The 67,498-nt window shown below is 37.2% G+C and overlaps 3 protein-coding genes across 3 annotated transcripts; 1 reads left to right on the top strand and 2 right to left on the bottom strand.

Moving 5' to 3' along the window:
• Positions 1 to 12,377: 12,377 nt before the first annotated feature.
• Positions 12,378 to 12,911, bottom strand: LOC146148621 (uncharacterized). The gene has a single exon (XM_083388078.1). The coding sequence runs from the start codon at positions 12,909 to 12,911 to the stop codon at positions 12,378 to 12,380; it is 534 nt and encodes a 177-aa protein (XP_083244204.1).
• Positions 12,912 to 23,144: 10,233 nt separating this feature from the next.
• On the top strand, positions 23,145 to 25,887 carry LOC146148620 (uncharacterized). Its single transcript, XM_083388077.1, has 2 exons — positions 23,145 to 24,951; positions 25,037 to 25,887. The coding sequence occupies exons 1-2, from the start codon at positions 23,145 to 23,147 to the stop codon at positions 25,885 to 25,887; spliced, it is 2,658 nt and encodes an 885-aa protein (XP_083244203.1).
• A 9,099-nt stretch (positions 25,888 to 34,986) lies between these two features.
• On the bottom strand, positions 34,987 to 62,850 carry LOC146148619 (uncharacterized). Its single transcript, XM_083388426.1, has 15 exons — positions 59,858 to 62,850; positions 59,643 to 59,801; positions 52,396 to 52,629; positions 51,984 to 52,141; positions 51,587 to 51,776; positions 46,962 to 47,058; positions 46,734 to 46,872; positions 45,516 to 45,587; positions 44,766 to 44,962; positions 42,215 to 42,675; positions 41,700 to 41,834; positions 38,815 to 38,906; positions 37,283 to 37,397; positions 37,045 to 37,197; positions 34,987 to 36,786 (listed from the first exon to the last, which is right to left on the bottom strand). The coding sequence occupies exons 1-15, from the start codon at positions 59,987 to 59,989 to the stop codon at positions 36,511 to 36,513; spliced, it is 2,610 nt and encodes an 869-aa protein (XP_083244552.1). The 5' UTR covers positions 59,990 to 62,850; the 3' UTR covers positions 34,987 to 36,510.
• Positions 62,851 to 67,498: the final 4,648 nt, after the last annotated feature.

The following is a 67,498-nucleotide window of genomic DNA, read 5'->3' as shown; positions in this document are numbered from 1 at the left end:
AGGGGAAACCAAATGATACAGAAGTGGTATGGGATAAAGTCAGTTGCAACAGACTTTGTTGACAAAAAGCATGCTGGCAAGGTAAACCCACAATATATAAACTTCAGCTTGGTGTAGGAGAAATAAAACGTTGCCCTCAGACCTCAGTTGAGAAAATGTTTCCTAGTGATAGGGTCTATTTGTTCCATTACTTGATGCTTGCTTTGGCCACAACCTTGGTCAGGATTGTTGTGCTGTGAAGTTCCACTCTTTCTTCAAAAGGGCAAACTTATGTCAGTAACTATAAAAGTCTTGTTAGACAGAAAATTATGCTGCAAAGGTTGGCTAGGAACAGAAGACACTGTGTGACTAACCTTCAGACCTATGTCGTCCATAAATTCAGTTTTCAAACTTGTTTGATTTTTAGACAAATTTCATATAACAAATATTTTTTCTATCACCCTATTATCAAGTTGTAATCCCGCTGTAAATAGATGGGAAATAAAAGTTTGCTTATAACACACGCAACGCTCTTATCCATTACCAAACCAATAATTAAGAGTCTATTCCAATGGACAACAGTGATTTTTCAACGCAATTAGCTCTCCTTAATGCAGACTATAAACTGGAACAGTTACTTTAAAATTCAAATGGTTGTTCAACCTATAGTAACAATCAAACATTTTCTTTATTTTCATTACACTTTACATTAGTTACTGATAATTTTGTTTGCATAGTTAACTAAAGTATTGAGGACGACAAATTATGATCCTGACACGACATGCTAATATTGAGTATATTTCGGCCATTTTTAAGCAAATTTTTTTTATTCTGATCTAAAATGTTTAGTTTGACTAGTATTAATTATTGTCACTGATCCAAATGTTTTTAATCGGGCAAAATCGTTAATAAATTGCGATTTTTTGGTTTTCTGCCATAAGCGTCTATTGTAATTTGGGAAACAAGATGGCGTCCATGTCGCTATAATGAAGGGCGAGTTAGCTGCGCAACTTGTGATTTCTACAGGGACTTTGAACGGAACTGTTATTGTATCCGAACCGAAAATTTATAAACCGGTTATGAAAATAAATATAGTCGAACAGGAGCTGAACCGGGACTTTTTAATTGCTCCGAACCGAAACCGGAACTTAACCGGATTCCGACAAAATCTTTGAACCCGAACCGAAACTAAACCGGAAAAGTCAACCGGTTCGACTCTCTGTAATATATACGTTGCAATAGCAATAATTACGTCAAAATGTAGCCTACTACGCGTCTACGAAAACGGTTTTCTTTTGTGTTATGTCACAATGAGAGCTTTCCTACAACTCTCATTTAAGCTAAGTTGCCTTTTCCACAGTTTATCTTGTGTTTATTAGAACAAAGACAATGGTAAATTACATCAATGTGCTTTTGAACCAGTCACATTGGTAACAATAAAAATAATGTTGGCAAAGCTAAACAATAGGCCCAAACCAATCGAAATTGGTTTTCAAAGTGATGATTGAAACTCTTTATCTTCCTGATTTAAATAAACCCTTAGTTTTTTCAGCATTCAAGGAACTTGACATAAGTTTCTCAGCATGTAACCAACTCTGCTGCAACTTGCACAGGCGAGATGTTAAGTTCCGCATTTGGATCTGACGTAGATGCTGCGGGGCTTTCCATCATCAACGGTATCCAAATCGCAGTCTTCTAAGTTTCCAACGGTTTGAAATAGTGTTAAGGCGCCGATGTCGTAATACGTAGTAGTTGTTTTACTGTCTAACTAGTAAAACTAGGTTACAGAAAGGAAGCCAAACACCGCTGTACTACCTGTTTAACACCTGAAGGTGCTAAATAATGGCCCAACTTTCGAATTTTAGACTGATAACAATTGCGTCCCATCTCTTATAAGTGATGTTTAATGTGCTTCTCAGTAACATCAACTGAAGATGATACAAGCTCGTATCGAAACGTCTTAATCATGATGCTGTCGATCTACTCCACCTATTTGGCTTTGCAATTTATTATCAAGCTACATTACAGATCCGTGCATAGTGTACCCGAGTTACTTATAATTAGTAAATCAGCCAGCAACACAAATAGTTAGCAATAATAAGACCAACTGTAGCATTAGCAGCAGTAAACAACAACCGGGTGACAAAGGCGTAATTGTGGTAAGATAATTAGCAAATTTTAAACAAAACTTGGCGGGTGACGTAACAGTGGGTGTTTGAGTGCGAATCACTATGGAAGAATATTTATTGTAAACGAACAAATTAGAAACGGCACTGGACTCCCACAAGTGAGCAGTAAAGGACTGCTAATTTAATGATTTAAACTGTTTATATAGCCTACATCGACCTGATGTTGCTTATATAGCCTAGGGCAGATATGTGACCAGTGGTTCACTTTTGACGTTTTTGCATCTGCAGGATTTATGTGCCTCATAAAATGGGATTTAGAAGTCTTAACATGAATTTTAATATACGGTATCCTTCAACATAACACAGCATTTAACTTAAAATGTCAGAACAGAAAAGTTGTTTATTTTGCATGAAAAAAATGCTACTCAAGTAAACCATTGGCCCCACCCATTGGCACCATTGGTTCAAGGGTTGGGGACCATTGATTTTAGAACATCTTGTTGAAGAAGAACTCAAACACCGTCTATTATAATTGCAATTTTTATCTACAATATTTTATCTTGTAGTTTAATTCATATTTCAGTATTATGTCCCTTAAGAAGCGATTTTGACGTCATCACTATCGTCCGTGTCAGGTGTACTATTTGCCATCACTCAACTAAAATGCAATGAGAATTTTCCTATTAAACCACAATAATCACTTTGCTTGACTAAGTTGACCCGGTTATAATTCCAAAGTCCAAAACCTTTACTGGTACGAGCCACAATGGAATAATATTTAAAACTTTCAGCTAGCTACTTATACGATACGTACAATAATTTACTTCCGAACGTGCGCGATCCAATGCCATCACTTAAAGAAACGTATCCTAGCTGGCGGTAATTAGGCTAAATTTCGTAACACTGCGCTTAAACCCGACACAAAAATACAGGGGTAGTTGTGTCACTGTTACGTCACGTTCGCAACATGTAATTAACTTGCATGTGGTTGTATCAATCAAATTAATATCTTGCCTGCCCAGCTGCGTAGAAGCTAAATCTGGCAATTCCGTCGGGAATACCAGCCAAGTTACGAGCTGAACGCCAGACGGAAAGGCAGACGCTAACTAAAGGTCTCGAATTCGGTTGCCTAAGCAGCAGCGGCGCTTTGTGTTGAGTTTACTTTGGACATGTTAAGTTTATCGGTTGTAAGTTTTCAATTATATCAATTGTCAGTTAATGTTGGTCATTCGTAATATATTAGAATATTGGGAAATGTAAGACCATGGTGTTTTATGTACATCGATCGATTCGTTTGGCAATAATTATAAATACTAACTTTAATGCATTAAATATATCTTATCAATTGGAATCGAGTGGTGTGTGTTTTGTTACAAGCTTCAAACAAGATTAATCTAGGAAAACAACACGAACTCACGGCGGTCGTTGTCCTCGAATAAATAGGCAGAATTAGCTAGTTAAGCTTTCTATTAGAAATAACTAATATAGGACATAAGGCCGCTACAACACCGTTGCTTAGAATAGGGTTAAGTTCAAAAAGCCATCGCGAACAATCTTTTTTTTTGACGGCACCATTTCGTAGTTGGCAAATCAAGGGCCCAAAACACTTCCCTTGCTCATAGGTTATCGGTGAAACTTCAGCCGCTTGTAATTCGTCAAGCGTTAATCCTCCTCACCGAACATAAGCGGGCGTATCTTGATTTAAGTGCCATATGTTTTGAAGCGAGTTAACCAGGACATTGTTTTCAGTAACCGATATAAGGATGAGAAGTGATCGATCAGTTTGTCAGTAGCAGCTTTCGTTATTGCTGCCGTCTTAAATTAATTTGCTACCGTTTCGTTTAAAGGTTTTAGATTAGTTTGCATCTCAGGACTTTCAACTATTTGTTGGGCCACTTTTCTACAGGCTGACGAAGAAAGGTGGGGTCATTGGTTGGGCCACTGGTCGCTTGTTACCATCTGTGAAGCACTTAAGCCACGAGAGTATTAAACTCTGTCGGGGAATACATCCAGCTCGATGCGTCGCTCAGTCGGTCAATTTCTGCCAGTCGGTTCGAAACAAAAACAGAAAAACATTTCTTTGCATTAAAGATGGTCTGTAGCACTGCCGTCGAGTCGCCCCAGAAGGTGGAGCCGTCAATCGGAATGTTCAATTCTTTTCTCATCAATCGGTCCAGTTTGACAGAGAGTACGGCAGCAGTCAATTCTAGCCCCGGAATAGTTTTTGTGTTTAAAGGTGCCAGTCGAGATTTTCCTATCAAAAAGTGGAAGCTGACGACACCTCGGTTATAGGTGGACACAGCTCCATAAGCATTTTTAGATGCATCAACGAAATGATACAATTCGTATTTTAAAGGTTCACAACAAGAAGTCGGCTTAAAGCAATGGGAAATCTAAACGTGATTCAACAGAGGTAAGCTTGCGAGCCATCAATGTCACTGTTTGGCGTCTTGTTTAGATATGGGTTCGCCCCATCCCAACTGCTGTTTGCACAGGTCTTGTAGCAGCAGCTTGGCTTCTAAAACGACAGGTCAGACAAACCCGACCGGGTCGTAAAGCAAACTGGCAGTCGAAAGAATTCCTCTTCTCGTGATCGGCCTTGTCGGTAAATCTACGTTAATCCCAAATTCGTTGTTCTTAACGTTCCAATGAACTTCCAGAATACGTTGGTGCGTCCCTTCATTCAAAATGATGAGTAGTGGCCGTCTATTGGCTCTTTCACATTAGGGAATCTCTTTCAAAACGCGGTGGGCTATTGGAAAGCCATTTTGTCAAACGGAATCCGCTTCGTTGCAAGAGAGCACGAAGTTACCTTTAAACGGCAACAGCAGTCGCTTCAGACGAAGTTGATACTACGCAATCGTCGACGTAAAATTACGGTTCACAATGTTAGTCACGGTGGGAGAAAAGTCTCTTCCAAATTTTTTGGCGGTTTGTTTCAGGGCAAACGTAGCACAACTCGGCGAAGACGTTGCACCGAACAAATGAGCCCGCATTCGGTGCGGAATAGGCTGTAGGTCCAAGTTACCATTAGGCCACCAAAGAAACCTTAAGGCGTATCACGGTCGCGGGGCTACAGGAAAACTTGACGAAAACTTGACGAAACATTGACTCAATGTCAGCCACTAAAGCAATTTGTTCCGTTCGAAATCGAGTCAACAACCTACTAGGTTGTTTGCAAGATCAGGCCCTTGCATTATAGCGTCATTTAAAGAAATTCCTTTGCTTTTCGAGGCGCAGTCAAAAACCACGCGGAGCTTATCTAGTTTGTGGGTTAAAAACGGGATGTTGTGGTAGATACCACGTAGGATTTTGTTCCTCTTCTGGTATTTGCTCAGCATACCCTTTACTTATGTAATTCACAATAGTTTCAGTGTATTAATGTTCTTTGCTTTATTGGAGGAGAGTCGTTTACTTAGGCTGCACAAGCGCCTTTCAGCCATCACGCGACTATTTGGCAGCTGTGGTACCAGAAAGCGCCACGGTAACGGAATTTGAAAGTGCCCATCAACATGTTGTACAGATGTTTACATAATTTGATGTGCGATCCTATGTTTTCTGGATGTTGACATGTCAAGCACCGAAGTTCCATCACCGAAATCGTTCTTCCACAGACATTCAATTTTTTTTTGAAGCATAACACGTGCGACTCTTGTAGTGGAACTCAATTTACCACAATGCGATTCATTTAGTGAGAACCAAACAGTGTCTATCCGAATGGTGTCTTTACAGCGTCCGGTTCGTTTCCACTTCTGTGTCGAACGTTTTCGAACCGAAATGCTTCCGGGACATCTGCCCCAATCAAAAGCGTCACTGTTCCATGTCCAACTTGTGGAAAGGTCAGATCTAGAAGATGTGGTAGCTTGTTTAAACTTGCTTCATCAGGAACCTTGTTTGGTTGGACCGGAATCTCATCCACGGATAAACAGTGATGCAGCTTTATTTCCTTTTCAGCAGTTAGTGAGGTTATCGATAGGGAAACGGCTGTCGTATCGTATTGCTTGTCACGATCGGTTAAAGTATTTAAGAACATTCCCATTTTTTACCTTGAATTCCAATTGATCAATTAATTTTCTTTCACAAAACGTCGAGGTTGACCCATCATCCAAAAATGCATAGCTACATACCTCCCTTTGGCCGCATCGGACCTTTACTGGTACAACCTTAACGTACACTCCACAAGACGGATTCACTAACATCGTAGTAGATTTTTCGTGTTCTTTTGTTCTCTATTGGGACTGTGATTCTCGGTTCGGTTTTCGGTTCCATGAAGTATCATGCAGAAGTGTGTGGTGGAATTTTCCAAGGCAAACTTCCACTCCACATACGGCTGGGTATGGACAACTGTTACATCTGTGACCGGATGTCAGGCATTTAAAGCATAAATATTTATTGCAGATAAGTTTCGACACTCCCTGACAGACATTTTTTCGCGCTTTGCGTCAACACTTTACTGCCTCCTTAAATGTAATTAACACGTTTTAAGTGCAAAAAATGTCCTAGGCCCTGATTAACAGTTTTTTTAACATTTCAATAACACAATTCTTAGTTAACATTTTGTGCGGCCCGCAGAGACCTTTTTCAGACAACCAGTTTATTCAGCGATCAAAACGAAAAGGGCAAACGAGCGGTGACAGCGCGCATAAAAAACGAGAGAAGAGAAAATAAGAAAAAGGTTCACTTCGTGTACACGTATGTGGGAAATTACAAGGCCGCTACATGACCCCCTCCCAGAAGTGAACCTATCAAAAACGATCAGGGGGGTGAATCACACGACCAGCGCGCGTTTGTACGAATGTTTGCTCCAATTCGTTGGGCAAAGCTGGTGTCGAGATGTTGCGCGACGGAGGTCTTCCTCGGCGGGGTGCTTGAGGTACCTCGATCGGTTGTGTCTCGTCGATGTATGCTGGCTTCAAGCGATCAATGGAAATCGTTTGGTTTCGCCCACCTATATCCACTGTGAACGTCTTATCACTGCGCCGAATTACTCGAAATGGCCCGTTGTACGGCGGCGTAAGGGGCGGGCGATGCTTGTCAACTCGTACGAAAACGTAATTACTCGTGCCAAGTGATCTAGGAACGTCCATCTTTGCTCTACCGTGACGCGACATCGGGGTTGGCGCCAGGTGTCGAAAGGAATCTCGCAAAGCTGGTAAACGCTGCTGTGGGCTGTCAGGCCTGGATGAGAAAAAATCACCTGGAACAGACAAGGTGGAACCATAAACTAGTTCCGCTGAAGATGTTAGTAAATCTTCCTTAGGACTAGTGCGAATTCCTAGCATTACCCACGGTAACTCGTCCATCCAGTTAGGACCTTGTAAACGAGCCATCAGCGACGTTTTGAGATGCCGGTAAAAACGCTCCACGAGGCCATTCGCTTGTGGATGGAAACTTGTTGTCCGATGCACCTTAATGCCCAGTAAATCATTAAACGATGTCCACATGGCTGAGGTGAATTGAGCGCCTCTGTCGGACGAAATATCCTGCGGAACTCCAAAACGCGAAATCCAATTAGAAACAAAAGCGCGCGCACACGTGATTGTCGTTGCTTCAGGCATTGGTATTGCCTCTGGCCAACGTGTAAAACGGTCAACCATTGTAAGAAGATACATATTACCTTGTGAGGGCGGAAGTGGTCCGACGATGTCAATGTTGACGTGGGTGAAACGACCGCTACACGTCGGATAGTTTGACAAGGGTGCGCGAACATGTCTCTGGATCTTCGAACGTTGACAATGAACACATTCTTTGGCCCATGAACCAACTTGCTTTAGAAGCCCGTGCCATACGAACTTCGTAGACATTAGCTTCCTCGTTGTTCGTATGGATGGGTGGGAAAGACCATGTATCATGTCAAACACTTTACGCTGCCACGATTTTGATACTATCGGGCGTGGCGAGCCTTGAGACGTATCGCAGAGAAGTTTTGTACCTGAGCGTCCCACCTCAATGTCTTCAAGCTGAAGGTTGGTTACTGCTGTACGATAAGCTTGAACCTCCGGGTCAAGCTGGGCTTTGGCGAACACGACGTAATCTATGTCGAGCGGAAAATGAACAACGTTAAGCGCTCCACGAGATAAGGTATCAGCCACACAATTTTTCTTACCGGCTACGTGACGTACATCAGTGGTGAATTCCGAAACGGCGCTTAGGTGTCGTTGTTGACGGGCAGACCATGGTGATGAAACTTTAGTAAACGCAAAAGTCAATGGCTTGTGGTCGGTATAAGCAACAAAAGGACGACCTTCAAGAAAATACCTGAAATGCCGCACAGAAAGATACAATGCAAGTAATTCTCGGTCAAATGCGCTATATTTGGTTTCCGGTAGCCGAAACCTTTTACTGAAAAAAGCCAGTGGGCGCCACCCGCCGTCTATAAATTGCTGTAAAACGGCGCCAGCGGCATATTCCGATGCATCCGTGGTGAGGGCAGTCGGGGCCTGAGGTAACGGGTGGTGCAGAAGAGTTGCATTGGCTAGAGCCTGTTTTGCATGTCGAAAAGCTAAATCTAGAGATTTGTTCCAAACAAGGTTTTTAGGTTTTCCCGAAAAAGCGGAATATATCGGGGACATAATTTTGGCAGAGTTGGGAATAAACCGATGATAAAAGTTTATCATACCTGCGAACTGCTGGAGGCCCTTGATGGTCGTTGGTCGTGGAAACTTCTGTACAGCCTCAACTTTGTCGGGATGCGGCCGTGCGCCATCTTTCGTTATTTTGTGCCCCAGAAAATCAATTTCGGAAACGCCGAATTGACATTTGCCCACGTTGATGACCAAACCATGGCTGCATTAGGTGCTTTTCAACCGAGTTGCTGGCCACCAGGATATCGTCCAAGTAGACGAACACGAAATCCAAAGGTTGACAGACAGTGTCCATCAGTCGCTGGAAAGCTTGGGCGGCGTTTTTAAGACCAAAGGGCATCCGGATAAACTCGAACAATCCAAAAGGCGTTACGACGGCCGTCTTTGGAATGTCGACCGGTGCCACAGGTACTTGATGATACCCACGCACAAGGTCGATTTTGGAGAAAACGTTGCTTCCCGCTAAACGAGCAGAAAAGTCCTGGATGAGGGGTATTGCGTATCTGTCGGGCTGTGTCGCAGCGTTCAATCGTCGATAATCCCCACAAGGTCTCCAATCTCCGGACGTTTTTGGGACCATGTGCAATGGAGATGCCCATGGGCTAGATGATCTTCGGATAATACCAAGTTTCAACATTTGGTTGAACTCCTTCTTAGCAATCATCAGTTTCTCAGGGGGCAGTCTCCGAACCTTGGAGTGCACCGGTGGGCCGCTTGTGGGAATGTAATGCTCTACACCGTGTGTAGGAAATGATTCTGAAAAATGGGGAGTGGTAATCCTCGGAAATTTGCCGAGTAGACGCGTATACTTTGACGCACTGCTCGCGAGGGCATTTAACTGTGGTGCTGATTGCCCAATCTTGCCAATAGAATTACTAGAGAACGTATGGGCGTTGATTAGGCGTCGGCGTTTGATGTCAACCAAAAGCGCGTGTGCCCACAGGAAATCAGCGCCCAACAGAGGTTTCGAGACAACGGCAAGAATGAACACCCATTGAAACTTGCCCAAAGGTAAATCCAAGGTAATCTGGCGCGTTCCACATGTACGTATTTCGCTTCCCTTTGCAGCAATCAGGGTTTTGCCAGGAGGGTTCAATCGGCGTTCGCGTCCAGTGGAAGGAAAAACGCTGACCTCGGCGCCAGTATCGACCAGAAAACTGTAACCTGAAGTATGGTCAAACACGTGGAAAAGGCTACCTGTTGTACCGACCGTCGCAGCAGCTAGCGCCGATCGGCTTCCTCGTTTCCCGCTTCCCAATAACAGGGAGGTCGACAACACTTAGCTTTATTTCCAAATCGTTCGTGATAAAAACACAAGCCACTATCACTTGACTTTTTGAACTTGTTTTGCGGCAGCTTTGATTTAATGCTGGCAGAAAAAGCATTCTGGGCATCATGGCGTCCAGCGTGCAATAAAACATCGGCTGTCCGAGCCATAGCACGGTAATCGGTAAAAGTCTGTGCAGCAAGCCCTGTGCGTACATACGTTGGCATGAGTTGTAGAAAAATTTCTTCGAATAAGAAACCTGCTTCTTCCTCGCCCAACAAAATCAGCATTTCATCCATTTGTGCTGATGGCATTTTGTCGCCTAAAGGGGGCATCTGAAGGAGACGCTGCGCTCTCTGCGACTTTGTTTGAGTGAACATTTGGAGTAAACGCTCCTTCAGACTTTGTTGTCGTCCGGCGGATTGTCAAAAATGTCTATTAATCGGCCAGCAGTATCTTGGTCCAAAGCGGAGACCACGTGGTAGTACTTTGTGATGTCCGTTGTAATCTTTCGTAAGGCGAACTGCGCCTCGGTTTGCTGGAACCATACTTTCGGCTGAGCAGTCCAGAATGTCGGCAACTTGAGAGCGACTGCGCGTTGCGACTCTATGCTCATGCTTCCGTTAGCAAACGAACTTGCGGGGTCACCAATAAGGCGACAACCAGTTTATTCAGTGATCAAAACGAAAAGGGCAAACGAGCGGTGACAGCGCGCATAAAAAACGAGAGAAGAGAAAATAAGAAAAAGGTTCACTTCGTGTACACGTATGTGGGAAATTACAGGGCCGCTACAATATATTCACAGATCTCAGAAACACACGATGTAACGAAGCGGTAATTCAAGCCGCTATCAGTAAGACGTATTTAGTAGTAGGCTATGCATTTAGTAGAATCAATTGCGAAACGAGGAAAGCAATTGGCTCGGCGCTTGCGGTCACACGTCAGTAAACAACGGTAACGTATATAGTGACGTCAAATTAGGCAAAAATCGAGAATATTGCATATTAAATACTACGGAATCCTATGGCTTGGGTGCTTTTATAATTTTTGGGGGGAGCGAAATTTGTAAAACATTTTTCTCTACAATTAATGTGTACACAAACGATTTAAAAATACAATACAGGAAGCAATAAATTATCAGTTGTGGAATATTTGACCACAGAAACTCAAATGGACAGCTAATGGCTGTCTGTTTTGTAAATAATGAATTCTTGGTTTATCGAATCCTTTATGACACAAATAAATTTTTGACGTACATTGATGAAATGCGATACATCGAATAATAGATACATAGCGATAAATTTCATGCATAATTTGGTAAGCTTAGCATTTGGCTTTAAAGTTACTAAGCAAACATATAATTTGAGTCTTTGTGTCGCTCTTTGCCCTGTCAGAAACCGACTCTTTAAGCTTTAAGCAGTAACGCTGCGAGTATGAGTATGTTAGTAATGGGGGTCTGGTAGGGGTTGGGGGGTTCGTTAGAGGCAAGAAATGGTGTTTGTGCTTGTGAAGGCATATGAGTGTGTCGTCTAGCAAATATGTGTAGTCGACTTCTTTCTAGAAGAATTTCCATAATTGTTAAGTTTGCGTCCCACTCGCTTTGATGGTTTTTTTTAGAAAATCGACGTGAATTTATAATAGAATTTACTGGATACTGGGGTATATTTAAGTTCGTTGCAGTTTATGTGTGAATAACATTCACACCAGCTTGTGCTTTGAACTTCAGTGGAATGTTTACGAAGTGCATTGTAAGCGGCGTCGTTGGAGTAATCGCGAATTCCAACTGTAATAGATCTTGTGTATATGAATCGCCGTGAAAATAGGTAGACTTAGCTTGGAATTTTCTTCTCGAGGACGTCCACCAGGCCTAACGGTTTCGTCTCGAATATCTTATCGCCAGCGATAAGAAATTTCACTCGATTTGTCATCCAAAGTCTAGAGTTCAGCGAAAATGGTTTCTTCAAAATTAGAAAGAATTTCGCTGCAGGGTCGACGTGTAAAAACGCTTGCCTTGTCACAGTTGCATTTGTGTTAAGTTCGCTCAGCTGTATTGAAGTGAGCTAAATTTGGACTTTGGCCTGTAGGTTATTTAGCGCTTGACCTACAAGGGAAGTCGATGCAGCGTGGGGTGTGAATCTCCAGGGGAGATCGATGTTTTGGTGAAACTGAAGTAAGTCCACCAGATCGCAAAAAATGTCGTTTTTTTCAGACATTGCACGGAACACCGCTTGATCGATCCTGCTTTTTAGTCGCAGGGCTTCGGTGCATGATGATGTTAGTTTGCGAAAAGTATGCCTTGTCACAAAGCTATAGATTTGTTGGCTTTTCAGAAATTGCTTACGGCAAAAATTAAAAACATTTGAAACACAAACGAAAAATAGGTCGGTGAAATCGTAGTCTGATTTCCTGTGACCTTAACTAATCACGATATCTGGCTGGAAGGCGAACGTTACGTCCTCTCGCAGTGGTCTGCTCCATATGAGGTGGGCAGCTGTCTTCATCTTCGGTAATATCTGTTAGAGCGTCGACGTTATTGGACGGCTTTCTTTGAACAGTAAGCATAGCGTAGGCGGTTTTTAAGCGGTAAATGGAAACGTTAACGGGTTTTCCATTTTGTCCAGCTTGAAATACGCTTCTGCCAAGAACTTTATATGGTCCATCATAGAACGGGGTCAGGCTTGGTTTTGAAGCGTCGTTTCTCACGTAGACGTGCGTACAGTTCCACAATGCCTTGCCGACATAGTTGGACCTGTTATTTCGCGGCCGTGTCTGCTTGTATCGCTGTTTGTCCATTAAGGCGCTTATTTTCCCTAGAATACTTCCTGGAGTTGCTTCGCTTTCTGGCGGCGTAGTGGCAAAAACATCATTGGGTAATTCAAGAGTTTGTCCGTTGAGAAGTTCAGCTGACGAGCACTGTAATTCTTCTTTCCAGGTTGATCGCAATTGCAGCATGATGAGTGAAAGATTGTAATACCAGTCCTCTGCTGAAGTCTGTGCTCTTAGACATGATTTTAGCTATCTGTGAAATCTTTCGATTTGGCCATTGCTTTGCGGATAAAACAAGGTGGTTGTGTTATGTTGTATTCCCAAATATTCTATTAGTTCCTTCCACCGGTTCGATGTTAACTGAGATCCACGATCAAAGTGCAGCATACTCCATATTTTGAAATCCAGTAGTGGAGAAAAGCTTCTATCACGGTTTCGGTTGTTATGTCTTTCAGAAGGGCAATTTCCGTCCATCTAGAAAATCGATCTATGATGGTGTAGCAACAGTGGTCATTTAAGATGTTTTATTGAGTATTTAAGACGTTTAATTGAGTTGTGTATTTTGAGCTGTGTATTTATCAAATATTTTATGATTTGTCACTTTTCGAGCCTTTTACCAAACACTCGCTGTCACTCTGAGAACAAAGCATTCGGCTGTTTCACACATGACAAACGTTATATCGTGACACATATTTCCGTTACAGATAAAAGTATTTCACCTGTGTGAACGCGTTATTGTCACAGTTCCCGGCTGCCAAAAAGGCTTCGGATTATAAATCATTTCCGCTTTTTCGTGTCGCCTTTTCTCTTTCATGCAAACTTTCAACTTGTATATGCGAAAGCTTATATCAATATATATTCAGTCTTGTCCAGTTAATAAACAGAATGGCGGCTGCTACAAGGTCGAGTGATTGTTTTCTGAGCTAAGGTTTAGTACGAAGCATATTAGAAGTATAAAGCAGAAGAAGAACAATTCTATTTGAATAAGTATCTACATTGTAGTTGTGAGTTTGGTACATCGAGGCACAAAAGACAATTAAATAAGTACTCATTATCAACCACTTCAAAAAAATGATGCCCTCCGAGTAACGAACGAAGCTCAAGAGAAGTTGTGCCGAAATCCGAACGAACAACCTGTAAACTACTTTCACAAGAAGACGGAGGAACGAAGCTCAAGAAAAGATGTACCTTAATCTGTACGGACCACCTACAAACGACCGCCTAAAAACTGTTATGTTTGAAACCTGCAAGAAGCTAGCTATTGGAAGAATTGATTTCGTCGAAAGATACGTCGAAAGACGCTCCATCTCGTCAGCAAAGCATTTGCTTGGAATACGGAACACAAAATATAAACAACCGTTGCCGATAAAGACATCACCACCGTTTGGAATCATGGATTTCACAATAACTGATTCTGCCTAGTTTATCAGGTGAAAAATCTATTATATTTTTAAAATAAAAATAAAGTTATATATATAATAATAAGTAAAATATCGACTGAAATGTCTGTAAATTATTTTTATGCGACTTTTTCTTAAAGCATTTAAATGTGTCGAATTTTGCAAATCAAGCATTTATCAAAAAGACTTAATTTTGTATAGTGTCCAAATTGTTTTTTTGAACAATTCACGCGTTTGAGTTTCAGTTCAGGAAACTCTAAATTGTATAGGCTACGCTGCACGCGAGTCGGAAGTACTTAAAAGCATAGTAACTCATTCACTCGCAAACTATATGTTTTCAATTCGTGTCTTTAAACGCGACTTTAGGAGTAAACCCTACTCACGAGCAGTAACGCTGCGATTATGAGTTTAAAGCTTAAAGAGTCGGTTTCTGACAGCGCAAAGAGCGACACAAAGACCCGAATTATATGTTTGCTTCGTAACTTTAAAGCCAAATGCTAAGCTTACCAAATTATGCATAAAATTTATCGCCATGTATCTAAAATTCGATGTATCGCATTTCATCAATGTACGTCAGAAATTTATTTGTGTCATAAAGGATTCGAGAAACCAAGAATTCATTATTTACAAAACAGACAGCCATTTGCTGTCCATTTGAGTTTCCGTGGTCAAATATTCCACAACTGATAATTTATTGCTTCCTGTATTGTATTTTTAAATCGTTTGTGTACACATTAATTGTAGAGAAAAATGTTTTACAAATTTCGCTCCCCCCCAAACAATTATAAAAGCACCCAAGCCATATCCTAATATCAATCTTCCAGATCTCCTTTTTGATTAATGCACGCACAACCCTTCCTTCTGACTTGTTCATTGGAAGGGGGATTCCGTAGTATTTAATATGCAATATTCTCGATTTTTGCCTAATTTGATGTCACTATACATGTTACCATTGTTTACTGACGTGTGACCGCAAGCGCCGAGCCAATTGCTTTCCTCGCTTCGCAATTGATTCTACTAAATGCATAGCCTACTACTAAATACGTCTTACTGATAGCGGCTTGAATTACCGCTTCGTTACATCGTGTGTTTCTGAGATCTGTGAATATATATACTCAACGGGCAATATCTACTGAGTGAAGTGACTTTGTCTAGAGCAGGGGTCAGCAACCTTTTTGTAGTCGCGGGCCAAAACCAAACTGAGAAAGGTCTCTGCGGGCCGCACAAAATGGTAACTAAGAATTGTGTTATTGAAATGTTAAAACAACCGTTAATCAGGCGGGCCTAGGACATTTTTTGCACTTAAAAACGTGTTAATTACATTTAAGGAGGCAGTAAAGTGTTGACGCAAAGCGCGAAAAAAATAATTTCTTTAGTGTAAAATTCGAGTCCACACTTCGTCATCCATACCAATAATGAAAAGTGTAATAAAACTACTTTGAGGGAACGTGATAACATTTAAAGTTAATCTAGGTCATTGTTTGTTAACCGTTTTAAGTCAAGGCACCTGTCGAGCGAAGCGAGCGGGAATTATATGGGCCGAAAATTTATTTTCGGGACATATCTTGTTTTTGCCGTTGTTATGTGGCCCGAAAAAAAAAAATTTTTTTGAGAAATTTTTTTTTTTTTTTTTTTTTTTTTTTTAGTTTTTTTTTTTGTCCGAATTATATATATATATTTTTTTTTTTTTTCAGTCAATTTTGTATGGCTCACTTTTGACAAGGAAAAAAACATAGTTGGAACATATTTTCACAACGTTTCTAATATAAAAAAAATTGCCTAGGTTGTAAGGGGTGGTTTTTAGGGGGGCAAAACTGTCATTTTTTGTTAATTTTGGTTTTAGGGACTTTTCAGAGATGAAAAAATGTAAAAAAAATCTGATATATTTATGGATGATGGATACATGACATATACAATGCTAAGTAACAAAATTTTAAACATTAGACCTGAACTGTTTTATCCGGGGGGTCAAAATGCACAAAACTTTAGGAAATTTCAATGATATGTTTACACTAGAAGGAAATGACATAAAAATCTGAAAATTTCACAAATGTTAGAGAACCATTTATAGCTGATGTTAAAATAAACATTTTACCTCTTGAAAATAGGGGAGTATTTTAGGGGGGGCAAAATTAAAATTCGGCCGTTTTTGTGTTTAGAGGTGTCTAAAAAACTAAAGAAAACATTGTTAAATAGTTTTCAATTATAAAGACAAATTATAGGTTGCTTCACAGCAAAATTTTGACCTTCAACTCAAAATAATTAGCCCATGGGGGAAAATAATTAACCAAAAATATAGAAATTAAAGAGATTTTTTGATGGAAAAAAAATTGCAAACAAAGTGGTGTACACTGCCTGGCAGACTTTTCATTTAAACTTGCGGCGGTAAAATATGTTGTTTTGTAAGAGCAATAAGTTAATTTACTAAGAGAAGCCTCTTTCTAAAAGGCAAGTCGCACGCGCTTAGTTTCACTAAGACGAGACACTTTGCACAATGGATGTTGCACGCGCTGGACAAAAAAAGCACAACAGGGAGCCAGCCGCTTCGCGGCCAGAATAAGGCAAGCGATATGAACAAATTCTGTATTGAAGGTTTTCTGCCGCTAGATTAGAGTAGATAGCTGTAAAGAACTAAATCGAATACATCACACTATTGATTTTTGTCCCCAATTAGAGGCGTATAGGGGTGCAAGAAAAAATTGTCAAATATTTTTTAATTATAAAGACAAGTTATAGGTTTGCTTCGCAGCCAAATTTATATTAAGACCACGGGTAATCTATCTTGTAAAAGTGCACCATGTCCAACCTATAACACGCAACTTCGGGCCACATACGCTTTTGCCTGCTAAAGCACCGAAACTGGAAGCACAACATTGGGAGTATATGGACACTGACAAATAAGACCCGTTGAAAGAATATAGAATACCCAAGGTATAACACCCTGGTAAAGTATAGTGGAACTGCGCTATACCCTCCTGGTAAAAAATAGTGGAACTGCGCTATACACCCCCTGGTATAATATAGTAGAACCGCGCTATACCTCCCTAGCAAAATATACAAAAACCGCACACCCTGTCTAGTTTTTTTTTGGTTTCCTATGGTTTGCTATGGTTTGCTATGGCATGTTTCAGACCGATTTTTGTTCAGAGCATTATAGAAAAAGTGGACATCGTAGAACTTTCAAATTTTCAGACATGGCGTAGAGTGGTATGAAGGGGCTATGTAGAGGTTTATGAGGCTGCACCCCTAGGCACCTCCAATTGGGGGACAAAAAACAAAAGCGTTACGTCATCGTTTTAGTTCATAACAGCTATCTACTACTATCTAGCGGCAGAAAAACTTCAATACAGAATGCGTTCATTCACTTGCTTTATTCAGCTCGCGTCGCGACGAGGCGGCTGCTGGCATCCCTGCTGTGCCTCATTGTCCTGCGCGTGCAACGTTTTTGTTCGAAGTGGGGGCATGCGACTTGCCTTTCATAAAGAGGCCTTTCTAAGTAAAAAAACCTATTGCCTTTACAACACAAAATATTTTACCACCGCAAATTTAAATGCGAATCCTTGAGGCAGTGGACACATCTCTGTTAGCAACTGTTGTAATTGTTGCACCATTCAAACATATCAACACCAGGCCTAAACAAATATAATTATACAAGGGCCGCAACAACAAAAAGCTTAAGTTTAACGCATTCTTAACGACGACGTTACAAAGCTACGTCATAACATGGCATCATAAATAAATAAATCTTGCGTTTATTGGATTTAAATTGACAAAACTTTCAATATAAAACGTGGCTTATTAGGCACATAAACGTGTTTGGATATTGCTCAAAACTACAGATTTAAACTCTGTTTCAACAATGATTGCTCAGACCAAGGCATGGTAAAAATGTACCCAGTAAAAGTTGGAAAAAGTATAGCAAACCATAGACGTTAAATCATTTAGAGAGAATGAAAATATTGGCTTTTTAAACATGCTAGCTGACCAAAATGTAATAACATGGCCGTAAGCATTATCTACGTAAATTTTTATTGATCAAATATATGTTTCGATCATTTCCCAAAATCTACGCCATATTTGAACCCCTTTCGCTTCAAAGCCATAAGTTATTATATTATTATACACAACTTATAATTGTGTGTTGATATGTTGGATTGGAGTAACATACAGAACAGGTGCAAATAGCAAATATTCTCCAAATACGATTTTTTCCAATATTCTCCAAATCGTATTTCATCGTATTGTCGCGGTAATACACAAAGAGGTAAGGCCGTGAATAAAGTTTCACCCACCGTACAATTAACGGAGAGAAGCATTGCGAGTAGAGATGTTCAAAGCAGAATATCGGCGACTCATTTATAATGCTTGCTTTCAATGCGGCGTTAGCTTTTTTTCGGGCGACCACTTACTTCACGATAAGCTTCGCCTAATAATTAAGTGTCAATAGGGTGTATTTACCGCCGCAAGTTTAAATGCGAAATCTTGAGGCAGTCTACGCCTCTCTGTTAGCACCTGTCGTGCATCTTGCTCCAACCAGCATACCAACATCAGGCCTAAACATATCTAGCAAAACTTTTTATTTAATAGTTTGCGTATTTAGAACATAATAGTGTTTTTCATATTGTTTGAAACTACAGATTTAAAGCCTGTTTTAACAGTGATTGCTCGGACCAAGCCATGGTAAAAAATTACCGAGTAAAAGTTTGCAAAAGTATAGCAAACCATAGACGTTAAACCATTTTTAGTCTTTAAGAGAATGATAATATTTGATTTTCAAACACGTAAGCTGGTCAAAATGTAATAAAATGGCCATACGCATTATCTACGTAAATTCTATTTATCAAATATATGTTTCGATCATTCCCCAAATTCTACGCCATATTTGAACCCCTTTCGCATCAAAGGCATATTTTAAGTGGGGAAGTTTTCGGCCCATATCTGTTTTTGCTTGAAACAAGTTAAGGAAAATGAAAAAAATATATATAATATAAAGTACACAATACAAAATATTAAAAAAAAAAAAAATAAAAAAATTAAAAAAAAAAAATTAAAAAAAGTAAAAATTAAAAATAAACACTAAGCCCTGAAAATATACCCCCTGACAAAATATACAACAACCGCACCCCCGTCTAGTTTTTTTTGGTTTGCCGGTATTTCTTGCTTAGATACATTGCAAGTTTTTATTTCATTGCCGAATATGAAAAAATAAAAAATGTTGAAAAAAGTCATGTCCAATATTTTTGAATATGTTTTCCGTTTTTCCGTGACGCACTAGGCAGTCTTCCACGCTGCAACGGTAAAATAGCGCTGATCTAGTTAATAAGACAACATCAAAACAGAAACAAACCGGACGTAGAATGATCATTCGCGCGAAGCGCGAAATTCATGGATGGTGGCGTGCGTTTGTTTGAAGACATGCCTATTCCATTATCCAGTAGGGCTTTGATTTCTGGGTCCGATTCTTGGCTTAAATTTCTTCTTTCTTGTCTTGTACCAACTTGACTTTCTTCCTTCATTCGATGAGGATTATGAGTTGGTGTCAATTTCTTTTGAGGAGCTGTTTGTTTAGTCTTCGTCTTTTAACGTCTTCGTTTTTTCCGTCGTCGTTTGCTTCTCTTGATTGACTCCTCCTATGTCAAGATTTGGTTTTGCAATTTTCTGCGAACCAGATATGCTTGGTCGATCTTCGTATTTTTCATCTGGTGTGGAGATTGTTTTGTCGGGAGTTTGTAACTTCTTCTGCAGCAGCAGTAGTTTGTCTATCTTTTGGGATAATGTTTCGGAAACTTTTTCCTTTTGAAGACGTTAATTTTGCAGCTGTTGAATTTTTTGTAGACTGTCGGCTTGCAGCTTTTTTGGGGGGTGGATAGGTCAGAGTTTGCTTTCTGACAGAAAACAGGGCTTATTGTTAGCTACAGTGTTAACTAGGCCGGTCTCAGATATGCGCGAGCTAGACCGTGAGAACCAGATGCTATTTCTGTGTTAGCCAAAAGTCTGCTAAGCTGGCAACAGCAATGTGCTTAACGTTTCGGTGAGATTTGTGCTATTTGTTGTTTTGTGTTGAAATATGTATATATAATTTGCCTATTCGTTGATTTTAGAAAACCGCTCACTCGCCTACATAATTGCTCGTCCTGCCATTTCAAGCCTTTAAAGCGTGTCAATAATAAAGTTTTGGTTAGATGCTTTTGTGGAGTCTTTGGGGGAGAGAACTGTGTAGGAGGGCGCGTTTTTTAATCGTCAAACCTGAAGTACCCGTTTGGGCGTCTGCGTAGGCCTGGACGCAGAAGTAGACGCTACATTCGAAGTTTTCGAAACGTTTTTTGTAAACGTTTTGCACCGAAGATTTTGAAACGTTTTTTGTAAACGTTTTGAACTGAAGAACAGGCCATATTGCCCACAATGCCCGGAAGTGAGAGTGGACATTCCTATAGATCTTTTCCTATGCATAGGAGAACAGTACAGCTAACTAAACATTCTGTACCTTCAATGCAGGAACTTAAGCATGATAAAGATCTGTTAAATGACTGGTACAGAACGTCCGAAAATGCAATGATGTATAAGGATGCATCATTGGTTAAATCAGTAAGTAAACGTATTGAAGAAGTTTCAGTGCGTCTAATGAATAATTATTCAAAGTTATTGGACTGGTTACCACCTGGTGAAAAACATGATGATTTCCAGCAGCAATTAGATGGAGTCATTCATGGCAAGATGGAAATGGAAAATAGAATTACGCAGTTTGAACAAAAGCTGATAGATAACATTGGACATGACCTTACTTCGAGTTCCTTGACATGTCTAACATCTCCTGTTGCTCAACGAACAATTTCAGCTGTGAAGCATTTACCTGTTGCAAGTGAAAGCTCACACTCTTTAAAGTCTACGCGTCGTTCTGGAAGTGTCGCAAAGACTCTGTCAAGTACCTCATCCAGTACAAAGAGACTGGAAGCTAAAGTTAGACTTGAGAAGGCACGCGTAAGATCATCACATGTTGCAAAGGAGCAGAAACTTGAAAACGAAAAGCAGAAACTTGAAAACGAAAAGCTGAAACTTGAAGCTGAAAGTCGGAAACTAGCAGCGCAAAAGGAAGTTGAAGAAGCAGAAGCTGAAGTTAAAGTGTGGGAGACAGCGTCAAGGCTGTCTGTAGAAGATCATGTTGTAACACACGTTAATACTTGTGATCTTCCTGTTTTAGAACCACCTAATAAAATCGTTTCTGAAGAGGAAGTCCGTTCTCCATTTAAACTGGTTCTGCCTCAGTCTACCGTTACACAGGAGCACAAACATGATTATGATCCCCCAGCTAAGGAGGAAGTGACACAAAGGGAAAGTAATGCTGTAGTTCGTGGAATTATGACTGCAGTTGGAGAAGCAATGTACACCCCCAAAACGGATGCTGTAAAGTTTAATGGAGAACCAATGGAATATTGGCCATTCATCAGAAGTTTTGAAACAATGATAGAGAAGAAGGCACCATCTGACCAGGTGAAATTAAATTATCTGTTGGGCCATTGTAAAGGAAAAGCATATTCTCTTATAGAGCATTGTACAGTTTTACCCCCAAGTGATGGATACAATGAGGCTCGATCCATATTATATGATAATTTTGGTAAACCTTATATTGTTTCGAGGGCGTTTGTTCGCCAACTTACCAGCGGACCTAACCTTAAACCTGATGATTCAGATGGCTTGCAGCATTTTGCTACTTCATTGCGAAAATGCCTTTTAATTTTGAAAGGTTTAGGAAATTTCAGTGACCTAAATACTACTGATCGCCTAGTAGAGTTAGTACTCAAACTACCCTACAGTTCACAGAATCTGTGGAAGCGACGTGTGGCTACCATTCTCAGGGAGTCTTTCCAGCAAATTTCCAGCATCTGGTGGAATTTGTTGAAGAAGAATCCGAGGTTGCCAATACTGTTTTTGGAAAGCTGTTGGTTCCTCGCAAAAGAGAAGAAAAGAAGCAGACAGAAAGACAAACGAAAAAGAGCTCTGTTCACACCGTTGTGACAAAGGTGAACAGAGCGCCAACCCAGCCCGTTTTTGTTAGGCCAGTACCAAGATGCTTGTTTTGCAGTCAAGGACATTTATTTGTGAATTGTCCATGTTTAAAGGCAAAGACAGTTGCGGAAAGAGCCGGCTGGCTACGTGAAAAGAATCTGTGCTTTAATTGTTTACAGAGTGGGCACATTGCAAGACTCTGTAGAGAAGCTGTTACATGTACTGTTCAAGGCTGTGGAAGAAGGCATCATGCACTGCTGCATTTGCCTCCGAAAAGCATTCCTGTCTCAAGAAGTCCTGAAGCAAGAGAAAGGCACCCACCTGAAAATGATGTGCCTTCGACATCCAAAGTGAGTTGTAACAGAGTAAAGGACGGACACAGCGCCTATATGAGTGTTGTCCCTGTCAGGTTTCTCGCCAATGGCAAGGAAGTGGAGTCCTATGCTTTCCTTGATATTGGTTCAGATTCAACGTTTTGCCATACCAAACTGATAGAGACGCTTGGCTTATCTGGAAAACAAAAACGAGTACAAATGGATACACTTGGCAGAAGACCAAAGATACTAAAAGGAATTGGAGTTGATTTACAAGTTGTGCCATGGATGGAAAGGAAGTCATTGATATAGAAGACGCAATGTCAGTGGACCATATTCCAGTTTGTCCATACACCTATCCTACTGAAGAGCAATTACAGCATTTACCTCATTTAAAGGGACTGGATATGCCGAGAGTTGATAGCCAGGAAATAATGTTGTTAATTGGCACCGATACGCCATATGCTCACCGAACCTTAGAAATTAGAACTGGAAGAAAGAAGGAGCCATTTGCAGCTCGAACACCTCTAGGTTGGTCTCTGATCGGTCCTTCTCCAGACAAGGGATACATTAAAGCAAACCGAATTCAGACAGTGGAGCTTGTTCACCAAATACAAAGATCGTGGTATCAAGATTTTCAAAAGGAACCTGGAGAACTATAAATCCCAACTTCCAAGGAGGACAGAAAAGTTTTAAAGTTGATGAAGGAAGAAGTCCAGCATGTCAAAGGACACTACTACCTTCCTCTACCATGGAGGCCAGGCATGAAGGAACTAGAGAGCAATTTTATTATGGCAGAAAGAAGACTGCAGTATTTAAAGAAGCGCCTGCAAAGTGACGAAGCGCTTCGCAATAACTATGTGGATAAAATCCAAGAGTACATTGAAAAGGGCTATGCCCGCGAAGTGCCGTCCCACGAGCCTGTCACAGGACAGGAGTGGTATCTTCCTCACCACCCAGTTTACCATCCACAGAAGCCGGGCAAAGTCAGAATTGTATTTGACTGCGCGGCGAAGTACAAGGGCCTGTCTTTAAACGATGCCCTCATGCAAGGCCCTGATCTCGTTAATAGTTTGATCAGTGTTTTGACCCGATTCCGCCAAAATCCGATTGCGATTGTCGGTGATGTGGAAGCGATGTTCCACCAAGTTCGAGTCAAAGAGAGCGATGCCAATTCGCTTAGGTTTTTATGGTGGCCAGAAGGCAACATGGAAAGAAGACCCACTGTTCACCAAATGTTAGTTCATATTTTCGGAGCCACATCGTTTCCATGCTGTGCCACATTTTGCATGAAGCACACAGCCGACATGTTCGGACACGAGTTCGACAAGCATGTGTCTGACATAGTGAAAAACAATTTCTACGTAGATGATTGTTTAGCATCTGCTTCCACAGAAAAGGAAGCCATAAGCACTATATCCCAACTGAGTCAGTTGTTACAAAAAGGTGGGTTCCATCTAACAAAGTGGATTTCAAACAGTCAAGCAGTTTTGGATGCCATACCTGAAACAGAAAGGGCAAAGTCAATGAAGGAAATATTTCCACAGGAGGGAATTCAAGAGCGTGTGCTTGGTGTGTTCTGGGATGTTTTTCGAGACACATTTGGATTTCGTACAAAGGAAACTAAAGAGGAAACTACGCTTACCAGAAGGAAAATGCTATCAGTCATCAATTCGCTGTATGACCCACTTGGTTTTGCAGCACCTGTTATTCTTGTCGCCAAGAAAATGCAAGAGGTCATTCAGATGAAACTAGGCTGGGATGATGCAATCCCAACGCCTCTCTTAGTAAAGTGGAAGGAATGGTGTTGTCAACTTCCAGAGCTAAAACACCTGACATTGCCAAGGTGCTTTACTCCACCCAATTTCGGCAAAGTGATAAACCGTCAAATACATTACTTCTGCGACGCATCTGTTAACGGCTATGGTTTTGTTGCTTATCTTCGTCAAGAAAATGATGCTCATGATGTTTATTGTTCATTTGTGTGTGGAAAAGCCAAGGTCACGCCACCAAAGAGTGAAAGCATTCCAAGGTTGGAACTTGTTGCAGCTGTTCTTGCAATCAAGGCTGACAAGTGGTTAAGAAACAATTTGGATGTCTCTGAGTGTGAATCTGTTTTCTGGACAGACTCAAACGCTGTTTTATTCAGCATTCGCAATGAGCGAAAGCGATTTTCAACTTTTGTGGCAAATCGATTGTCAAAAATTCACCAGCAAACTACTCCACTTCAGTGGAGGCACGTGAGGACTAAGCTAAACCCTGCTGATGAAGCATCACGTGGGGTCACCGTGAAGAGGTTGCTAGGATCCAGTACATGGCTAAAAGGTCCAGCATATTTATGGAAAAGCAAAGAGTTTTGGCCATGCACTTCTAGCTCAGAAGAAAAGATACCGGACGAATTCAAGCCCATAGAAGCAAAAACGTCAATGGCAACCTGCTGCGGTTCTATAACGCCATTGGAAACCTTTGTTCAAAGATATTCATCTCTGAATCGCCTAAAAAGTGCAGGTTTCACAAGGAAGACTTACAGTTCAAGAGATTAATGAAGCAGAGTTGGAAATTGTGAAGTTTGTTCAACGCTCCGCTTTTCCAGCTGCATTCAAGGCACTATCAGAGTCAAATTCAAACGCTGATAGGCAGACTCGTCGTTGTCTTAAGAAGTGCGACCAAACGAAGTGTTTAAATAAACTGAATCACCTACTAATGAATGGTGTCATAAGACTTGGAGGAAGATTGGACAATGCACCTATACCATTTGAGTCCAAGCATCCGATTATTCTGTCCAGCTACCATCACCTTACGAAGCTGATAATAACCTATTATCACAAAGAAGCAGGTCATTCCGGAACTGCGCACACCTGGACGTTAATTCGCCAAAAGTATTGGATTATTAAAGGCGGTGCCGCAGTTCGGAGCACTCTGGCCCATTGCATACTATGTCGCAAGCGCAATGCGCCGCGCGGCCAGCAACTGATGGCAGATCTACCCGTGGCTCGTTTGAAGAACAGCGAACCACCGTTTGCGCACACTGGAATTGATTATTTTGGCCCGTTTATTGTAAAACGTGGACGCAGCGATGTGAAAAGATACGGCTGCATTTTCACTTGTATGACTATGCGCGCAGTGCACATTGAAATCGCTGCGGATTTATCAACTGACGCATTTATTAATGCCTTACGAAGATTCATTGCAAGACGAGGAAAGCCAATTGAGATATACAGCGACAATGGAACCAATTTCGTTGGCGCTGAACGTGTTTTGCGCGAACTACTGGAACGAATAGATGAAAAGGGGCTGGAAACGCACCTTCAGCAACAAGGAATCAAGTGGTCGTTCAATCCGCCTGCAGCCAGCCATATGGGCGGAATATGGGAAAGGATGATCCGTTCAATTAAAAAGATTTTGAGCGGAATGTTGCATAAAGCACCTAGCATCAGCGAGTAAAACTCATAGTTAAAAACATGAGTAAAAACAGGATCAGACGTTTTGTTTAAAGGAAAATATATTTCGCCAAAGTGGCATCATCAGTTCCTGTAAGAGTACAAATAAATAAAATCAGAGCGCAGCCATCAACAAACCAATAAAAGTAAACAATAAAATATTAAAACATTATAATAGACTAAAAACGCAATGAAAAGCACTACAGCCTCGCAGGCAACACGACTGGGATAAATGAGTAGGCGACGCAAATAAGTGGAGGAAGGGGAAAAAAATACATATGAGCAGTGCGAGATGCTAGACGGTAAAATGCGGCTCGAATGGGTAGCGATAAGATAGCGGTTTATCTTATTCGCGGTAGAACCATTTTTTGGATGTTAAGGGTTGCGTTGACTACCTTTAGCCACTTTGCTTCACATATGTCCAACTTATTAAAAGGTGGTTTTTCTAAAAATGTTATGCTGAAACACTCTGCAATGGTAGGCCTCTGCCTCAGCATGGACATGTGTTTGTCAGCGTAGTGGGGCAGAAGTGCTGCTTTGTCGTTATTTTCTTTGTACTTGAAAGTTTTCCATACTGCTCTATGGCCTCTCCACCTTGTTGCAAATGAATTTTTTGTTTGCCCGACGTATCGTTCACCACATTGCCGACAGGACGCCATGTAAATACCGTGGTCGGTGCAGCAAAGTGCTTGTTTCAGTGCTATGTTCCCATTGCGAGTGGGAACTGTGAAAACCTTCGAGACCATGCTCTCTGCCTGTTTATAATGACCGCATAAACAGCAGTGGCCGCACGGGATTGACTTTCCAGTGGAAGGGATGGTACTTGCCGGTTGACTAATTGCGCGGTAGTTGTACCCTTCCAAGTGTCGGAGGTCTTTTGTAGACAAGCATCGCTTGTGGCTGCAGCCTTCTTTCGTCTAAGGTAGTTTTAAGCAGCTTTGGAAAGGCTGTGGGCCAAACTACAAGGTCCTTTCTGTTTTTCTTTGTCTGCCTTTGGCGCACTTTAGCTTCAAACTGTGCTGCAGTTTTTAACGTGACTTTAACCATCCTTGGAGGAAACTGCGACCGCAGACATTTCTTGCCGAGATTTTGAAGGCTCAGTGAGTAGTCTTCCTCCATCTCGTTTAGTCGTCTAAGGCGTGTCGCCTCTCCAGTTATGATTGATTTAAAAACGGAAGGACACTCTTCACACGCTGATGATAGAAGTTGAGAATATCCTCAACTCGCGACCACTGACACCTGTCACGTTTACCCCAAAAGAAGGATGATATGGAAACGAACGCTCTGCTGGTTCACGCTTGCTCAAATACAGGCGTGACTATCGCGATTGCGAATGTACATACAGAGAGGCTTCGGTCTTTCGACCTTACGTTGATTTGCGCCGTTTTTTCGATGTCAATTGAAATGTACTGTCCTGTGTCGTACATTTAGGGGGGAGAATGTTACATCGCAAATCTACATTTTTGTAAACTGTTCCCCTTTCCGTGTAATTTAAATGGTTAAAAACACCGCCTCATGCGGTCACGATGTCGCCTCGTTTTTTGTTGGAAACGTAGCCGTTTTGTTTGCTGAGTTTTTAAGCTGCTAATGTTTTATTGTTAATGCCTTTGCAGAAGTAATTTAAAACCTAAATTTGACCTAACTGTGTGAAGTTACATTTTCTGTGTATTTGAACGCAAGCTGATATTTTGGTAAGTGTTGTGTTGACTGTTGTAAGTGTACATGTAAACATAACTCAGTGTGTAGTAATTGTAAGAATTGTCATTATTGTTCATTGTTACGGCAATTGTTTTCATTGTGCCAACAATAACTAACCTAAATATCATGTAATTATTACAGTTTGGCTTCGTACCGACCACTGATCTCTATAAAACCTGGATAGCGCAACTAGTGGTTGAAAATTGAAGTCAATTAGAACGCTGAAACTCCATCTTGAAAAGGTCCTAAAGTGCGTAAATTTTGCATTACGGCTTATGGAGGAAGGTGCTAGTAACAGCGTTTTCCGACTATTTATTAACATTTGTTACTTAAAATTAATGGTTTCTAAGGCTGCAAGCCATACTCTAATCATTTGGAAGAGAAAAAAACCTAATACTGTATAATTAACGCAAAAATCGGCATTTTTAGAACGACGAAACCTGTGCCTATATATATTCAATATATAGGCACGGCGCTGGTCTAGAATCCTACCACAATTATTAAATCAACGCACAATATTTGGGTTAGGGTGCGAGTTGGCCTTTGGATTTGGGTGGTTCAGGTATTATTATATTCATTATTGACCCACCCTAACCCAAAACGCTAACGCACACCCTAACACAAATTATGTGCGTTCAATTCAATTTTATTATTTTAGCACATAACGTTGATCAACAACAAATGCAATAAGAATATTATGCCAGGAGGCACCGATACAACCAACAGGTTTACCAGTCAAGGTGCCCCATTTCACTATATATAATGATTTTAAATTGATATCAATATTTCCCCATACCACTGGTCCTTAGTAGCCAAGTGATCTCTGCTCTAGTGATGTGTTTGTGCGAGGTAAAAATAATTGCCTAGTATCCTTTAACCTAGTAACATGATCGTGTATATCAGAAATTTTAGTAAAGTAAGAGCTAAATGTGGGAGGTAGAGCATTGCTGTGGAATTTGTGCATAAATTTCCCAAATTCTAATTTATATATTTCTAAAATTTTAAGTAATTGCAATTCCTTAAAAAGTTTTGTCGGGTCATCGTTGTGGTATAGTTCTAGGTCAGTATGATTTTTTTCCCACTTCAATGCCACCCAACCTTTCAGCTTAGTTTTTGATTGAGAAGCTGCTGGTAAAACTCTGGAGTATAGACAGTTACCGGCCAGAAATTTATTAATAGTAATTTTGAGCACAACGTGAACAGATTGGCCATTTTCTGTCTATTTTTTTCTTAGGAGGCACTGACAGTGGCATGTATATAAATACTTTTGAAGTAGCTATTTTTGACAAATTCAAACTAGATGGGTAACACTAATTTATGGAAAGATAAATGGTCGGAACGCTCACAGTATTCTTATTAAATATAATAACACTTGACCCACCTTCACCCAAACGCTAACCCCCACTGTAACCCAAATATTGTGCGTTGGTTTAATAATTGTTTTAACTGGGTAACACTTAAATTATTGAGCATTCCAACATTTCCGACCATTCATCATTCCGTAAATTAGTATTACCCAACTATAGATGGGTAATGAGAATCGACTGCTGATGATAATATTTGAATATGTATTGCAGTTGACCAGTTTTGCTTTAACTATCCAAATAAAGTATAAAAATGCCAGGCATGCAATGCTGTGCGTTTGGTTGCCTAAAGCGCAAACGCAAAAAAGCTAGTAGAATTGACAGTGATGGTAGCTCGGATGAAGAAACAGTCCTAAAGAGAAAATTTCCGAGAACTTTTCAAGTATGATAATTATAATAGATGTCAGAAATATCCAGTTTGAGTGTTGTCTTACTGGTTATAAAACTCATAATAACTGTAGTAGTATAGCCAATCTTTGAAAATGGTTTTCTTGGTCAGTGTTGTAGATGTATTTCAATTTGGTACATCTGTACTATGCTGGTTGATAATACTGTTTTTGACCAACAACGCTTATAATCAGTTGGCCCTGTAAATATACATACTTTTAATAAATGCAGTTAGCTTAGATAGTTGCAGATTGAATATTAGTTTACCTACTCACTTAGCTAATTGAAAATATTAGTTCTTAATTTAGCTTAACTTTCAGTTACTAGTTAACTATAAGCTATGAGGACAGATTAAAGTCGTTAGTATTAGACAGGTTTTAATACTAGTAATTAGCATTTAGAAGTCACATCAATTTCTATATAATTATTACAAATCACTTCCGTAGAATTTTAGAAGTATTTCTCTATTATAAAAACATTCGATGGTGTGTTCCGACCATTTTGCTGAGAAAAAAATAATTCGGACTGGATATAAAGTGCGACTTGCCAGCGATGCGGTTCCGACCAGACATAAAAAATTTCCAAAATACTTAAAAAAGGTAGATATATACATTCTATATATATATATATGTATATAAACATACCGTACTGATAATATCAGAGCTGATAGACATGTCTAATAACTAAATTACTATACTATACTATAGTAGTTTAGTTATTAGAAACCTCGCATCAGCTCCAAAATTACCTGGATAGTCATTCTATGCTTAATTTAAAGAGCCGGAAACCCAACACAGATTATTAATTTATAAATTTCAAATATTCACTAATATTGAATATTTATTAACTAGGTATAAAAAAATTTCAATTAAATGGTTTTGTTTCATGAAATACACATAATAGTAAAGGACCATTTTTCAAATGTGTCCCTCAGGCCCAGGGGGCCACAAAGAAGTCTTCAGGGGGCAACAGACATGTCATATTTTAATTTTTAGTTAGTTAAACCATTTTGTTTTGGTTTGCGGTATGTCCAGAGACCTGACTTATAAAAGGGGGCATGACTTATAAAAGGCTGAGAACTACTGGTCTTTATGTGGCAATATGCCTAATAATATTTATATTTTGTACAAATGTATTGATTAATTTAATTACTTTCTTGATTGTCCTGTAAAATATCTAGCTATTTCTAAATATAATTTTTTCGAACTCATTGATTTAGTTTGTCAAAGTTAGACAAGCCATAAAAATTAAAAGTGCCACTATAGCTGGAGTCTGTTGCAAAATTATTTTCCCTTTGAGGTCTTTGATAGATAGGTGCAAAAATTTTGAAAAACTTTAAATTAAATGTGGAATGACCCATATAACAAATTAGGGTATTACAATGAACGACATTTATAGTTAAACATTAAAAAATACTATGTAAAAAGTAAACATTTGTGACACACCACTGTGTATCCTAAGCAAAATGTATTAAATATTATTTAAAAAAAACGAAAGCACCCTAAGATTGAACATTAACTACATTGTAAACTAAAACACACTTGAAGTTTAAATAAAGTGTAAAACTTTTTTTAGCAAACAAAAGAAAGAAAACTACCAAATGCCAGACTACAAGTGCTAGGATCAACCAACCAACTTAAGATTCCCAAGAACTACATAATACATGACCATCATTACTGCTTGAACATTTATTCGAAAAACGAAGAGAACAAATTGAAAGAAAGCAATGAAAAAATTATACGATTAAAAAAGAAAATGAAAGTTGCAAGACAAAAAGCGAGAAGATTAAAATTGAAGGTCAATTCTTTAAAGGGAATTATTAGAATTTTAAAGGATAAAAAATTAATTTCAACTCTCTGTAAAGACATGTTAAAGCAGTGTTTAGCAGAGGTACCATTTGAACTATTAACAAGAATCAAAAAAACAAAATCTGGCAAAGGATTTAAATATTCAGCAGCTTTAAAATGATTTGCACTTACTCTACAATTTTATTCCTCTAAAGCATACGAATTTGTCCGTAAAAGTTTCGATTTTTCATTACCTCACCAAGCCCAGATACGAAAATGGTACGGCAAAATAGATGCGGATCCAGGATTTACAAAACCAGCTTTTATTGCAATTAAAGAAAAGGTGAGAATCGCCCACAAAAATGGTAACAAGTTATGTGCTCCCTTATGCTTGACGAGATGTCTATTAGGAAACATATTGCTTGGGATGGTAAAAAGTTTTGTGGTTTTGTAGATCATGGAAATGGTCTCTATGATGACGACTCTTTACCATATGCGAAGGATGTTCTCGTTTTAATGGTTGTATGTATTAATAGTGGTTGGAAGGTGCCATGTGCATATTTTTTTGTAGATGGCTTAAGTGGTGCAGAGCGTGCAAACATCGTCAAAATATGTATTCAGCGTGTTTCATACACTGGTGCAAAGGTAGTATCTCTGACATGCGACGGTCTTTCTTGTCATTTCACTATGTTACGAGAACTCGGTGCATCTATGATACCAGGTTGCTTAACAGCAAACTTTAAACATCCCTCGAACAAAACCGAGCGGATTTATGTTCTTCTTGATGTTTGCCATATGCTTAAACTTGTGCGAAATACTTTTGCTGATTGGGGAATTTTGGTAGATGGAGATGGAGGAAAAATCAAATGGCAATACATTATTGCATTGCAAAAACTCCAACAAAATGAAGGTTTGCGTTTGGGCAACAAGCTTAAGCTGGCACACATCAAATGGCAGCAGCAAAAAATGAAGGTAAACCTTGCAGCACAGGCATTGAGGTCTAGTGTGGCTGATGCCATCCAATATTGTGCAGAGAATTTAAAACTAAAGGAATTTAAGGGATGTGCACCAACTGTCAGGTTCTTACGAATGTTTGATCGTTTATTTGACATTTTAAATTCAAGAAATCCCCTCGCCAAAGATTTTAAGTCTGCCCTTCGGATTGCGAATAAGTTTGTATGGGATCCTATTCTTTCAGAATGTTTTACTTACATAATGCAGTTAAAAACAACTGACAGCACTCCAATGCACATTTCCAGAAGAAAAACTGGTTTTGTTGGTTTTTTAGCCTGTATCCAGAGCACAAAAGGTTTGTTCGATAACTTAGTAGGCAAAGCCAAAGCTCCACTAAGTTATTTGTTAATGTACAAGTTTAGCCAAGATCACCTAGAATTGTTTTTCAGTGCTGTCCGAACTGCTGGTGGCTGCAATAATAACCCAACAGCACAACAGTTCACGGCAGCCTTCAAGCGTCTTTTGATGAGAAGCTGTATTAAAGGTACAAATGGTAATTGCTCCAACCAGGATTCAACAACAATTCTGGATGCAATAAGCGACACCTGTAAAACAAATTATACGGAGGTAAAGTTAACTGATGTGGCATTAATTCAAAAATATGACCTCATTGAAAGTCTGCCCATTTCAACAGACCATGATTACTGTGACAGTCCAAACATAAAAATTTTATCAGAATATAAAAAAGCAGCTATTACATACATAGCTGGGTATGTTGCAAAAATGGCAAAAAAACAAACAACATGTTTTACCTGCTCCTTGGCACTTGGTTTCCAGAAAATGATAGCACAACCCAGTTTTTTGACATTCAAAGACAGAGGAAGGAGGTCTTATGAAACCATCAGAAAGTGTAATTAGGGTGTGCTCTGACACCGAAAAATGCTTCTTAAGATTGTTGGCATGTTCTGGTGGAAAATTACCGATTAATACAGGAATTCCAGATGCCATTGCAACATCAGTATTACACAGTATTAATGCATCCCAATTATTTCCTGATTTAGATAGTCACATGTTTGACAGTACAGTGATGGATAATCATGTCTTTCAACTAATCAAAGTTGTATCGAAGTGCTACAGTAAGATAAGGCTGTACCATCTTGGAAAGGAAACCTCTGAAAAAATAGTGGGAGAAAAAATAAGAAAAAAGCTTAGCAAGCTAGTTTTATTTAACAATCAATAAGTTTTATTAATCACATGTTCACTTGTTGTTTTAAATTTGTACTATTTGTTTATTGCTACTGTTGTTAAATATTTTTCAATTATTGCGTTTTTTCCTTTGCTGCAAGCAACCAAGTTACTTTTAAAACCGACTGTGTCAGTCTATAGAAGTATATGCAAAAATATGGCTAACTTTCAGGACATCCAATAAAATGCATCCTTGGGTTTTTTAAATTATAACCTGGTTAAGGATATCCTAGCCGAACACGAGTTTTGTTCCATGTCTGTCTACAAAATAAAATAAAACTTAAATAGAAGCCTTTACATAACAAAAATGCAGAGCATTATTTTAGTAGTATTATAGTTTTAACTCAAAAGTAATCAACAAGCAGAAAGAATTGAACAAAAGATTTAATAAAAGATAAGTATAGTTGAGTGTAAAACTGTCATACTGGTTTAGTCTCGTAAAAAAACACAGAAAATAGGTGCTTTTAACGTTTTTTTATTTCTAAATAGTCAGATATTGGCTTGTCGCTTTAGAAACCACCAACTTTAAGTTATAAGTAGTCTAAAAATAAATGGGAAAAATACACTGGTTTAGTCGTCTTTAAAAAGCAGATTTTTGCGTTAATTATACAGTTTTATTTATTTTTTCTCCTTTAAATAATTGAAGTATGGCTTGCGGCCTTAGAAACCACTAATTTTAAGTCACAAGCATTCCTAAAGAGTCAGAAAACGCTGTCACTAACACCCTTCTCCATAAGGCGTAATGCAAATTTTGCGCATTTTAGGACCTTTACAAGATGGCGTTTCAGCCTTCTAATTGGCTTCAAAAACCGCTCACGCGTGCCGCTAGTTGCGCTATCCAGGTTTCATAGAGATCAGTGGTACCGACACATATTAAATTGAAGACCCAGGCACAAACGTTTCGGTGAGATTTGTGCTATTTGTTGTTTTGTGTTGAAATATGTATATATAATTTGCCTATTCGTTGATTTTAGAAAACCGCTCACTCGCCTACATAATTGCTCGTCCTGCCATTTCAAGCCTTTAAAGCGTGTCAATAATAAAGTTTTGGTTAGATGCTTTTGTGGAGTCTTTGGGGGAGAGAACTGTGTAGGAGGGCGCGTTTTTTAATCGTCAAACCTGAAGTACCCGTTTGGGCGTCTGCGTAGGCCTGGACGCAGAAGTAGACGCTACACTAAGACTATCACCTTATAAGGATAAGGTCTGTGCGGAAGTAACATTGAATCAACTGGCGTGATATTTTTACGATCACGCAGGTTTTTGCTCAACAAAAATTTGAAAACGTAAAAAATTTTTGAAAAACGTTACCCTTTTACGTCAAGAGGTTTCGCGAGAAGTCGCACGCGCGCGGTGTGACTTCGCCGCTGCTATTGTTTTACACCCCTAAGTCTCAAAGCAAGCAGCCAAATGAATCGCACAAGAAGTGAGCACACACAATCTACTCGTTTTCAAGAAATTTAATAAAATATGTTTTTTTTTGCATTTCGCGGTGATTGTAGAATATGTAGCCTGCATTGCAGGCTACCATAGAAATTGCTATGATTGTCCGTGGACTGTTTGGGGGTAACCTGCTAGTAACTAGGGGTTATACATACCTACAGTCATAAAGTATATCGGGAAAAATGCTCTTAAGCACAGTAAGAGTAACGATTTGTTACTGCAAAAACATAATTTTACAACATATTTTATTTTATATGTGACAATGTACAATCTGTGGCGACAACTGCACCAAAGGTATGAAGGCAAAAAACGATGAAGTACTAGTAATGTATATACAACACACAACATCAGTCTTAAAATTCGACGCTAAAAGGAGCAGATGTTTAACTTGCGTTTCGCGAGATCTTGTATTTCACAGATGAGATATAAACGGTGATGAGGTAGGCCCAAACAAACACAAAGAAAATGAAACGCTAAAACACAGACGAGGTGCCGTATTTATACATAGTAAAAGCATCGCTAAAGAGCATCCGTGCTAAAGTTTGGTTATAAATAACGGCGTGTATTCATGCCGAACGTTCCTAAAACAATGGAACTTTCTGATAAATGAGGTAAACTTGTTGCTTTATGCTGCACGGTGCATAAAACTGTATTTTAGCCAGATTTGGCTTGGAATGCACAATCTGTAGACGAGGTACATATATTTTTATATTTGTTTGTTTAACAGTACGCGCTACCTTTAATAGTGGTGTATCGAGTAGGTACGCGCACTTTGGCACTATGCTTAAATTTCGATAAAGTGCTACACCCAAGCTGAAAACGTGATGTCATTAGAGTGTATTGTTGAATCTCACTTTAGGGACGCAGTAACGCAGTGTTGTAATGACATAAATCAATAAACTTTGACTTCATTTGGATAAATGAGTGGACTTTGACTTCAGTCATATAAATCAGAAATGTTTTAATTGAAAATATTTTTGGTAAAAAATACGTCATTCATTTTAATTTTAAAGGCGTTGAGTAATTTAAAATGACTTATTTGCAACAATGCACTAGTGTCCGCTCGGCTTTGAACTCGTGATGCTTCAACTAGGCTAATGTCGCAACAACGTTTGCAAAGAGAGACAACAGAACTTGAGGACTATGGAACAGGTTGGAACCAATTGGTACAATAAAACATATTTATGAATAGGAGATAATTTATAATCAGACAAAAACTAGTCGATACGTTATGTGTACGAATGAGATGAGGAGAAGCAACCCTAATGGCACTTCAGAAAAAAATACGAAACCATTTTTAACAACGACAAAGTGTTTGAGGTATTAGGAAAGTACTACATATTGCATCATCTACCCACCCGAACGTTAACCCCACACAGTTAAAAGGGTCATCATCAGACTTAAAAAAAGAAAATTAGTCAAATTCACTTCCGCATAAAAGCTGTGCAAATAGTAGAGAATAAACCCTTTAAACTATAGTTTAACATATAACGAAATACACTGCTAGTAATGTACAGAATAAATTTGAATTTTTCAAATATTTAGTTTGTGTCACAACATGACAAAATTAATATATATAGCTATAAAACTTAATTTTCTCCAAACAAACCTAAATAATACAGGTTTTGTAATGTTGCTATTATCACACGACAGCATGTTTAAATTTTTAACTATTTAATGGGTGTTTGGTAATATATGTATAATATATATGGCGACATAATTAAAATGCCCAAACAAACCTAAAATAAATTGTCACACGGCAGCTATGTCTTGGATGCCACTATCTTTGGAAGAAGTGTGTCTCGATAATTCTTTTGCTTTTTCTGCAATATCTCTTGTTATGTCCACCACGCCATCGCAGTTGTTTGCTAATTTCAAATTACTGTTACAGAAGCTAGTCTGAACGCTACACGACGAAGAAACAATGGTTTCAAGACTTGTTTTTCGCTGGACTGAGAGAGATTGAGAGAATGAGGCGTCGCCAATTCTGCTATCTTTTCGCCGCATGGTAGAAAATGTGCTACCATCCTATTGTAGCAAATATTAGTTATTATGCAACTTGTTAACTAAATAAGATCAAACCAACATTGATAATACGTTTAGACGGTAGACCAGGGTGTAAATTATTCACTAAACTGCATTAGCAAGTTGACAAATTTAACAAAACCACGAGCCAAAAATATGTGTAACATTTTAGATTTGTGTAATCATAACACAGTGGATTACCTATAACATCGATTTGTTCAAAATACAAATAAAACCAGGGTATCCTACATATTAAAATACCATCAATAAAGGAATTCTGCCGCGGGATCCGTCAATTACTTCTTCCAGTCTCATTTCTGACAACAGCCGTTTATCTTGCTCTTTAACCAGTTCAATCCTCAATTTACTTATAGATTCCTCTCTATCCTGGATCTTCGTTTTTAACTTTTCCATCTACAAAAATATGAAGTGTTATACTAAAATAACAAGTTTATTTCACGGAATATTTTCTATACTTTAACAAAACAAAAGCTATTACCTCGAGTGTAAAACTAACTCCACGTTTGTGGTCGTTTGAATCCGAACTATCGAGTTTGATTTGTAATTGATTTAGTTGATGTTGCATTTCTTGCATTTTCTTGTTGTGGTCATGTCTAAACAATAGCATTATAGATCAAATAATGGATGATATAAGCACAACAAGAAATACAAAATTAAGTGGTCGAACTATTCTATAACAATATGCTACCTTGTTCATTTCCGGCACACATTCAGACATAAAATTTCGGCGGTACCCTTACAACATATACCTAAAACGACAATAGACACATGATGGGCAAATATCAAAGGCAGTCAAACAACACGAAACGTTTATGATTAAATGCACAAAAGGCATACACAATTTGACGTATTACATTTCAAATCTTCTCATTTTCCAGCTTTACGGTCTTCTAAAATATCTTAAGCCGCTCCAAGACATAATATGAAAATTGTATCTCTTTATGATAGCGGATCGGAAGACAATGGGAGATTCTAAACGGCATTTAGAAAATGAAGCCTGACAATTGTTTTTGGAACTTTTTTGCTAATTTTCTCTCGGAAACCAGGCAAGATTAACTAATTTAAAGAGAACGTGCCTGCCCTACCCTGGCGATTTTATTTATTTTTTGTCTTTGGTATTGTATCCAAAATTTTTAAAATGCTAGCCTATTTTAGCATTTGTGAAGCGATCATTTTTTTTCCTTTGGAAGATCATTTTCCCTTAAACGCTATGCCATTCCCTACGCTTTGCCAAATAAAACGAAAATAAATACAATTTTTTATCGCTTTAGTGCAAATCAGTTCGTCCAAGAACAGCACGGTTCTTAAAATTACCCAGCTCACAACGTAATTTGTGACGTTTGTCATCTAAGCAAAAGTTAAAACGTTTGAAGGTAATTTTCCACGACTAGGTATTTATTAGGCAAAATTGCTTTAGCTTGAGAAGTTTAGTCAAGTTAAGTATTCATCGCTAATGCGATTTTTTCCCAGTGTTGTAATCAATGACTTAAACTTAAGTCACTGTTTTCAAATGACTTTACTTAAGTCTTAATGGTAAAATAACTTGACTTGAGTCTTTTAAACAAATGACTAAAACTATTCGATTGCTACATGTTTGTTTTTTTTGTTTTTTTTTCAGTTGAATTTTTGCTTAAAATCGGACGAGTTTACCTATATTAATGGATTATTATTCTTTTAAACTAGTGGTTTGACTCGGAGATGACTTGCTGTAATAATGACTTGACTAGTACTGACTTGCGCAACTGGTGACTTAGCTGGGACTTGACTTGCAATTTTTTTAAAAGACTTGACTTGAACAAGTTATTTCACAAATGACAAAATGACTTCAAAATGTCTTTACAAAACTTTTTTTTTCCCTTTGAAGGTAGAATCACTGCATTATAACGCTACTCAAAGCTTAAAATACTTCATCGAGGTATTGAATCGGCGCCGATACTAGCCTAGTATCGGAAGAATACCAATACTATCAGTTGATATTAAATAATAAATCGAGATCCAAAGAACCAAAACCTCATATTTTCCATTTCTTGTTTTATATCTTTCCTGACGTTTGCGGCTTCCTGTAGACGCTGGCGTTTAGATGCTTTTGTGTGTTCGAGTTCCTAGAAAAACAGTAAACTGTCGGTTAAGAGTAACATATGAAGCAGGTGGATTTGTTGTGAACAACGTAGTAAGTCACAAAAACTGATTATTATACTCAACACAGTCCCTCCAAATGCGTAATTAACGACCTCATATTCTTAAAAGTAGTGTTACATGAACTGAAACATGTGACACTGTTGAAGTGTTTTTATTGTGTCCGTTTCCTTTTTGCGTCTCCGATCAACGATTTCCAAACGGTGGGCCATGGCCTAGTAGTGGGCCACGAGACCATTTTCAGTGGGCTATAGAGCTATTTGAAAACATTGCACCTAAATATGTTTTGTTTCAGTAAAATGATTGATAGCATATCGAAAACCATATAGAAACGATGCCAATTCCCCTTTTTTGGCTATATGTGAATTATATAAGTAAAGGCAATTATGCCTTTAAAGAAAAATCGTTATACTAAATGCGTCTTTTTGTCTACTCTGAAAGTATCAACAAAGTTTAGTCAATTGAAAACTAATAGACGATTTTTTTTTTAATCATGAAACAGCGATTGTGGGTCACCTGACGAAGTATTAAACAAAATAGTAGGCAAAAACCCACTTGGTATGTTATGTTAGTCGATTGCTTCAACAGACAGACAGAGGGATAGGGCATCGATAAAATACTAGCATACACCTACTGAATTTTTGCGGTTAAATCAAATATACCGGCCACCACACCTATCGGAAAATGAAAAAACAGGAACCGAATTTTGTTATTGTGAAGAGGAAAAAACGCCGTGGCGTAGATAACGACAACGACGCGTACTGTATATTGTAAACTAATGAATGTATTTTACTACACTAAATACTAAGCACCAATTACATTTGGGTAACGTTAGGTATTATTTGTCGCGGGCGACCAGAAGCAATTTATTCCATATTGCGGGGATTGTTGCAAGAATATTGCATATGATGTCACAAATTACGTAATAAATTGACGTCATAATTAAAGTAATCTTACGAAACACGCTGTTCTCGAACGAACTTGTGAGTATTATGCAAGTAAAGCAAAGTTATTTGCGCATAGCGCGAACGAAAATTGTAGGTTGGCAAAACCAATAAACTTAGAAGTATACTTGACGTATTGGTGGCAATAAAAGATCAGCACTATATTATGTCCAAACCTGCATGGCTGCACAGTGCACAGCTTACGTGAAGGTACAGGAAGAAAGACCTTAAATCGCGTTCACCGTGATAGAAGTTGGATAGGTACTCAGGGGCGTATCCAGAAAATCAAACATGAGGCTAGCAGTTTAACATTCCACAACGTTATGTGAATAAGTAATAAAGAGTCCACAGCAAGGTGGAATGTTTCATTTTGTTTAACCAGACGAAATGCAGATATAGACTTCGTACATTATCGTGGTTATTGGAGTTGTAAATAATTTTAATCAGTTAGAAACACCGCTCGGTCGCTGGCATAACAGACAGACCACGTCATCGTCGCCTAACAAGAGGAGCGGCGCGGCGTCACACCGAGCGCCACCTAACTAACGGTCAAAGTGCGCTCGCTTTTCCACAGGCGGCTTTAATAGTAACCAATTTTACTTACGTTGGACGCAATATGGTACCGGGATTACGTATTTGCTTTAAGGTTTTACGTTTGAGGGTGGTTCCAAAATTGTTTTTTGGTTACAAACCGTGTTGCATTCATTGTATGCAAAAACTGTGTAAAAATAGTAATTTAATCTCACAAGATAAAGAATTAAAATTTGTTTCTTTAAAAATTGCTTTTTGGTTACATACTTTTTTGCATAAAAAAACTTCAAGCACAATTACCTGCGTGGAAATAAAACCAAATTAATAATATTGCCTTTATTAAAATAAACTTTAATGTGTCCAACTTGAGAATTTGATGTTGAACTTCTCAAAAGTAGAACTTCGCAAAATTAGGTACAGTTCGCAAAATATCGCATTTAATGCGGCGGTTTCAATAGTTACCAATTTCAGAATAAAATTAGATTTCACTTAGTTTATGAGGACGCACAATTATATTTTTCGTAGTCACGCAGATAAATGCGATAACCCATTTTAGGTACAATCAACAAAAATAGCCAAGGGACGATCAACAAAAATAGCCAAGGAACGATCAACAGGCAACACATATAGGCTGTATAATAATAATTAACGATTAGGGAATTACAATGTTTTTATTTAGAAAATTTAAAATGTTTTACACTTTACACACTATTTAGCGCTCTATAGCCAGGATATTACGCGTCCGTAGCATGAGTTTTTAGTAACACGGTAAATTGCCTTTTTAAATCATCGGCAATAATATGCGGATCAAGCAAATGACCTAGAGTGAAACATAATATGTAATAGTTATTAAGAGACAAAGCTTGATGAAATCTTACATTTTGTTTAACCTATACTCGAGAATGATTCGGGGAATTCGAATTTGTTATGGAGAAGCGCCTTTCCCAATATGTAGGGCCTAATATTGTTGCTGCTTTCACGAGGGCCGCATCCTACTTGAATTGTTGAAAGTATTTACTCGACCCATTTTATACACAATACAAAACATTACTTTACAATTTAAATTACACGTTTTTACACTTACAAGGAAATGGTACACCATAATATGCGACGGTGATCAACAATTAACAGCTTGATGGCTTCATACATTTTTAACAACGCAATTCGGGGCATTGCACGGATGCACGTAATATATCGCGCTTATTGCAAAAGGATTAAACCTGGGCAACGCCGGGTTTTTGTCTAGTATATTTATATACTAGCAGTTAAACTATCTTCACTCACTGTTTCTAAATCTATTTTGACTCGAGTTTGGATATCCAATCTTTCTTCATAGCGGGATTTCATCTTTACCACGTTATGTAGAATTGCGTTCTTCGGCGCGCTCTCCCGGCAAGCATCATTGAGCAAAGAATGAAACTAATAAAAAACAACATTCAAAAACCATAAAAAAATTGTTTTGTTTTTGCCGGTGGTATCATAATAAGCATAAAATATAAGTAAAGTATAAGGATAATATAACTAACTTGGGTAAAATTTTCGAATAAAATGACCAAGATTTGTGACAATTTAATTAGTTATTTTAACTTAACTTAAATGCCAAGCAAAAATAAGACTTTCAATATAAAAATAAATACAAGCAGATTATCAGATATCTCAGCTCCCTCGGCGACATTTTGCTTGTGGTATGTAACGTTATAATTACGCTAGTTTTATTTCTGTGTCTACTATGCCTGGTGGCCAACCAGCTATTATTCAGGTTACAAAAATAAGTAATTTATACCACATATGCATCTTACCACTTGTAATTCCTGTGTTCCTGCGGCGCTTATGATATAAGAAAATGGACCAAATGTCCACTTGAAGTGCTCGAGAGTATGACTAAGTGGTACCACAAGAAACGTACAATGGTCGCTTTCTTTGACGGATTTCGTTAAATATAATTCAAAATCTTTTGGTTCATGCAATGGACACTGTTTACTTGACTTTCGTGTTGAAGAAAGTTCAAGCATAGCCGAGGCTGCTGCAACATCTTTGCTAATTGCCAATAAAGAGTCAGTAGTTTTGTCAATGTTTAGCCCAACTTTTGTTGGAGAATGTAAGGCTGGTTCTATAATATCCAAACTTTGTCGCTTTGGATCATTACTAACTTCATCTTTTAAGCGAACTTCGCATTTTCGTTGTAAAGGTAATTCGTGCGGTGAAGAATTGTCAAACAATTGACATGAAGACACTCTTGTTGATTCCCCACCTCCTCTCACTGAAAAATCACACAACCTTGTGTTGGAATACTCTTCTGCAGTACAAAACTTGCTTTATTTAAATTTGATGCAAGACCTCGGCACCAGCCAATAGATTAAACTGCGAAAGGTATTTAGTATACTTAAATATATAGGAAATATTCACTTATTTAAATTTAAAAAAGTTTGGAAATATTATATGTTACCAAGTAAGTTTTGTTGTGCCTCTGGAGCTTCGGATTTATAAGTATACCTAGTAAAAGTGAAGGAAAATCTTAAAAACTTTAATGATGCGATATTCAGATGAAGTATAAAACGTTATCATAATGAGTGGTGGTTCGCTTTTTTTGCAATTTTTGCCACTTGTATTTTTTTTTTCTTGGAAGTGCGTTAGCTAAAATATAAATAATACTTTTTTTACAGATTTTGATCTCCAGTCGTCTCCTCGATCACACACGATCACCATTTTGCAAAAATAAATAAATACAGCTCATTTTAAAAAAGCCTAAAATAGTTTTATTCGAGCTTCTTCGAACAAAAAGTGGCCAAATTAATTTTATTTGAGCAACGTGCAAATACAAAAAGTACCCAATTTAGTGTTATTCGAGTTAAGGGTTAACAAAAAAGTGCAAGTTTTTATTCAAAATTCTGCAAATAAACATAAAAGGAATGGTCTCATCAAAATACACCATAAAAGCTAATTATGGGCCTCCACCATCCTTTACGAATAGATTTTCACTTATTTTGTCATTGTAGTTTTCAACTGTTCTTTTTCATTTTTCAGGTGTTTTTATTGTACATTTTAGTATATCAGGGAATCCAAAATCAGAAAGATCCTAAGCAAGAGGGTATACCCTAAATAAATAAAAACTAGACGGGGTTGTTGTTGTTTGATATTTTGTCAGGTGTAAAATTCAGGGCCTAATTTTCATATTTTTTCATTGTAAGTGGGCCAATATAAATAGGGTTATGTACCACATTAACTTTTACAATGTTATATATTTCACTTTGGTTTGTTGTTTTGGGTTTAGGTTAGGCTATATATTACATTTTTCTTTCCACTGACTTGGTTCTGCAAGAAAAAATGGAAAAGCCGCCATTCCCACCGTTACCTATGACTTTACTGATGCAACGAGGGGAGTTTTCCAAAGATACATTTTCCGTGTCACTATTTTGGTAAAAATATGCAAAATTATTTTTTAATAATTTTACAAACAAACTAATTATTTTATGGTTATTTTAACATTTACTTTATATCCCCCCCCCAAAACAACTACAATTTTTTTTCCGAAAATTAAAACATCCTCATCTATCAAATTAGTCATTTTATATTTATTACCAATTTTAAAGGTTTGCACTCTCGACCTATCCCCCCAAAATCCCTTAACACTTTACCAGCCAGGGAAATTTTTCAATTTAAAAAAATATTTCAATTTTTATCCCCTAACGAAAAAGTCAGAGAATTGGTTATACTGCGGTTTGCCGGCGTAATCTGTTTGGCTAATTTGAAAGTGCCGTACAACAGTTAATCATGTCCTCTTTGAGATATATTGCTACCGCTAGATGGTAGTATAGAGCTAAAAACAATAACATGATTTCTACCCCCAGGTAAAAGCCCCTGGGTGTACCTAGTATAAAAAAACAAACCGCCATTTACACACGAGCCTCTTTCATGTATAAAAATTTAAAGTTCTACGATTTATACTTTGCTATAAAACTGGTAACAAAACTCGGTGTTAAACCTTAAAACAAAATGAAAGAATCTACATTTTTCTGGGTGGTTTGTCAGTGTAAGTGGACCATTATCAATGGGGTTATTTTATATTTTGATCCCAACCCATGGGCCTCGACCGCCAAAATGTACAAACTACTTTAATATATATATATTTTCTTATCAAAATTTGAAATAAATAGCACCAACAGTTTTCTCACAAAACAATTTAGTGTATCAATTTGCGTTAAAACCCGTCCAAAAACAAACAACGAGTTTATGATATCACCTTGAGTAATTTATTTAGTAAAAGTCCCCCCCCTCCCCCCCAAAAAAAATAGCGATCTAAAACGGTGTAATACCCAGTATCATAACAAAAATGACAGCAAAAAGCCCGACCTGTATGATTGTCTTGAACGAGTGTCTTAACAGAGGATTTACGTCTAACAGATCTTGGCAAATTATCTAAAGATTTTGAATGACATTCGTCGATGTGATCTCTCTCCATAACAAATGTGGATGTTCGTTTTTGAAGTTCAACTGAAGCTTGGGAAGCAAGGTCAGGGGTGATTTTAACAGACGGTAATGTGGCATTCCTGTAAAAATACATTATCGTTTAAAAACATTTAAAGGATTTGTATTACCTAAATTAAAATAGAAGAAAATAATATTATACATCAACAGAAGCTACAACGCAATAATATCGAAGGTTGTACAATCAAACGAAGATCTGTGTTGTGTGACATATTTGAAGGTCATTACTAGACCATCAAAGCCACCTAAACTTTTATAAAAGTTGTCACCAATGCTTTTGTAAAGAATTTTATTGGTATGAATCGGTTTGTAAGTGTTTTTATTCTGGTGTGTTAAGATAATGCCGAAAACACGTGTGCCAACACAGAACATTTTAAAAGAACAAAGTAGATAAAAAACCCTCTGTGCTCGTCAATGGTTTATTGCGAAAAGGAAATCATCTGTGCTTTCATAGCGTAGGACGTAAAAGTTCACAAAATACTGGGCAATGCCAGAATAAAAAAGGCGAAAAACGTCGGTAAAACGCTAAACAAGTATGGGAAATGGGAAACCTCGGCTGGAAATAGTTTGCACCACGATACACACAGCAAACGTAGCTTTCTAAGTAAATTTTACCAGTTAGGAATTGGCTCTGATGAAGATAGATCAGCAGGAGACCCAAACGGAAGATAGCCCGGAAGCAAACGCCTGTACAGAAACAACATACACAAAAGTCTATGTGGGCAGTTAAACAATTTTTATAATATTAATCAATTTATATAAAAGATCGCAAAAATCAAATTTCTTTTTGAAAGGGTTTGCAGTATCTCAAAATATATTTGGCTTGTTTTATCCGCCGGACGCCGAGCGGCCGGATGTTCACGTAGCGAGAGAGAGACGAATCAATGTGCGTCTCTGGCGAGCGGCCAGCATTACTCCAAACTGAAAGATAGCCATTTACTCGAACAGAAAAAAAACTTTGCATTGAAAAATAGTGAGGCCGCTCGCTAGAGAAGCGATATACCTGAGTAGTTTTGTGTGGCAGACAGGTTTTACTTTTTAGTTAATAATTCCTTATCGATATGGCAAACAGCCCTTTTATGCACCTAAACTTACTACGGTCATTTGCCACGGTGCAATTGAGAAAATTAAACTTGAAAGAGTTTTACGCTGTTACGCCAAGTAGTTTTTTGAGAACTGAATTTTCACGTCACATGTTTTAAAATTTGTATTTACCGAAAGGAAAGTGCCGCGTATTGCAACGTTTAGGCATAAGTAAAAATGATATACCATATTAATTCGGTTCTCATAATTTAGCCTCAAAAGTAGATGCTCAATAGCTTTAGGTCCGCTGTAACAGCGTAAATATTTCCAAATATTTATATATATCTTTTTTTCAGCATTAGAATATTTTAGAAAGGGATTTTGCAATATACATTTATAATATAGTTCCTGTTAATCCAGGGTCGGGTATCGTAAAGAGTTGGCTTTATTTCAAATCAAGGCAAGCAACCTAAAGTCGCTTATACAAAGAAAAAATGTTCAACCAGACCAGGTACATCAGCATAATGGCGATAATTAATTTTTGCTGAAGTCCAACAATATGTTGCTCGTTTTGTGCTGTGTGTTTCAAACGAGGGTATAAACTTGGCCTTGAATTAGATTGACTGATTAAGCAATTGCCTTGAATATGCGAGCCCCTAGTTTGGTGACCATTGCTTTACCATAAAATGTATACCATAACAACGGTATTTACATTACATCACATGGACAACTTCAGCTGGTTAGGTTGAAAATATTTTGGCACGGGTTAAAGCAATAATATATATAAGTCGGTGAATGTTCTTTACTAACCGGTCGTGCAGCATCGGAATTAGGGAGTTTATGAGTGCGTCGTCGTTTGCAGCACGCAGCTCAGTCTGAATTTGGGAAAGGTTTGCTGCTAAACTAGGAAGCCATGGCTTGAAGGCAGAGGGTCGGATTCCAAACGGCACTATTGATAAATTAGTAAATTAAATGGAAATCAAAATACTACTTTCCATAAAAGGTTAACCTAATAGTCATACTACACACAAAACATACTTCCATAGCACAGAGATGAGAGTCTTGGTGACGTTGAAATATCTTCAAGATTTTCTTCCTTAAACTTTTTCGTCTGAGAATCTTCATTGTCAGGTTCCTGCAAAACAAATACTTTCGGTTATATTGTTCTAACCATAAAATTAATAAAGTGGATATCGGTCGTATAAAAATACTGTTTCAGGAACCAAGCGGTTTCAGCATTTGTCAAGACAGTTGTACAGTTTTATTAATTACCGCAAGTGTTTGTAACCGTTCAAAGTTATGCCGACAGGATAAATATGCAAATGGCTTGACCGATGGAGGCGTGGGCTGTACTACAATTTAACCATTTTATAGTGATTTTAATTATTCCATACTACGCTTCGTGTCAATTCTGCTTTTATGCTGTCGCTCTACATAAAAAATACTCATATGTAGATGTTCAGGATTTCGCGATTTGCAAGTTTTCGAGCTAGTAATTTGGATTAGTTTGTTTAGTTAGCTCATTTTATATATATTTTTCACTATTTACGACCGAAATGAGTAATAATTAGTCAAAATAATCTCGCAGAGTTTATGGAGCTAAAAAAAGTTGTTCATCAAGGTTGGGCACCAGGTCATGCCCAAACTATAATTTAATTGCCAACTTTACCGATGTAACTGCCAAAAAAATCATATTTTTTAGACATTTTTAGCTCAATGTTTCCGTGCATACTACTATTGTATGTTTTCTGTTTAGTAAAAATACGCCTGTTCGTATTTTTGATTTCAAGATTAACGATAAAGTTACTCCGCTTCCCAAGCGTGCACCTCGCGTAAACTTTTTACGTGTTTTTTATGCACCCTTACAATGGCACCAATGTTTTTCACATTCAGCTTGATAAAAAAAAACAATATATTCAAGCACGAGCAATAAGCAATTTTATGTGCCCAATGAGTCACGTCTCCTTATTTATAGTTTAGCCAATTTAAACAAATAAATATAAAATTGTGCTCTGTGCGATTCAGAATTGACTTTAAAATATTTCCATTGTCTGACTAATATTTAAAAATACGGTAGTTACATAACACTGGGCGGACAACTTCAGCTGGTTGGGTAAAAAATATCATAGCAAGGTTCAAAACAATAATTTTTTGCCTGTTTTTTTTTTATTCCTTTTTTGCAGTGCGGAACAATGATTTTTACATTTTGGGGGGTCCGTAACTCGTAACATTTTTTGCAGATATTGAAATCATATTTCAACTAATCTTAAGAATTGTGGTGTCCTAAAAATGATGTTTAATTAAACAACTGAAGTTCAGTTTATCACGCAAACGCAAAAACTAGTTTATTTGGTTTTAATTGACAAAAAAATTGCCTTAAAGACCTTGACGCATTTAGAACATGATCCCATTGCTCGATTTTTAAAAGGACCAATGACAGCACAGCTGTGGCCGTTCTAAATTCACGTAAAAATGTCTTAACTGAGCACATAAAGCATACATCGGCTTTTGGATAGGTGTTCTCACGAAACAGTGGACATATTGCAAAGACGTTATAGATTTGTGCAAACCGATAAAAGTAAGTTACCGAGATAGTGAGTTATGGAACACACCACAGGGCTGTGGGCAGACACATAGGACGTAAAAGCATTACAAAGTGATTTGGGGGTAAAAAGATTCACTAAAAATTGACCAAAAAAATATCAAAAAAACATTTTCCTAAGGGTGAAGAAAATTGCGTTTTAAAGCTCTGCCACAAATCCAGGGCGTCTTAAACGCTCTTCACGCCCACGTTTGGCACCTAACGTACAGTAACACAACTCCCAAGTTTACAAAATAAAAGCCTGTATGCTTTTACGAACTTTTTTGTAGATTTCGTGTAGCCATATAACTGTGGATTAAAAGGCCCTCGCTGCGGGGTGCTGAAAAAATAGTTCAATAAATGCAATTGTATCGAACAATGTTCAAAACATTTGTATCAAGCAATGTTCAAACACTTTGTCGCCCCATTCCTTTATGTATTTAGACTTGCAATTGTGCACTATTTGACCAAGAACAGCAGGTTCCCTAAGGTTACTTGTTTTTTTGACATCCCGACGTAACTTCGTGACGTCTTTTTTACCCGAAAAATCTTGAGTTGGCAAGTAGCGAGCAAAATATTTTAAGAAAAAAGTAACCTAGCAATCAACAACAAAAAAATGCAAACATTGTACAATAAAAAAATATCCATGAGCAGTTCGACTGGCCCTAAGAAGGTCACAAACGCAAGTTCACATAGAGCCTAAAGAAAGGCACAACGCGCGGTTGGACAATTATTATTTTATTTACTGAATCCCTACAAATCCATTCAAAGAAACACACACGCAAGCCCAGTCGTCCAAGCAAATAGGCTTTGAGGCGAACTCGGCACCAACGTTTAGCCGCAACTCTTTCTAATGTCTGGCCAATTGACTAGGCGTCGACAGTCTCAAAGCAGACCGAGTGCTTTCAGTTCGTGCGTCACGCTCCAACGAGACTTTGTTGTTTTGCGCCTGAGCTTGGCTGAAGGGCGCTCTAAAACCTGTTGATCTGCTTCGTTATATTATGAGACGATAAGGCACGGTTTGCACGTATATCGAATAAAATAAGCATTAATACATTTTTTGTTTTTGCAGTACAAGTTTTACAGCAACGTTCCGATGCTAACCATAAGATAGAATATCTTCAGCATTTACTTTTACAAGGCATTGGAATATCCAATTATGTAGGTGTGACAGCGGATAGTCAGGTTTCCCTTCATGATGACTTGTTGTTCTTGATCACATGCAATACGTTTAACATGCTGGGGTTGTTAGTGTATAAAAAATCAATATTTTTAATACATTTAGCTATGGGCGTGAATTATAATCAACTATGATTTAATCAGTTAACTTTAAAAAAACATCTCCTGGTATGTTGGAACAAAAATTTAAATAACAATGATGTAAAACGACGTGAAACCGCGCTTGCTGAACTTTCAGCTAACAGAGTGAAATGTCAAGCTTACTGACTATTTTTGCGTTGAAGTCTTGAGGCTGGCGTGCGAAGCTTACATTAAGCAACAATTTATACTAGATTTAGTTAACATCAAATTTTACAATTTGCATAATCCGCTTTAAAACATTATTGTTAGGTGAATATTTAAAAATTTAAATTATTCACTACCAGTAAACAAGAAGCATATAAAAGTTTACAGAATCAGGCATACTTTTGGATATGGTAATAACTAATAAACAATCAATGTATACTGTGTCTGAATTTTGTTAGTTCCTGGTAGAACAAATTAAATACACACAGAACACACACAATGGTTTTAAATTCCTGGGTGCCCTAAAGTGTAATTGACCATGACAATGGGACAATGTTGTGTGAGAGATTCCAGAAACATTTTTAGACATCCCTCAGCTAATGCGTGACAAGAATAAGCGGTCACAAAATAAAAAAGCCTTTTAAAAATGCACTATTATTTTTTTTAAATTACTTTATTATTTTTCAATTGTATAAACAGATGTCCGTCGTAGGTATCTAGGTTTTACTTATATAAGGATGTGAATTCTGTTAAAGCTATTATAGTAAACTTAACGCACATAAGAAGGTACCTGTTGTCCACAGAGAGGTAACAGGTCCAGCCACATTGCAACCATAACAACATCAACGTCAGTATAAAACACAGTTTGGCATAAGACCAAAATAGGACTAATTACCTAATTATCATATTCACGAATAAATCTAAATAAGTCCTTAATCAGTCACAATAAGACCTAAATTACCAGAATCAGGACTATGCAACATTTCACCTAACCCCAGCCCCCACCTCCAAGAACATCATAACTTCCCTAATAATTTTAGCCCTAAATCATTTTCTAACCCCACTTATTACCCACCATTAAACCAAAACAGCAGCATCCTAACTGTGCCATTCAAACTAGGGCGCCCAAACGTTGACACCAAATGGCAGATGCCAGACCAAAGGCCACCGGTCATCCCATACCCTCTCCCTACAGTTTCAGGTGTTATTTGGGCCAGTTGGGCTTTATTTTGATAAGTTTTGGACTTATCCAACAGGTTTATGTCATATTCAGGCAATTTAAATATTATTCTGTGTGGGATATAACTGTGTTTTTGTCTATATTATGTCTTTGTTCTTAATACTATGATATTAAACATTTTTGCTTTGGCTATTGTTGCTTTGTAGCTAGTTTATTTAGAAAAAAACACAAAAGTTTAACTAAGGAGTTTGATTAGTTAACTTTGACTGATATTGCACAAATATTGTGTTTATTTATATACTATTTTCATTCTCTTTATCATTTTAAAACTGAATAAAAAATATTTTAACAAAACCATGTAGAAAAGTGTTTATTAAAATAAGTAAGCATGTCTATTAACATAGCTAGGTGGATTTCTTATACAATGTCTTAAACAGCCATTCACCTATGATTATTAAATTTGACTATGTTAGTCTGCAAAAAGTTTGTTATGATTTGCAGTATAAACATTTTAATTAAGAAAACAGCCTACATAAAGGAACTGAATACAGTTGGCCCACTATGCACAAAGATATAATTATTTACAAATATTAACAGGTAGATGTGTTTGCAGTTGACTACATTTATTAACAATTTCTTAACACAATTTTCGCTTACATGTCTTCTCTTAGATGATGGAGAGGTGGGAGAGTAATGCTGCTTGTTGGTAAAATTGAATTTTGCCTTTGCGGTGATGAGACTTTTCTCACATTCCTTCATACTGCTTGTTTCATCGTTTGAAAGTAGTAGGTAGTTTCTCCAGTTTTCTGGGTCAAATCCCCAGTGACAAGTGTGCTTCTCCAAACCTCTAAATTGTTAAGTACAAAACACAAGTGAAATATTAGTATCTAGTTAAATTGTACTGCTTGTAATGTTTAAATAATTTTTAAAATATTCAAAGCATCAATCTGACAACTTTTCTAATAACGATTTCACGTTTTTAAAAGTTCTCAAAATAACGCTTAACTGTTGAATTAAATTCAATCATGTTTAGTTGGTTGATTTATCAACTGACCTGTGTGAATGACTAACAAACTTGACAGGTGATAATGGAATTTTGCAATCCAAACATACAATGCAAAGACTTTCTGGAGCAATATATATATCAGGGTAAAACATTCCATCTCCCCTTCCAAAACATTCATGATAAACTTGGATGCCTTTGGTTTCTTTCTAAAAATACAAACCTCATCTGTTTTCTTTGTTTCAGATATGAAAACTCAACGCTGGTCGCTGGTCGCTGGTGTTTGTTATCCAAACACAAATGTGACCAGAGTAATTCATTCTAAAACCATGGATTAATTTACACCAACTTAGTGATAAGCATGATGATAGCAGTTTTTAGTTCTGTTATGGCTGTTGGTTTATATAAATTGGAAGCTAAGCTTATTTATTCTTACGTTTTTTATGGGAAGCTTTTGTTGTACCTGATTTATTTGCCTTTTGGATGTAAGCTGATAGTCAGCACTTAGTGTGGAAACAAGTCTTTCTGCATCTGTCTTAGTAATTAGTCCACATTGAGTAGTGTTAAAAGGCAAAATTCTGAGGACTTTAAGAATTTCAAGTTGATCTGGTGAACACCTGCTGCAGTATATGTGCAGTTCTGCACATATGCGGTTGATCTCTGATATACTGAACTCCCGAAGAACCGTTGTTAAAATCTGTGCAAACAAATCACAGAGTATGTTTAGGGCAACGGTCTCAAACTTCAATTGCTCTGAGGGCCAAATAAAACCATTTAGAATAACTCCTCGTCAAAAATACACTAGATCAGGGTTATCAAAAATTGTTGGCTATATTCGAGAAACATGTGAGATTATAAAACAAGTAATCCTTAAAAAATGGGCTGTTCATGAGTGAGCTTGTGCACAAACAAACAAGTACAGTCAAGTCAAATTGCATTTATTCGGTATATATAAGTTTAAATAAGCTTTTCTGTTGGAAAAATACCAATTGGGCACAAAAATCACATTATTCAATACAATGATGTTTATCAGAATGATTTTAAAAACAAATTTTAGACCCCCTGGCAAATGTTAGGCTGCACACAAACCACACAAAAAGTAATAGAGCGTAAAATCATTTATCCAGTCAAAAGTTGCACTGATGTCATTTAGAATACACTGACCACATTTGCAAAGACGTTATTAGATTCCAGCAAACAGGGAAAGTTGGATAACTAGTATGGCGAGTTTTGCTTTTCTACAGGTGCAAAATAATGGTAATTTTATTTGTAGAGAATTTCAGATACATATTATTCCTTGTACAAATATTAAAGGTATAACATCACACGTTATTTAGTGTTTTAAAGATGATTGAATTTAGAAATATATTTATGAACTACATCGTTCTTTATTTAGTGTAATTACTGGAATCACGGAGAATTTCCTTAAATATTTTCTCTGATGTCAAATTTATTTTCTCTCCAGCGCAACTGCAAAAGTATTTCAAAACGGCGGTTGAAATTGGTTTGCTGGTCGCTGTTCAACTAAACATCCAATCAATTAAAACGCAACTTCAGGAAATCAAGTTTAAATTAGCCAGCTCAAACAATATATCAATTACTGATATCTTCCCTTGTCTACAATACAAGTATTATGGCATTACGAAAAGCATTGCTTAAAGTGACCAAAGAAACAAAAATGGCCCTCTTATTTAGTTTGACTTTGTGTTTTGCTTTGAACAACTTTTGAGATAAATTTGCCTGATAGAGATAGATGCATGGACGCAGACTTCATTTACAGGGGTTCTCTAAATTTAACACTTAGCAGGACGTAAAAAAGATATACAGATTAAAATAATTTAACTTTTAGTATTCAATACTTGACCAACCGGTTCACTGAGTTGTGAAGCTGTTTGGCAAATGCCTTTTGATATAAAAATTAATGACCCGAAAAAACTTTGACATTGCATTTATGGGCCGCTGTACTGCATAAAACCTTTAGGTAATTCATAAAAAGCAAATAATACAGTATGGTTTCTGATGGCTGATTAATGTGTAACAGCGGTAAAAAGGCAAAATGTCTCAGTAGTTAAGGAAAATGATCCATAATGGATGTCGCTCATATTTTGTCGGTTTATGTGAAAACAAGAGTCCAAATCATACACATCAAGAGAAATGTACAGTATTTTACAGAAAGATTTGTCAATATTTAGGGGGCTGAGCGCCCCAAATTTCTCCTAGGAGTGCTTGAAACATCCCAAGCATTTAGAAAAAGTGGAAATTATAGAATTTTTTAACAAGACATAGTGTAAAGTAAAAATTAATATATTTATATTTATTCTATTAGAGGGACTGTATCCTGGATGGAAGCTGGTGAAACAGGAGGCAACCAGGTCATGCCACAAAAACTATATTTTTTTTAGAGCGTTACTGTGTAAACACCAAAAAAAATTGCGCTTCTTATGAACATCTATATATTTTTACTATGTTTTTTTTATTAAGCTTTTATTAATTTATTACCCTAACCTAAAGGCCTTAATCTCAGATTTTTTTTATTGGATTTTTTTGTGCTTCGTGCGATTAGACTACTTTTCTTATATATTTTTTACAAGAGTTGCCTTACAAATAGGGACGTTGAAGATATAATCCCGGGGATTCTAGAATATTAGGTTTCGAATCTGGAATGTTGAACTAGTATGTTTTTATTAATTTTTTAGCTTATATTTTTTCGGAAGGAGGGGATTAATCAAAATATATCCTATAGTTCATTATTGGAAAAACACTATACAACAGTGGCGTATCCAGAAGGGGGTGGGATTCGGACCCCCGACTCATAAGAGAGGTGCGAAAATACAACCTGTGGGCGCACATGTCTGCTTTTTCTACTTTCACACTGTTACATATATATAAGCTGTTTTGTGATGAACTGATGTGCAAACATAAATCAGTTCTTTAAGCACAAACTAAATAGTGTTTATTTGGGTAAATTAGCAGAAATTTTCAATTTAAAAACTACTTGAAACATTAAGCAAATAACAAAGGTTTGCATATTGCTCGAGATATTGACATTTTTTAGTCTAATTTAATAGTTTTCCAAGGCTATGAGTCTCACATCTTTAGGTTGAATGGATTTACTTAACACAGGCATAGCAAAAGCAGCAAAATGTTTGTGCAAAATGCAAAAATTTTTTGTATTTACCCAATAAAACTAGACAAAATTTATGTGGAGAAGAATGGCCTGGAATCCCATGGATCCGCCCATGCGAATGTCCTACTTGTCTATTTAATTGGAATTGCTACTGTAGTAATTACTTTTTTAAGTCAATATAGGAGTATTTAAGCGCTGCCAATCAAAGTAAAACTGCAAACAAACTACACTTCTAGGATCAAAATTGAGTATGTTTTAAAATAATAAACAATTTATATGCATGTTTTAAAATAATGAACAATCTATATATATAAATTTGTGGCCCCAATATCTCATTTTGTGACATAACAATCCTATATACCGTGGACGAGAAACTATCTTATGCCCACCGAAAGTTTGTTTTTTTCCCCAGCATTCAAATAATTATTGCATTAACGCACTTTATTTGTGTTAGGGTTCGGGTTAGCGTTTGGGTTAGGGTGGGTCAAGTGTTATTAATGCCATCTCACACTTTTGGTAATCTTTTGTGAATTTTCAGCGAATATTTTCAATTTATCTACGCCGGGAGAAATGAAGAAAAACTTAGCGTTGTCAGTTGTGGAATACACACTTGCTGATCAGCCAACCTGATTGAATAACAAAGGAGGAAAATATCCTGCATTTACGGTTGATCAAACAAGAAACGAAAAATGGCGTTTTGCGTTTGATTTTGATTTTGCATTAGCTTAAGAAGCGTGACCCAATTACATTAAAAACATTGACGCTTCGGACGGTGAGTTAAACCCTGAAAAAAACGATAGTATCACTTACAAAAGGGGGGTCCAAGCCCCTAAAAGGATATGCCATTGGCCAGGAACATTAACTGTGCCTAACTCAATGTTTTAGCAAGAAAAAAGTAAACTGCTTGACTTAGTGTTGTCAATTGTTGCATACAAACTTGCCGCTCAGTCAATTCAAGACGAAGAAATAAAAAAAAAGAAAAGGTGAAGAGAACAAAAATCCTGCATTTTTACTGTTGACCCAGGTACAAACAAAAAACAAGACAGTGTTTTGTACTTCATTTCACTTTCGCATTCACTTAAGATGTGTGACCCAATTACATTGAAGAATTTAATCAACAGTGGATAAAGAAGGAATATAACATAAGTATAACAATGTCACCGTTAAATAAATGTAGTAAAGAAACATCAATGAATAGCTTTCTTCCTTTCAATCTGGATATGATCGCAGGCGATTGCATGTTGGATTGTCGGTTAATATAGCAGCATAATCAGTACTTAATATTACCCCTCTTTCTGCGGCATCATTCACAACTTAAACAGCACATACAAACAACTTTAATTTGTTGTACCCATAATATGAGGAACATGAATCGGTAAAATGCAATAAAAAAGTAGCGTAAAAAAAAAAAATAAGAATCTGGGCCAACCAAATCCTCTAAAGTAGTTTAACTGTTGATTTTATGATGCAAAACTGAAATGCCTTGGTAAAACTCTACAGGTTTTGCAGTTGCAAGAAGTTTTGGGGCAATTGCTGCTTTCTTGTTGGTCATTTGTGGGTGATTACTAAACAAGGAAAATATGACAGTTTCTTCAACAAGATACCAATGGTGACGATGAAGCTTATTAAAGGCAACCTCACCGACTTTCTTATCAATTGAAGTGTATGCCAGCATTAAATTGAGAAACTCTAGGTCGGTCATGTTCAAATGGCGGATCGCGATCCGGTTCCGGATCTTTTCAGCATTTTGTGCGGATCTTCTAATGTAGTCTTAAAAAAATAAACTTTCTACAGTGTTTTCATGTGAATACCAATTGTCATTATTAATGAATTTTGTAAACAATCAAGCATAGAACGAGACTCCCAAATGCTAATCTTTGTGAGCGTTTGAGGATATCAGTAGGCGACAGAAAGCCCCAATTTGAGGCTATTGTGAGACCTGAAGTCTAAATCAGGGGTCTGCAACCTACGGCCCGAGGCCGGATGCGCCCCGCCAATGTAATTCATTCGGTCTGCCGCCTCTTTGACAAACTAGATACGAGTCCATTTCAAATACTTTTTGACTATTTTAACTACCTAAGTGCGAAAACTTTTACCGCTTCGCGCGAATCATCTTTCTACGTCCGGCTCAGCGCTTTGTTACCGTTAATGGAAAAAGCATTCAAAAATATTGGACATATATTTTTTAACATTTTGTATTTTCAGCAATGTAATAAAAACTTGCAAGAAATTTAAAAGAAATGCCGGTATACCTAAAAAAATCGCCCTCGCTTCGCTCGCCAGATGCGCCCTGACTTCGAAAGGTAAACAAACACTAAACAAGATTAACTATTAAAGTTATCGCGTTTACATAAATAAAGCACCATAAAAATTAAAGCGTGTCCCATATGTTTACTATTCGTATTTGGTGGATCATCATGTTGTCAGGTTTGACTGTGGTGGATCATGGCAGAAATCATTTGAACACCCCTGCTCTAGGTCATTGATTGATGCATCACATTCAATGCTAGCTTTAAGCCAAAATGGAACATAGAATAATTGCTAAAAATGTGGTATACCTTTGAAAAATAGCTTCAGAACCCATCTGTTCAGACCACATAAACATTTTTTAGCAATACAAAACTTGCCCCATCCACCTTGCACTGTGTGTTCCACCTGGTTGATGATGGGAGACTTTACATTGTGTTGTGGCGCCTAGTATATCCAAAGTATTTTCTGCACATTCTTTGTAGTATCCTCTTGAAAAGAGTTGGGTTTGTTTTTCCTTATGAATGATATCCTGATTTATATCCTTGACAACTTCCAGAACTCTGTCTTTCACCACATCAATGGAAAAATTGTTTAAGGTTTTTGAAATTTGTAAAAATATTTTCTGGGCCAGACAGTTCCTTTCCGAAGAATATTTTCCAAACTGCATTAACAACCAGTTCATCAATATGATGCCGGCATGCATTATAAATAAGTGTTATTCCTATGGTAACTTCTAATAGTTTTGCAGCACCATTTTTCCTTCCAACACAAATGATTGCATATTTTTAGTAAGTTTCCATAAGATTATCATTTTAAAAGTGGCTTCTGCTTGACATCCACCTGTTGTACTTTGCAATTGTTGAGCACCTAATAACTTCCCATTGGTGTAACCAGGTTGTCCAGACGCAAATATTGCAAGAGCCTAGAACTTAATGAATTACAGCATGCCTTGGTGGATTTGCAGAAACTTCGTCCAAAACTATTTGCGATATTTTAAATCTGTTCGCAAGCCTGAGCCTATGTGTCATACTGTTAAAGTTGTGAATGATGCCACAGAACGAGGGGTAAAATTAAACACTGAATATGCTGCTATATTAACCGACAATCCTCAGCACTGTGCAAGCTTGCTGCAGGCTGTTGAAGATCACAGGCGATCATACCCAAATTTTCTAAAAACAACCTTGGCTAAAACTGAAGAAAGCTATTCATTGATATTTCCTTACTACATTTATTCAACTGTAAAAAGGTTTCTGTGATTTTAACGACAAAAGTAGAGTATCGTGTTAAGAAAAGTCCCAGTTTAACAATTTTAGCGCAACAACTTTGGGGTGTCTGCCGATATAAATATGGTCCAATTGTTTTAAAAGCTTATTAAACTGATTTGTATGTGACACATAATGGGATGTCAAGCAGGAAACATAAATTTGAAAAAAAAAGGTAATTCTGTACATCCGTAAGGTATAGTCATTAGAATAAGAAATTTTAGTTCAGTGGCAAATTTTGAAAATAATGACCCTTGAGTAGGTGTCTTTTGCAATACTACGACCTCGCTAGAGATTTATACCCATGGCACCCCAAGGGTGCCCGAGGGCCACGGTTGAGAACCCCTGTTCTAAACCAATTTATTAAACATTTTTTACCAGGTGGATCTTATTGCTTTTTTAACATAATGGCAGACGCAATCAATTTTTAAAGCAAGAAAACTTACACCGCAAAATTATGTTTAACAATAAAAATTATTCAGTGCAATATATATTGTAAAAACAATAATGATCCTAGGATTACTCTTACAAACTTCTTACAGCCTTCTGGTGACAAGTATTCTTGTCTAATTTTCTTGCGCCTCAATAGTTATAATGCTTTGTTGGCCTAACGAATGTCTAAACAATAATATTCTAAAAGTTACAATGTTTTAAAAATTAACAATAAAAGGAGTGATCTAAGAGGTACATTTTTTAGATTTGCTAAGCACAAATAAAAACATAGTAAAAGCATAAAAAGCTTGCGCTTTATCTACATAGTTAAATTAGACAAAAAATATAGAGATTACAGGAGGAGCATGGCCTGGTGCCCCTGCCCATGTCATAATTGTTTTTTTGGTTATTTAACTGAAATTGTTACTATCAAGATTAATTTTTGGAAATTAAAGTACAGTACCTAAGCTCTGCTAGTTAAAGTAACACTGCAAACACACAACAATTTTATGATCAATTTTGAGTAGTTATGTCAAAAAATAAAGAATTTATGTGCCTAGTACTATCCTTTTTACCATATATACATAAATCATGCTTGGCACTTTGTAACTAATTCAATAGAATGCCTTTTTTACCAACCTGGGGTAAACACAAACGCTTTTCTCCGCCAACTATAAAGCATGCAATGTTTCTTCCTGCCAATGTTGTCTCTGCTCTTTGAGTTGAGGTATCATTTGGCATCAACAAAGGTATTTGTATTAAAGGAGGAGGCGGATTTGGAGGAGCCTCCTTATTATCCTTAAAACAAAAATACCAATATAGTAAAAGAAATCCATTTTTAATCGGTCACCTACTTTAAACCACAATTGGGCTGCAAGAGCAGAATAACCACTTGGGCCACCCAAGCTGTCAGCACTACTAAGTTGATAACAGTTCAATGTAGTCTTCAAGCTTTCTGAGTAGGATTGGTGGCAATTTTTTTCCATTTTTATACTTCAGAAAAAAACCTAACAGAGTTACAAATAAAAAACTGGAAAATCATGACATTATTCTATAAATAGAATATTTGTCTTTTTTATCAATTTCTGGAATATAATTGAAACCCATAAATAAAACTACAAATAGGTCAAATTGAAAAGCTTTTCCAACTTACAACTTAGACAAAGAAAGCAATGTAGTGTGACTGTTTAGGAAAAAATATAGATTTAAGTTAACAACGGTTAAGTTAACAACCAAATTTACAATATTTATTGTTATTAATTTATTTAATAAAGTTACCAAGATAAGAGGGATAAATTGCTTTATTTGTAAATTGTTTTGTAGTAAATATTTAATCAGAATAAAATAAACCTACTAGAAGTATGGCAGGATGCTCTGGTTATTGGGCAACTACAGCTGCCGAAGAATCCGCCCCAAAACTCAATAAATTAGTACAAAAAAATAATTTACTTTAAATTTTTTTTTTTGGATTTTTAAGGATTGATTTTACACTTTGATTGTTTTCATGCATAGTTAATCTGATATATTTTTATGAGCATGAATATCTGTGAACATTTGTACTAAAATTGGCGGGAATTCATTTTGTTACACCTTCCTGAAAAAATGTTTTGTGAAGCTCAGTTGTTTAGAGAATAAATGCAGAGCTAGACATATGACGCATTGGCCCTAAACTTTCAAAATACCAGGTTGTTCTTTTTAATCAGTACAAAATGCTTTATAGTAACCACCAACAAAACGTCTTCACATAACAAAGAAATGAACTAGACTGTCTGTCAGTGAACAACATAATTGCTTGCAAGTTTTACTGTATAGGCCTTATGCATTATCTTTAAATTACTGAACAACAAATTTGTTTTATGTTGGTTGTGATTGAAAGCTTAACCTTTAAATTAACATTTTCTTATCATACCGTCACTGTAGTTTTGTCTATTTCAAGAAGCATTCTATCTAATTTGAACAAATAAAACTCTTTAAAAAACCTGAGTAAAACCAGGAACATACATTTTGTTAATTAATATATATTTCGCCAATACTGGCATAGTCAGTTTTCTGATCGTGATCTAATGCAAGTTGCGCTGCGCGGACAAGGTACCTCTTGTGACATTCGATAAGAACAAGGTGAGATTAAAAGGGAAAAAAAGAAAATTGCTGAAGGCATACATTGCGAACTGTTTATCTAATGCAGTGCTCAGCAAGCCGTGGGCCGCGAATGTAGCCCAAATGTAAGCCCTTGTGCCACTATTAATGGCCTGAGGGATAAGCTTTGATATTTGCTCTTTTATGTGCAGTTTGGGCCGCGTGATAACCGTATATTTATTGTAATGTATTTTTAAAATGGCGTGACTAAGAGTTTTATGCTCATTTTTATTTTAGGGTTTATTTAAATCGAACATTTTAGGGTTTATTTTAGGAATATTTTAAGGTTTAATTAAATCTATTACTTCAAAAAGCACAATGCTTACTATGGCGTGCTGTGCCGTGTGACCAGCAAACTCTACAAAGTACAATTTCTTTCAAATTAGTCTATAAGGGCGGTTATTTTAACTCAGGTTTCAGTTGCATATTTGCAAATTCTCTCAAGAAAGAAAAAGGTTTTCAAGAATAATTATTTTATGACATAACTTTGTGACGCCTTACTAAACATTTTTATGCCCTTGCTCCCAAATCCTGTATGCGCCGTGGGGCGTGGACCTTTAATAGCTTTCAAAAGAGTATTTTAGGCCGCAATGAAAAGTTTGCCGACCACTGATCTAATGCAGCGGTTCTCAACCAGTGGGCCATAGCTCACTGGTGGGCCATGGAAACTTTTTAGGTGGGCCACAGACCAATTTAAAAAAGCTAGATTTATTGAAGAATTAAGTTTGTTTAACTATACCTAATTTTACAGGAATAATGGCTTGGGGAGGAATTAAGAAGGAATGTAAATGAAAGTAAATTTGTCAATTTATCGTTCAGAAGCAATTACCTCACTAATGCACGGTAGAATATGTAATCTGTTTTGATATATGCTCCGCTTTTTTTTGTTACAAACCTTTGTTATAGTTTGTTCTTTCAGAAAAAATTATTGGGCCACAGAACTTTTGTGCAATGTAAATGGGCCACGAAAAAAAAAAGGTTGAGAACCACTGATCTAATGCAAGGTAAAATAATTTTTTTATGTTAATAGTGGCATTAGTTATTTTTAACCATTTGGCTTTGCTAAAATCCAGTTACTCATTGGTGGAAGTTCTAAAAATGGAATTCCAGAACACTTTATCTAATTTGACTTTGTTTCTGTCTGAGCTAAGCATATCTATTTAGCTCTATGCATACTGTGGCAATCACAAAGTGTGATTTCTATTAATTTGATTTTAAATACTGATATTTCAAGCAATATGCAAATCACTCTTATGTGCCTAATGCATCACAGCTGTTACATCTTATTTTAAATTACAAACTTTTGCTTTTACCCAAATAAACACATTTTGAGCGCAATTAAACTGGATTTGAGTTGCAAAGAAAAACTTTTTATGTGACAAATACATAAGAAAAAAAAGCAGACATTTGCACCAGCAGGTTATACTTTAGCATTCACCATGTATGTATTTGTTAAAATCACCTTGGGCGCAACCCTTCAACCTTTCTCATTTTCTCGGTCCTAATTTTCCTTGGTAATTGTTTAGCATGTGCAAGTAAATATTCACTAATATTACTCCCCTGCGCTGCCAAATATGATATCCTAATACAGATGACCAGTGTCGACTGAAGAGTGACCAACACCCAAAGCAAGCGGTCACTGCTATTCTTAATCTATTCTACTCTACTTAGCTTAGTGTTGCTTTATTATGCATACTAAGATTCAACTGTCAATATACTCCAGAAGGCGCTCCTTCAGTTATGTACGTATAAATTATCCCCCCCAAAAAAACGGTCAACAAATACAGCATACCGCAACGCACATTTTTTGGGTTAGGATTAGCGTTTGGGAGAGCGTAGGTCAAGTGTTATTATTAATAATAAATATAATACCACTTGACCTACCCTCTCCCAAGCGCTAACCTGCACCCTAACCCAAATAATGTGCGTTGTGGTATGAAGTCTTTTTTTGTTTTATTTGTTTGCATAACTTTCTAGGTACAAAAGTGAAGGAGCGCCTCCACAAGCAATATTAACTGAATTAAGAGATAATCTAGTTAGAGAAGTTATAAAAACAGGTTTTATACAAGAAATGTGTAAGAGCACCTTTCTCACCCTATAGCAACACCAATCGCTAAACCAGTCCTTCCCCCATTTCATCTAAAAATTGCCTAGTCAATTATTCAATTATTTTAAACCTCGGATGACTATTGCTTGATTAAATCTTTGTTTATCTGATTAACATGGCAAGGTTTATACATTTGTTAGGCAAACACAGCATTTAATATTAGAGATGCAATAAAATTTAAAATTTGTGCCAAAATGCTTATGATCAGAAGGCTGGCAAGATTTTGCCAGCCTGCATACTACTAATAAGAGCAGAGGTTTTTCTAAAATATTAGGTACAGTACAAGTCTACATGAATATTGCAACCTACTCTTACACAGTCTCATTTAAATATGTTTTGTGTTGCATGTGACTTGAGTTAGCTAATAATACCAGCCAAAATATATCAGTTGGGGCAGCTGACTCAATGTACTTAATGTTAACTATCGATCAACACATAGCATGGAATACAATAAAGAAAATTTGTTTGCTGTTTAAGGAAAAGCTGTTCTGATTATAAAAATAAATTTTTATCTCACACATTGTACCCTCCAAACTATTCAGTCTGTAGCTTCGGAACAAACTATGTAGTATGCCATAAAGTTGTCCAAAAACCTCTACATTTGGATAGTATTTATTTGTCTTGAAAATTATTAAAAAAGGCAAGTAAACTTAATATTAAAAAATATGTTAAATTCAACAAGCAACGCACAACATACGCTATACGAATATCGCAAACGACGCCAGGAAGGCGTGCACCTTTCAGTCGAACTTAAGCCAAGCTTGGAGCCAGACTATGTTATTCAGCTAAGTGTGTGATCGTTAACAATAGCGCGACGTCTAGACAGCATGGATCGGCAGCGCCAACGACGTTGCGCTGTTTGCTCTCCTTCTCTCCCTCATAGCATGCACCCTAGTCGCACATGCACACAGTGCTTTGTCCACTCGACCAAACTACGGTTGAAGTGCTATTTGCCAAAGTTAGCTGGAATCTAGAAACGAACACTGCATGTCCCATTGGCCACATTGTTTAAAATTGACCTTCGTTAAAAGACCACTACTCTGTTATTTTAAATGAACAACCAGTTTTTTTCATTGAAATATTTTTACACGGGTTTAAACAAGCCTGTTTGTTCCGATTGTATTATTGTCAAAAAATAATAAATTGTAATAGAAAGAAATAAATTTTGACTTAAAACTCCCTTTTGTAAAAAAAATTCGTCATATTAAGGACACCATACGTTGATTTGAACAAGGCATTGTTATATTAAACGACCATTTTGGTGTGTAGGTATCGCCAGTCTCTGTTGTTTACAGCATTTGGTGTGCTGATGACTGGTGACGCCAATAGTTTTTTCGGGTTTATGCAATTAGTCTTCGAAAAAGTTATTTCGTTGGAAAACGGTAAATGGTTAGAGTTAGAGACCAATGTCATTTAAATAAGAGGTGTTTAAAAATGCATTTCTGAAATTTTCAGCGCTTTTTGCAACAAGGAAAAATATTTGACTTTCGTTAAACTTGGTTAGTCGTCGTTATTTTGCGTATTTCGCACCGAATAGTCTTCGAAAAAGTTATTTTGTTGGAAAACGGTGAATGGTTAGAGTTAGAGACCAATGTCATTTAGATAAGAGGTGTTTAGACTTGTATTTTTGCAATTTTCAGGTCATTCTGCAATAAGGAAAAATATTTGTCGTTCGGTAAACTTGGTTAGCCGTCGTTATTTTGCGTGTTTCGCAGCAAATAGTCTTCTAAAAAGTTATTTCGTTGGAAAACGGTGAGTGGGCAGGCTTGCCATACGTCTCTGTTAAGCCGGGACAGTCCCGATTGTAACGCCTTGTCCCGGTGTCCCGTCCGGTTAACCAATTTGTTCGTTTTCGTTTATCTATAAGTTAGCAAAATTGTATTTAAATACGACCTTATACCTTCGAGGTCTTCGATGATATGAAAACATGCAATGGGACTTAAGGGGACTTTGTGCTAAACACCATAAAAGCAGTAAACAAAATATTCGCGCGGAGCGTAGTAGTAGTACCCAACCCAAAAACCATTAAAATCACTGCAAAAAAATAAAATATTGAAGTACAGCTCGAGCCCACCTAACCCCCCGGTTAAGAACGGCTGGTATAAAGAGATTAATTTATAACAATGAGGACAGACTCTTACTTTTGCCCTTTTTATTTTGGCTTTAAGCAATGCATTCTACTTTCGACAGCCGTCGCGGTCTGATACATAAGAAAAACATCAATTGCTATACAGAGGAGAATTCAGAAGTGAGCGGTTAATGCAAGAGGACCCGTGTAGTGCGTAGGAAGATCAGTGTATTGTGATTTATTTTGTTCGGCTATGGGATTTTTTGAATTATTATTAATAGCGAGAAGTTTAACTTTGTGTGTGGAGAAAAAGAATTATTATTAGGTGAGATGATTGTATTATTTGGACAGAAAGACTTTCATATTGTTTAGATATTTTTTCTTTTGTTAATACAGTGGTTCTCAACCTTTTTTCTCTCATGGCTCATTTTCGTTTTACAAAAAATCTGTGGCCCAGTATTTTTTTATAAAAGAAAAACGGTATAAAATAGGTTTAGTTAGCACAAATAGAAGCAGGGCATATTTCAAGACAGAGTATTTATTTAACCGGTGCATTAGTGAGGTTTTTGCTGCTAAACTTATCGATCAATTCATCATCTTTTGGAGGTGTTGAAGAGAGTGCACAACGCTTACCATCTTCCACATTTAATTGGTTTCGAGCCTTAGTTTTCATTTGCAACAAAGTGGAAAAGCCTGCTTCACATAAATACGCACTTCTGAAAGGCAACAGTGTTTTAATGCATTATTTCCCGATGCGTGGGTATCAAACACACACATTTGCCCAAAACTCACAGATCGATAAAGCCTCAAACATGTATTTACACGCAAAGTATTTCCTCAAGTCAATGAGTTCATCCTGAGAATATCAGCAACTTTTTCTATCAGTATTGAAAAGGGCTTTCTCACCAGCTCCAAACAGAAAGCAGATATTTCGGGAAAGTAGGACAAAAATTCTTTCCGTAGATTGACAAGATGTTGCAATATTTCAGACGATAGATTAATGTCCATGTTGTCTTCAACTAAAGATGAAAGGGTCTCAAATATTGCAAAATTTCCTTTCTTAGCTTTTCGTTACCACTTTTTTTTTTCTAAACCTAAATTTAAACTATTTTTTTAATTTCTATCCCAGAAGACGTTATTTTGGAAATTTATCTATTTATACTTGTTTACTATGTATTAATTATAAAAAAATAATAGGCCTACTACGTGCACTAATTATTCCTGTAGTGACACTGTCATGAACACAATAAAGTGCCTGTTACGTTGGAAATACTTTGACGCTTTTCAGTCTGTATATTTAGAAGTGTTAACCACCAATTTCGCTTTCGCTTGGTTTTCCAATCGCACATAAACCACTTGCCTTGCCACGTTTTATCTCAAATGCCCTGCTTTAACGCAGTAAACATCACGCGACTTTTTACGCATTGTGACGTAACACGAACAGTTAGTGGTATCCATTAAAAACAAGTTAAACGCATATAGGAAGAATGTTAAATACTATAGTTAGATGCTAATTTGTGACAGGCACAAATAAAACTAAATTTTAAATAAATCAAGCTTTTTAATAATGGTCTATGGCCCATCTCAAATGCTTCCATGGCCCACTGGTTGAGAACCGCTGTGTTAATATATATTTTCTCTTATATTTTACTGTGAATGTTTTTCGATAGCCTGTAGTGTTTCGTAATATAGAAGTTAAAAAACTTCTGGGAAAATATTTTGCACTTTAAGAACACAAATATATATGCATTTACTCAATTAGGCCTACTTCAAAGATATATGCGTAACGTTTTATATAGACTACAGAAATATAATTTTTACAATTTATTTCTAGAATAAAATATTATATTTGTCTACTATCTTCAAAAAACGATCAAAACATTTAGTTTGCATTTAATTAAAGATATATTTTGTTTTTATAGAAAAACATACCCACATGATATTATAGGGGCTGTCCAGGACTCCAAATAACCATTCATAACAGCGTAGAAAAAACACTACTGCTGTAAAAAACTAACCCAGTGTGTTTAGTATGAATGATGTCACATTAACATGTTATAGGGTGCATTAAGCCGTTCATTTTTTGCAGTCTTTTTGGTGAAGAATTTCTAAATGGGAGTGATTTGTTGATAATAATTATTCGTTTGCGAAATATTGCGTAACTCAATGAATTTTAAAGCATTT

Source organism: Ascidiella aspersa, chromosome 4, assembly GCF_963924565.1.
Source record: "Ascidiella aspersa chromosome 4, kaAscAspe10.2, whole genome shotgun sequence".
Taxonomy (NCBI): domain Eukaryota; kingdom Metazoa; phylum Chordata; class Ascidiacea; order Phlebobranchia; family Ascidiidae; genus Ascidiella; species Ascidiella aspersa.
The sequence above is the reverse complement of the archived record's forward strand: the minus strand, read 5'-3'. Positions and strand labels throughout refer to the sequence as shown.

Excerpts from the sequence above, each read along its gene's own strand:
- LOC146148621 (XM_083388078.1), bottom strand. The coding sequence starts at position 12,911 with ATGCTGCAATTGCGATCAACCTGGAAAGAAGAATTACAGTGCTCGTCA.
- LOC146148620 (XM_083388077.1), top strand. The coding sequence starts at position 23,145 with ATGAAGGAAGAAGTCCAGCATGTCAAAGGACACTACTACCTTCCTCTA. Across the intron at positions 24,952-25,036 it reads GAATCGCCTAAAAAGTGCAG|CTGCATTCAAGGCACTATCA; the intron begins GTTTCACAAGGA and ends CCGCTTTTCCAG.
- LOC146148619 (XM_083388426.1), bottom strand. The coding sequence starts at position 59,989 with ATGGAAAAAAATTGCCACCAATCCTACTCAGAAAGCTTGAAGACTACA. Across the intron at positions 46,873-46,961 it reads CTCATCTCTGTGCTATGGAA|TGCCGTTTGGAATCCGACCC; the intron begins GTATGTTTTGTG and ends ATTTATCAATAG. Across the intron at positions 38,907-41,699 it reads TCAAAATAGATTTAGAAACA|GAACTCGAACACACAAAAGC; the intron begins GTGAGTGAAGAT and ends CTGTTTTTCTAG.